Genomic DNA, 56,878 nt, shown 5'->3' with positions numbered 1-56,878 from the left:
TGCGTGTGTGGGTGTGTACAACCTGCAAAGGTGATAGAGCTGCAGAGAAGCAGTGTTTACTAGGCTCACACTTAGAAAGTAACTGGGTTCCAGCTTAGCTCTTTTATAATTGCAAAGTTATATTTTTGTTGCTTTGTAATAGGATAATTCCTAAACATCATCTTGAAATAGAGGTATTTTTGTTTCTTTTTTGTGATGCTGGGAATTAAATACAGGGTCTCACCTAGGCCAGGCCACTGAGCTACACCCCCGCAGAAATAGGTACTACAAAGATAAAGGAAATAAATGGCTCTATAATAAATGGCTCTACTTTCTCAATAAGAACCACCAATAGTAAAGTACCAAAAATGAGAGGTGAGAGGTGGGCGGGCTGGTTCTTTGAGACATTGCACGCAAATCTGGATAGACAGAATGCGTAGTGCGCTGTAAAACCCCGTCCAGCCTGACTTACATTCCATACGACAACATGGCCTGTGTACCGTTATTAAAATAAGTGAACACACCACGTGTCTTGTATTTATTTCAGCATTGAAAAAGTAAATCTTTCCTCAGAGCAGCACAAAGACCAGAACAGACTGTTTGTACCTGTGGTGGGAGACGGTTAAAGCCGTGCACAGCTAGGAGAGACTGCTGGCATCTGTGGGGCACTTACTGTGTGCCCCATACTGCTCTGAGAATATTTATTTTTATTATGTGTAGACATGAGTGTGTATGTGCATATGACTGCAGGTGCCTTCGGACCCTGAAGGCGTTGAGTACCCTGGGAGCTGGAACCACGGGCAGGTGTGTCACAACCTGAATTAGCGTTCTCTGCAAGTTCTTAACCATTGCGTCACCTCGCCCACCCTCCCCTTTCTCACCCTTGTGTGTGTGTGTGCAGCACTCACAGGACAACTTTGAGGAGTCAGTTTTCTCCTGCTGTTATGTCCTGTGTTCATCGACCGGTTCAGTCTTGGTAGCAAGCATCCTGACCCGCTGAGCCACCTTCTGGCCCTTTAAGAACTTAAGCATGCGGTGATGATCTGGGAAGTAGCAGCATCCCACACACAAGCCTGGGTCACAAGGCCTCGCTCCTTATCCCTGTAGCTCAGAGTGGATGAATTTCCCTTTAGAGGAAGGAGTCCAGGAAAGGTGCCAGCAGGTGTTAGGGACTGACTGAGGTGGCCTGTGTGGAACTGCAGTGGCAGTAGTGATTGTATTTAGTAAAATTAAGCAAGAGGCTACAACTTGCATGGTGCTAATTATGGCCTGCACAGCCTGGGCCCAGCCATGGCTTCCCAGCCCTGACCCGAGTGGACTAGCTGGCTTCCTGCTTTAATGATGTTCTGCATTTGAGAAATTGTTACTGAGTGACACCTGTACTCACGGTTCTGCCACTCTGAGCTTGACAGCCTTGTCCTTATCTAATTGGGGACACTGTCTAGGATAGCTTCAGTAGCTCAGTACATGGCTTCTGCTATTGGCTGCCGAGTCTAGGGTCTAAAGTCCCAGCAGGCTGGCAGTTCGCGGTCGCAGCAAAACAACATGGCTGCCAGCAGAGGAAGCAACAGCAGCTTGTGGCTGGGACAGAGGCTAGGATTGGGGTTGGAAAATAGCATTCTACTTTGGCTCTCATGGATGTGGCATGACTGTCTCAGGCCTCTCCTCCTGTCGCCTTTCATCCAAAGCGCTGGCATTAGTCCCTGCTCAGCCAATGCCCGCCGACACTGGCAGAGTAAGTCTTGGGGTTTCATTGTTGTATTTACCAAGTTTCAGTTGGTCCTCTGTCCATGAGTCTCACACCCATGGATTCATGCAGCCACCACACATCTGAAATAGTGTATGTTTGTGTCAGTAGTGAGCATGTGTGGATGTCCTTTTCCTGTGAAGGTTCCTAAGGATGTGGTGCACACCTGTTGTACAGCATTTGTTGTGTTAGTGTTGAGACATGGAGGACCTTAAAGGATGTGGGCGATGTGCACAACTATGAGCAAAACACACACACACACACACACACACACACACACACACACACGAGTTCCTGTGGAGGTTTGGGTACTCAGTTCTGGAACCCAACCCCATAGTAACCAGGGATGCTGAGGCTGAGCAACAGTGACACCTAGTGTCCACAGTTGGATCTGACCACATTTACAAGCAGTGGAGCGCATCAGAAAATTAGAAGTCGAAGTGCTCCCTGACCATGGTGACCATGGAAACCATACCTCCTGTCCCAGAGATGTCCAGAGTCCCTGGGATTCACAGTTAAGATTCCATCCCTATATGATCTCTCAGCTGCAAGGCCAAAACAGAGCTGAGCGATCATGAGGCAGACGGTGTCATTCATCAAGCAGAACTCCATCTTGTTTAAACACTCTTTGGGTTTAGAAGAGAAAGGTCCCTGGCTTTAGGTCGAGTGCCCTGTGGCCAGCGAAGGGTTTCCCTGGGCAAGTTCAGGAAGAAGTGGCACTACACGTGTGCCTATCGCAGGCTCCCTCAGCCGCTTGCATCAGGCACAGACACAAAAGGAGCGTTACCTGGGTCACAGCAAGGCCACTGTCGGTCTCCTCCTGGGAACCCAGTGTCAGAGCCTCTAGCATTCTGGGCTGTTTTCCAGTGTAACTGCATGACTAAGGGTTCATCTTCAGCAGAGGCTGCTGTCTACCTCGCTGGTTTGTACGTCTGCCAGCAATGCCACTTTCCACCATCTCCCCTTGCTGTGTGTGAATCTAAGAGCTAATCTTTCCCTCCTCCTCATGCTCTGTCAGCCTGTCCCACTTCTGTCCCCTCTCCCTGTTCCTGCTCCCTCATGCGACCGTTTGTCTCAGCCTCTCTAAGGAGGGTGCTGAGGAGATCCACATACAAACTTCACTCTGGTGGCAGTGATGTCAACCACCACTAAGGCCCTGGGAGCCTAGGCAGCGGGACAGACTGGTACGTGCTGAGATCAGTGGCCTCCATGTGTGGCTGGGATGCTGCTCAGTGACAAAGCCTGGCATATTTGAAGTCCTGGGTTCAATGTCCAGCGCCAGAAAGGAAAAGCTAAATAAAGACACTATAAACAAAAACCTATGACATGGGCTGAGAATAAAATGGGGAAATCTGGGGCTACGGTGCCTTTCATCCATCTGGGAGGTCACGTGGAACAGAGGTCACAGGATCTTGGCAGAACACTTGAGTTTTCTGAGAAAGTCAACAGATTTCTCACATCCATAAACACATCTTAGACATTAGCTCCATTGGTAGAGTTACTCCTGCCTGGAGCCAAGTGACACACCCCTGAAACAATGTTCCCGGGTCTGCAGGAACCAGGACCATCACAGACTTAACTAACATCAAAACAGCTTCAAGCCGAAGACACTGAGCTTTTTAATCCTCTGGGGCTCCTGAGTAGGGAGTTGGGCAATCATAAGGCTGGGCTGGGTTGTGGTGGCACATGCTTCTAGTGCCAGGACTTAGCAGACAGTGGCAGACAGATCCTGAGCTCAAGGCCAGCCTGGTCTACAAAGGAGGTTCCAGGACTACACAGAGAAACCCTGTCTCAAAAGAAAAAAACCTCAAACCTTCCATAATGAAACAACTGTGAGTACTGCTGAGTACAAGGGCATTTCATGTTACAGAGCTCATCGACTGCCTGTCTGATTCCCCTAACTGGAAATGCTGTCATTTAAGAAGAAAATTAAGGGGACTAGAGAGCCAACTCAGTAGTCAAGAGCATTGGCTGTTCTTTCAGAGAACAGAATTTTCAAGTTCAGTTCTACACACCCATATGGCAGCTCACAACCATCCACAATTCCAGTTCCAAGGGCTCCAGTGACCTCTTCTGGGCCTCCTTGAGCGTCAGGCACACCAGCACTCGGGAGGCAGAGACAGGCAGATCTCTCTGAGTTTGAGGGCAGCCTGGTCTACAAAGCGAGTTCCAGAGAAACCCTATCGAGAGAGAGAGAGAGAGAGAGAGAGAGAGAGAGAGAGAGAGAGAGAGAGAGAGAGAGAAGAGAAGAAGAAGGAGGAGGAGGAGGAGGAGGAGGAGGAGGAGGAGGAGGAGCTATAACATTTATTGTCCAGTCTCTGAGTGCTGTGAAAGTGCAGGCTTATTCGAGGTCCAGAATAGAACAGTAGGGGATTGAGACAGGGGATTCAGCCATAGGTAGAGGTCCAAGGAAGATCAGGAGGAAGGAGCCGGAGTCAAGGAAAGCTACAAAGGGCAAACTGCAAGTGTCAGTGGATGTTTGCTGGGAGTAGGACAAAATAGCATAGAGGGTTAAGAACAGACTTAAACTGCTCAGATTGTCTTGTGAAGCCTTGTATAACGAAAGACTCAATTATTTGTGTGATAGTTAAGAAATAAGCTAAGAGAAACAAATACTATTTTATAAAAATAAAGCCAACAATTAGCACCCACTGTAGGGCAGGATTTACATTAGTCTAGCAACAATTTATGTAGAAAATAAGACTACAGAGCGGTTTCTTAGTTCTGCACAAAAAGAGAGGACCCGCAGTTCCTAAGACAGGAGCTCACAGTTCCTGAGTAGACAGACCCCCACCCCCACCCTCCACAGAGCAGCAAGGCCTCCAGCCAGTTACAGAAAGGCAAAAACTGACATACAAATCCCTGAAAGGCAAAAGAAAAAAATTTAAAGTGGCTCTTTAAAACAAGCAAGCTTCTCCAAGTCAGACTTTCCTAGGCAAGACAGGAAGCTAAATCCCTTTGATAGGGGCCTCTTGCTGGCCTGACTCTTGCTCACCAGAAGAGCAAACACTTGTGGACCCAATAACTTCCCAGAGTATTGGAGGGGTCAAGATCCAGTATGGAAGGCAAGACAAAAACAAAACAAAACAAAACCCAAAAGAACTCTGGAAGTAGGAGCCAAAGACAAACTGAAAAGCTTCAAGTACCTGAACTGGTAATTTCTAGAAAGGAAGCTGGGTCTAAGAAAGTAAAGTCAGGAGTAAGGGATCCAAGATGGTGGCACCGATCACACACTGTGTCTGATCTGATCGGCAGGACTGAGCTGAGGAACCAGGCTGGGAGCTACAGAACAGACCAGAGCTGGGTGAGAGGGGTCTACGCTGTGCAGGTGGGTGCCTGGTCCCCAGTGTCTGGATGCACACCTGCTTGTGAGCTGCATCTGCACTCTACATCTCAGACTCTGTGTCTTGGACTGAGCTGTGCGCTGCCGAGCGCCAGCGTCTGGGTCTGCTAGCCCAGGGGAGACCCCAGGGTGTGAAGCATGGGTAGATCTGACCTCAGGCCAACCAGCCAATCTATGGAGAGTTTCCCAGTCTGAGCAGGCCCAGGCACCAGAGCCTCAATAGCCACACCCCTGTCGGTGAGCCGCACTGGTGCCCTGTGTTTCAGACAGAACTGTGGGCTACAAGGCAACAGTGTCTGGGTCTTAGAGCCCAGAGGAGACCCCATGGTGTAGAGCACAAGTGAATCTGACCTCAGACCACTCTGCTTCCTCAGAACGTCCCCAGATCTGAACCCAAGTCACCTGCCTGATCCACGGAAGGGCTCCCTGGTCCCACGCAGGTGAGGATGTCAACGTATAGCCACTCACCTAGGAGCCGCTCTCAACAGCCAGTGAAGGATGCCAGAAACTACCACCCAATGCCATAAACAGCAAGATGAATAAAGGCCAGTGTAAAAAAATAAACAACAAAAGCTAAACTAATATGGTATCTCCTGAGCCCAGTTATCCCAAAGCAATCAGCCCTGGAAACTCAAACACAACTGAAAGACAAGAAAATGACCTCAAATCCTTCATAATGAAGATGATAATGAAGGAAACCAATACATCCATAAACAAATACAGGAAGATAAAGCCAAACAGATTGAGGCCCTTAGAGAGGCCATGACAGAGCCCTACACAGAGGAAATGAAGAAATCCTGGAAGAAATTCAGGAAAATGCAAACAATCAGGGGAATGAAATCAATAAAACATTCAAGATCTGAAGGTGAAAATGGAAACAATGATAAAAGCACAGACTGAGGAAAGCCTGGACAGAGAGAACTTAGAGAAGAAAACAGGAACTGCAGAGGTAAGCATCGCCAACAGAACACAAGAGATGGGGAAAGAATCTCAGGTGCAGAAGATACAATGGAAGAATTTGATACAACTATGAAGGAAAAAGTTAAATCTAAAAAATTCCTGACACAAAGCATCCAAGAAATCAAGGACACCATGGAAAGATGAAACCTAAGGATAGAAGGAATTGAGGAAAGAGAAGATGCCCCACCTCCAAGGCCCAGAAAATATTTTCAACAAAATCATAGAAGAAAAGCTTCCAGTTTAAAAAAAGAGATGCATATAAACATACAAGAGGTCAAAAGAACATCTAATAAAGTAGACTGGAAAAGAAAATTCTCCTGCCACACACATAATAATCAAAACACAAAATGTACAGAACAAAGAATAAAATATTAAAAAGCAGCAAAGGGAGCAGGGCCACGTACCATGTAATGGCAGACCTATCACACTCACACCTGACTTTTCCACAGAGGCCATAAAAGCCAGGAGGGCCTGGGCAGAGGTCTTGCAAACCCTAAGAGACCACAGATGCCAGCCCAGACTACTATGCCCAGCAAAACTTTCAATAACCATAGATGGAGGAAACATGACAAAAACAAATTCAAACAGTACCTATATACAAATCCATCCCTACAAAAGATGATAGAAGGAAACCTCCAACCCAAAAGGCTAACCACACCCAGGACAACACAGGAAATAGATAACTTCACTTTAGCAAAACAAAAAACAAACACAATGCCACAAACAGCATCAAAATCAAAGCACCTAACATTAATCTCTCTCAACATCAATGGTCTCAACTCTCCACTAAAAAGATACAGACTAACAGAATGGATGCATAAACAAGACCCAACATGTTGCTACATTCAAGAAACACATTTCAGCCACAAAGATAGATATTACCTGGGGGTAAAAGGCGGGAAATGGTATTCCAAGCAAACAGACCGAAGAAGCAAGCTGGAATAGCCATTCTAATATATAATAAAATAGACTTTCAACCAAAGTAACCAAAAGAGAAGAGGAAAGACACCTCATACTCATCAAAGGAAAATTCAACCAAGATGACATCACAACTCAGAATATCTATGCCCCAAATACAAGGGCACGCACATTTGTAAAAGAAACATTAATAAAGCGTAAACCACATGCCGATCCCCACACATTAATAGTGGGAGACTTCAATATTCCCCTTTAACCAAAGGATAGGTCAACGAAACATAAGCTAAAACTGAGACATAATGACACTAACCAATGTCATGAATCAAACGGACCTAACAAATTTCTATGGAACTTTTCACTCGAACACAAAAGATTCTACCTGCTTCTCAGCACCTCACAGAACCTTCTCCAAAACTGACCATAGAGTAGGTCACAAAGCAAGCCTCAACAAGTACAAGAAGATTGAATTAACACCTTGAATCCTGTCAGACCACGATGGACTAAAGCTGCACCTTTCTCTGTCTTGTTCTTGTAAAGGAACTGTGAAAAAGCCATCTTTTAAATCAGTCACTATGACAGGCTGTTCCTCAGGTGACAAGGAAAGCAGTAGGCTGCAAGGAGCCTACTGACCGGGAATAATTTTTTAGTTGCTCTTAGATCTGTCAACACCCTCCACTTTAGTTAGTAATGTGTCCATCTCGGTTAGGTTAAATATCTCCTTTTCTTTTCTTCCTTATCTTTCAATCATTTAAAAGAACATTACATAAGGCCCAAGAGCTCTGTTATTGTGTTTCTCTTTATAATGCCTTATTTCTTTAAAATTATCAATTTCAAAATATACGTATACATATATAGAGATTTAAAAAATATTTTTCCCTTTCCTCTTTAACTTTAACACAGTATTTTTTACCTGTCCTCCCCCCCCCCCCCCCCCCCCCGCTTTTTTTTAACCTGTTCAGAAGTTTGGCGTGCTTCGCGTTTCTTTCATGTGTCTCTGTCTCCCTCTGCTGTTCATCTGAAGACACTGCAGCCATTATTTCCCCCATCCTGCAGTCTCCAAGTGTCTGCAGTTGAGTTTGCCAAGCCCACAGGGTTTGCCCGGGGCTGTGCTTCAGTGGGCACCGTCCACTGCCCCGCAACAGACTACCCACTTTCTTCCCACATGGGTCGTGCACTGGCTTCTCAGAGAAGCGCACGGATCTGGGAGGCCTGAGCTCCCTTTGCACCTCTGTCAGCAGAGAAAGCAAAAGAGCTGCGGAGAGGAGCCCTGGGGCCACGCTCACCAGGTGATGCTTGTTAGTGAGGCGTCCGTCCTGCTCCCACCCTGCAGCCGGAGGCCAATCTTGCTGCACCTAAGGGGTGTGTGTGTGTGTGTGTGTGTGTGTGTGTGTGTGTGTGTGTGTGTGTGTGTGTGTGTGTGTTATCCCCCGCCCACGGAAACGCACGTGCCAAATTTACTGTGCGAGCCTTCTCTGGCGGAACAGCAGCCTGTGTCTCTCTCCCAGCAGCCACAGGGGCACTGTAGTTTGGCAGGTGTTTGGGCGCAGCAGGGGTTCTCCGCAGCCAGAGGCTGCAATGCTTTCTCAGGTCTAAGCTTGGATTTTAATAGCCCCAAGTTGGATGCCAAGATGTTGTAGAATATTTATTAATTCTAAAAGTCTCTTTTATGACCCAATAAATGAGACCGAAACCTGTGTATTTATTTAAACAAGCTTTAAGCACAATAACTAGGCAGGCACGGGTTAAACTCATCTTCAAAGCTAGTCTGCCTGCCTCCCAGACTGCACTCCCTAAGTTACTTGCCAAAATCCATCCTGTCTGGTCTGCTTCACTCCATCAGGCCACATCTCTCTCCTCTGTCCCGCCCTCCCAAGCCCTCGAGCTGAAGCTCCGCCCACTTCTCTTGCCGGGGGGCGGGGGGCCGCTTACAAGCTGTCCATCCTCAGAGAATTACGGGGAGCAAAGTTTATACAACACCACTCGGGCTGTGTGTGTGTGTGTGTGTGTGTGTGAGAGAGAGAGAGAGAGAGAGAGAGAGAGAGAGAAAGAGAGAGAGAGCGCCCACGCTCTCCTCTGGACTGCTCTGGGGCCCAGAATTCAGCATTTGTACAGGCAGCACCAGAGCGACGGAATGTGGGAGCTGGGATAACAAAACGAAGACGTGAATACACATCCTCTCAGCTTCCTATATGATAGAGAATCAAACTTAGAAACTAAAGGAACTTTTCAGAGTCAAAAGTGAGCAAATAGTGGCAGAGAAGCCTCAGTGGGGAGAGTGGGAAGGTTTAAAAAGAAGAGAAACTAGAAAAAAAAAATATGCCGCTGGTTTTGTGAGAATGGGTTAGTAAAATACCCTGATCAAAAGCAATCCTAGCGTCAGGATTCTGTCCCAGTCTGCCTAGCAACCTATGATGTCATTGCCTAGGCGTGGCCCCTGCCCAGGAGTATATGAAAGGACAACCCCGCCTACCTCTCTCTCTTACTGTCTCTCTCTCTCTTACCTCTGTCTCTGTCTCTGTCTCTCTCTGGGATGCCCCCTTTCTTCTCTTCCCCACATCAGATCTGTTACCTGGCATCTTACTTTTTAAATCATTGCCCCTAGGAGCTGGAGAGACGGCACCGAGGTTAAGAGCACTTGCTGCTCCTGCAGAGGACCTGGATTCGATTTCTAGCAACCATGAGGCGAGGCAGCTCACAACTGTCTGTGACCAAGGGCCCTGGGAATCTTATGCTCCCTCTGGCCCCTACAGGCATATGGCAGGCACACGGTGCAAAGACATGCGTGCAAGCAAACACTCACAAAATAATTAGCTAAAAAACAGCCTTTTGGCACAAAATGCTTCACACACACATACACACATGCACACACGCACGCACGCACGCGCACACACACACGCACACACACACGCACACACGTGCGCACACACGCACACGCGCACACACACGCACACGCGCGCACACACGCACACACGCGCACACGCACGCACACACACGCGCGCACACACACACGCACGCACACGCACGCACACACACACGCACGCACACACACACATGCACACACGCACACACACACGCACGCACACACACGCACACACGCACACTGTGACGTGCTAAGGATGGAACCAGGGCCTCATACACACTAGGCAAGCACTCTCACAGAGCTGCATCTCCAGTCCTTAGTCTCCTAGCTACCTAGGCTTTCCCTAGGTAGCTCAGGCTGGCTGGGAACTCACTGTAGAGCCCAGACAAACCCTCCGAGGCCAGCTTGAAACCCTTTGTCCTCTGATTCGGTGTCCTAATGGAAGCTTGACTTGCTTCCCGGAGCACCGCTTTCCAGAACCTTCTAAGTGCATCTGGCTCCTGTTAGTCCCAAACCACACGGCTGGCTCCGTCATGAATCTGAGGGGAATGAATGATGCACGGTAGGCAGAAGGCCCTGCTTCTCTGAGGAGCTGCCTACTGATCTGCCACGGAGATTCCAGGTCTCAAACTCAGCTCAACAAACAGGCAGTAAGACCAGTCAAAGAGGAAGGCCTGCTGGCTTGTGCTTTCTGGCCTCCTGGGGGTGAGCACACCTGGGGGTGGGGAGTGACACCGAGGGCCCAGGGAAAGGTGGTGGGAGGCAGGTGGGAAGGTGGACGCTGGTTCCCTTGAAAGTTTAAATTTACCAAAACGTATTTAAAGGAGTTCTGTGGGTGTCTGGGGCAGTTGGGGACACCACGGCTGAGCAATGACAGACCCATGTCAGGAGGCTCACAACCACCTGAGACTCCATTGCCAGGGGATCCAATGCCTTCCTCTGGCTTCCATGGAGGTGTGCATACACACACACACACACACACACACACACACACACACACACACACACACTAAGCCAGCTTGATGCACACTGGGCAGGCAGGCATGCTGTGGGGGCCCAGTCCTGAATCCTCACAGGTCATGTGGTACTTTACAGTGGATGGGAAATGAAAAGAAAACAGCTTTAATGTAGCAGGAGTTTTTCATGCTCTAAAGGCTGCGAGAGTGTCTGGAGGCCTCCCTCAGGTCATCTTCCCTGCCTCTGCCTCCCGCACGGCCCTGAAAAACAGCAACATCAGACCGGGAGGTGTATTGTCAAAAAAACAACAAAAACACAAAACAGGAAAAAACCCTGTTTATTAAAAAAAAAAAACATTTCATTATTTTTAAGTCTTCTAAAATGCGAAATATTAAAAAGCACTAAAAAATAAAAAAAATAGAAAGCACTAAAATTCTACCACGCCGACACAGTCACTTGTATGTTGTTTCCTGTACAGGTTTCCTTAGCGAAGGTGTGTGCACGTGTTTGTGTGGGTGCATGTGTGCACCGGGAAAACAAGGTCGTCCTCGAGTTTTACCCTCAACTGTTCTGCACCTTTAGGTTTCTGAAACAGGGTTTCTTCCTGAAGTTGCATCAGCTCATGGACTTGACTAGACTGGCCAGGGGTGCATCTGTTGTCAGCAGGTGGTGTGACCCTAGCCACTTTTAATATTCCTTTTTTAGTTTTGTAGAGAAGAGCTAGTTTTTGGCCTGCTCGGATCACAGTCCTTCTCCCCTCTTTGTTTTGTATTTTCCAAAAATACTACAGGTAACTCTGCATTTCATGATAAACGGTCCACTTTTCAAAACCCTCGCAGGCCAAAGGATATGCATCCCAGCGCTAAACTTTTTAGAAGACACTTGGAGTTCACACGTGGCGGTGCGGCCTGTGTCATCCTTCATTCAGTGGGGGCAGGAGGATTGAAGTTCAAAGTCATTCTCGGCTACAGAGCAAGTTCGAGGCCGGGCCTGGGACGCCTGAGACCCCCCCCCCCTTCAAAAATTAAAAATAAGGGCCGGGCGGTGGTGGTGGTGCACGCCTTGAATCCCAGCACTTGGGAGGCAGAGGCAGGTGGATCGCTGTGAGTTCGAGGCCAGCATGGACTGCAGAGCGAGTTTCAGGACAGCTGAAGCTGTTACACAGAGAAACCCTGTCTCAAAATAAATAAATAAATAAATAAATAAATAAATAAATAAATAAATAAATAAATAAATCCTTAAATAAAATACATTCCGGAAGAGTGAAGGCTTCAAGGGCGCGTTGCCTTCGGCCCAGCTGGTGTGTTCTGTAGGTTTTCTCCAACCCTGCAGCACCGTCCGCTCAGCCCTTTCTGAGCTCTCCCGACCGCCGTAGACAGGAGCGACCTGACTGGTTTCCCTGGTGACGGTTGCCGGGGTAGCGCGTGCCGGCGTCGTGAAGGGCGGAGAAAGCGCCCTCCGCCCTGAGAACAGACTTAGCCCCCAGCCAGGTCCCGGTACGTGCGGGAGGACCTAGGAGGGTGGGAGCGGAGCTGGGAACCGAACCCGAGCCGAACTGGGGCAGATCGGGGACAGAACCGGGGACCGATCGGGAACAGAACCGGGGACAGAACCGGGGACCGATCGGGAACAGAACCGGGGACCGATCGGGGACAGAACCGGGGACCAATCGGGAACAGAAACGGGGACCCAGCGGGGACAGAACCTGGGACCGATCGGGACAGAACCGGGGACAGAACCGGGAACCGATCGGGAACAGAACCGGGGACCGATCGGGGACAGAACCGGGGACCGATCGGGGACAGAACCGGGGACCCATCGGGAACAGAACCGGGGACCCAGCGGGAACAGAACCGGGGACCCAGCGGGGACAGAACCTGGGATCAAGCGGAAACAGAATTGGGGACAGAACTGGGGACCGATCGGGAACAGAACCGGGGACCGATCAGGGACAGAACCTGGGACCGATCGGAGACAGAACCGGGGACCGAGCGGGGACAGAACCGGGGACCGAGCTCAGACTGGACTACATACCAAGATCATGTCTTAAAAAGAAAAACAACAAGCCAGGTGGTGTTGGCGCAGGCCTTTAATCCCAGCACTCAGGAGGCAGAGGCAGGCAGATCACTGTGAGTTTGAGGCCAGCCTGGTCTACAAAGTGAGTCCAGGACAGCAAAGGCTACACAGAGAAACCCTGTCTAGAAAAACCAAACAAGAAAAGCAAAGAAAAGAAAAACAGCAGAGGTTTAAGCAGCTGTGGTGTCTGTGGTTTTCTAAGTGTTTGTAACTATTGCGTGCAGCTTGCTTGTTGCTGATTTAGAAGTACAGTTGCCTAAAAAGGGCCAAATTATCCGCTTGTTCTAGAAATGTTCGTTAGGCACCTACTGTGGCCCAAACCGTTAGGTCCTGTAGCATGGCCTTGATCAAAGAGGAAGAAAGCGTGTGTCCTGCCAGGCGCGGTGGCACATCCTTGGAGCAGGAGGATTGCCTGAGTCTGAGGCCAGCCGGCAGGTCAGCGGCAGGAGGGGCCCTTAAACTGCAGACGAGGAGGGGGACAGGAGACACACAGCGTGAAAGCAGGGCTGCTGGGGGGAAGAGGAGGAGGGGCCAAGTGAGTAGACCCACAGTGAACCCCATGTCAGCTAAGGGGGGGGGGCATGTGAGACCATGATCACTTGAGATCCGTTTTGGCTCACAAAGCTGAAGTTCAAGGTTCAGGGGCCACATATGGTGATTTGTTATTAGTCTGAGGTGCTGAAGACATCACACGGTGAAAGACGCAGTATGTTTGCATACATGTATGAATATGTGTAGGTGTATGTTTCTCTGTGTGCACGTGTGCACATGCATAGCAGTTTCTTAGAAAGTTAAAGAATTTTTTTTTTTTTTTTTACCATGGAACCAGCATTTTCACTTCATGTACTTTCCAGAGAAATGTGAATGTTCACAGCAATTTGATTCCGGGGCGTCCAAGTGGCAGCTAGAACTATAGGCGCAGGGTGGCTTCTGGGCTACTTGGCCGTGAAAAGCAATGAAAAAGCCCTAGTCACAAAAACCCAACCGCTGTGTGACTAGACATGTGAAATTCTGTGAAAGGCCAGCAGGGTCAGCAGGGGCAGCGTAGGGTGGGGACTGGGGGGAGAATCTGCTAGCGCTAGAGCGGCTCTGGAGCTTCTGACGTGGTGGAGATGCCTCTTGTGAGAGTGCTGGCCTGGCTGAGGCCATAGCTGCCAAAGTAGAAGAGAGGCTGTGGTGTGTGAGGCGGCAGCTGGGGACGCTGAGCACGTGTCGATTGTGGTGGCTTAGGGACAAATGTACCGCTGAAGGTGTCTGGACCCACAGGGGTTAACTGACAATAGGCTGGTCAGACAGAACAGGCCGGTGAGTCGCTCAACACGCCCACATGCACTGCTGACTCTGTGCTGACGAGGATTCAGGGCAGAGGGCGAAGGGATGTCGGGGAGAGATGCCCAGTCCCAGGGCACATGAATCTCCTAGGTCAATTGCAACTGGGAGGCTGAGACCAACAGCATCTTGTAGCGAACTCCTACTTTTTTTTGTTTTTGTTTTGTTTTTCAAGACAGGGTCCCTCTGTGTAGCCTTGGTTGTCCTGGACCCACTTTGTAGACCAAGCTAGTCTTGAACTCACAGAGATCCACCTGCCGCTGCCTCCTGAGTGCTGGGATTAAAGGCGTGCGCCACCACGTCCCTCCGGTGAACTCAGGAAATTTCAGAGCAGGGGACAGAAGACAATGGTGGCTCTGTTGGTGTCCTGGGTCCTGGGTAAATAGGGTTTTCCGAGTGCCATCGTGAGCCTCTCCTGGCCATGGGAAGGAGGGACAGACATGGGCTCTTGAGAAGGCACATGTCAGAGAGACTTGATTGCACATCAGACTCTTACCAAAGCAATGCTTTGGAGCGTGTCTTCTCAGCCCAAACAGCGGGTCACCTCAGAGCTTAGCAGAAAGATTTTCTGGTTTGTCTGTCCATGAGGTATGGCCTTTAATGTGTGTAAATTATAACTCAAGTAAATTATGTTTATGTACTTATTTGTTTTTGGTTTTTTGACACACAGTGTCAGTAGCCCAGGCTGGCGGCCTCACTCTCCTGTTGGGATCCAAAGCTGGGATGGTAGATAGGTGTCGCTCACCCAGATCTATCCTTTAACTCTGAAAGAAGTGGTGCTGGGGCCCATTTCCAGAGACTGGGATCTAGCTGGTTTGGGGATGAGCCCAGACATGGTCAGTGTTGATGGCTCCTAGGAAATGCTAATGTGTGCCCAGAGTTGAAGCCGCTGACAGAAGGACAAGGCGAACGTGTCAGGACAGTGAGTGCCCTGCTGCTGCAGTCTGGACTCTGCTCAGCCTGGCTGTAGGAGGGGGCTCATGGACAGCTCAGTGGGAAACCTAGGCCTCAGTTGGCCCGCGTTGTAGCACATGCTAGGCGTACAGACATCCTGCCTCTGTTTTCAGGCAGGATGGCGGCCGATGAAAGCTCAGCAGACACTCTGCGACTCCAGTTCAAAGCCATGCAGGAACTTCAGCACAGGCGGCTACAGAAACAGATGGAGAGAAAGAAGGAGAAAGAGCTGAGCTCTAAAGACAATGCCAGTGAGCAGGAGGGGTTTGCAGAGATCCCGGACAACCTCAGCCTCTTCAACACGGAGGAGCAGAGCCTGAAGGGCATCTTTGAGAAGAGGTATGGACCTCTCGGGCAGTGTTGCAGGCAGGTGGGGACTGCAGGGAGGAGGCGGCTGCAGATGGAGACATCTGGTCTACCCTGCAGGTGTCTGGAAGCTCAGAGTGGGGTTGGCACCGAAGGCTGAGGCCTCCTGTAATGACAGCAGTGCTTTCTGGATGAGCATGCCAGGCGGTGTATTTAAGGCCAGAGGGAAGGACTGTAAACTCACCAAGACGTGGTTTGCCTGGATTTTCACTTTGCTTAAACCTACGTCTCCAAGGAATAGGATGGAATTGATAGTCTTGCTCATTCTGCCTCTGCCTGGGGCTTTGATCTCTGCCAGCGTCCCTATACATGCCCTGGGAGACACCAGCGCCCCCACACATGCCCTGGGAGACACCAGCGCCCCCACACATGTCCTGGGAGACAACAGCACATAAATGTCACTCTGTTCTGAAACTCCACAGTCCTCACTTTCCCCCCTCTTGTGTAAAGGTTGAAAGGTATCTAGAATTTTCTTAGTGCTCTGGACTTGACAGTGTCACTGGAGCACACATATCTATGCAGGTTGATGTGGTACATCCTGCTAGTGTGTGTGCATGTGTGTGTGCATGTGAGTGTGCATGTGTGTACATGCCTTTTACCAAAGACCATAGCCATTGATGAATTGTCTTTTTGCTTTTAGTTTTTCCCAGAATCTATATTTGCTTGCTTCAAACTCAATTTTTTTATGGGTTCTCAGTTTTCCAAATGACCTATTTTAAAATGCCAATGGGGGGCGGGGGAAGGCTTTCCAGTAATTAAAAAATCCCATGGCTCTTAAATATTAACCTTAGCTTGATCCAGACCTGTCTCTAGTGGGCCTGGCCCCAAACCAGAAAGAATGGCTTATGGGCCACCCAGGCCTTTGGTGGAGTAATGTCAGGCCCAGCAGAGTTCATAATGGCTGTTGCCCACAGTCACTGTCATCCATAAAGTGATTGCTCAGCTGTTTCAGGGCCTGTTGTGTGCCGTGTCACTTGCCTTTTCCATCACTCTGATCATGAACCTGGCCTGAAGCAACTTCAGGGAGGAAGGATTCACCGAGGCTCACCGTTTGAGAGAGCACAGCACACAGCACGCTGCCATCATGTCTGGACCATAGAGAAGGGCTCTAGGCTGTGGGTTAGCACACAGCACACAGCACACAGCACACTGCACACTACACACAGCACACAGCACACTGCACACAGCACACAGCACACAGCACACAGCACACTGAACACAGCACACAGCACATAGCACACTGCACACAGCACACTGCACACTGCACACAGCACACACAGCACACAGCACACAGCACACTGCACACACAGCACACAGCACACAGCACACAGCACACAGCACACAGCGCACAGCACACTGCACACTGCACACAGCACACAGCACACAGCACACAGCGCACAGCACACTGCACACAGCACACAGCACACAGCACACAGCACACTGCACACAGCACACTGCACACTGCACACAGCACACACAGCACACAGCACACAGCACACTGCACACACAGCACACAGCACACACAGCACACTGCACACAGCACATAGCACACTGCACACAGCACACACAGCACACTGCACACAGCACATAGCACACTGCACACAGCACACACAGCACACAGCACACAGCACACAGCACACAGCACACAACGCACAGCACACAGCACACTGCACACAGCACACTGCACACAGCACACAGCACACTGCACACTGCACACTGCACACAGCACACTGCACACAGCACACAGCACACAGCGCACAGCACACAGCACACAGCACACTGCACACTGCACACAGCACACAGCGCACAGCACACTGCACACAGCACACTGCACACAGCACACAGCACACTGAACACAGCACACAGCACACAGCGCACAGCACACAGCGCACAGCACATAGCACACTGCACACAGCACACTGCACACAGCACACTGCACACTGCACACAGCACACTGCACACAGCACACAGCACACAGCACACTGCCATCATGTCAGGACAGTAGTGGGTTAGCTGGTTAAGGCAGGGAGCAGAGAGCACTGCACCAGCCTCAAAGGCTCAGCTAAAACCCAGAGCTCTGCTTTGTGTCCCAAAAGTTCACAATCTCTGGTTCAGACATGTGAGCCTGTGGGGGGCACTTTATATCCAGTCTTTGCCGTGTGCCTGACACAGGAGCAATCCCAGACCCATCAGATTGTTTCTAGTGCTTTGTTCTTCTGAAAAGAACTTCACAGGATAGCCAACAACATATAAACCACATTTACCTGTGTGTGTATGTATGTGTACATGTGTGTGCATGTGCATGCATGCATATGTGCATATATGTGTGTACACGTGTGTACATGTGTGCTTTTACATGTATGTGTGTGCATTTGTGTACATGTATTGCTGTGTGCATGTGTATGGTCTTGTGGGATACAGCTGAGCATTGAGGAAATGTGTAGCCTGAGCTCTCGTGTGTCTCTGAAGCTGGGCAAAACTTCCGCAGTGAGTCCAGTCTAAATTTCCTGTGTTATTTCTTTTTAACCAGCACTTGGTTTTAGTTTTTCTCTCAGTTCCAGATTTCAATTTTTATGTCTTTCACTCCTTGCTGTGTTCTTTGTGCTGTTTTTAATCTTGTTTGGTTGCCATCAGAGACCATGGTCTGCAGTGGGCTTGGAGTTTGCCTTGTGGCCTGCAGTCCTTGGGGGGCTTGAAATGAGTGTGGGGGTGCTAGAGTAGGTCGGTCCCCAATGTGCCTGCTTGCAAGCGCGAAGACAAATGCGATCCCCAGAACCCATGCAAACCCATGTTTTCATACATTCATACACATATGCACACACATGTACACACTCACAGAGGGGGCAGGGAGAGACATGCTATGCTACAAGGGCAGACAGAAATTCTAAGAACTAAAAATTGAGGCTGGTGTCTGGGTTATAGGTGAACTTATAGGCCTGCGAAAGACCCTGTCTCACAGAAGGCACTTGTCGTTCCTGAGGGAAACCTCCACGGTTGTCCTCCCATCTCCAACACTGAGCAAGCCTTCGCATGCGGTGCATTTGCACGCAGTCGCTCAGCTCGGGGCCAGTCTTGGTGCCCCCTGGTGCTCAACCCTGGTACTACATGTCCAGACAGGCGTGGGTGCGGGGAGGGGGTGGGGGGGAAACAGCCGTGCACCTCTCCCTTGCAGAGTGCTGGAAGATGAAATTCAGCAGCTTCGAAGTGAGCTCAGGGAGACAGTTGACGAGAACGGGCGGCTGTACAAGCTGCTGAAGGAGAGGGAATTTGAGATCAAACACCTCAAGAAGAAGATAGAAGAGGACAGACTTGCGTTCACAGGTAACTCCGCCCATGGCTGGCGAGTCCAGGTGGGTGGGCCCAGTTGTCTGGAATCCCAGAGAGCAGTGCAGGGCTTCAGTGTGGCCACAGTGGTCTTTCTCTCCTTGGTGCTTGGCTTGGATGCTGCCCCCACGTGCTGGTGCTGCAGAGGGACGTACGTGGCTGCTCTATGAGACACCCTCAGCCGCTGTGGTGCTGACGCTGGCCTGCAGGGCTCAGCTACACTTCCACTCTGTTGGTGCAGAGCTTAGCAGCCGAGGTGTGAGAAGGACTCTGATCCTGCAGGTCTTGGGCTAACCTTGACTCTGTGGGTGTGGGCTAGGCACAGGCTCCGCAGTGATGCCTCTGACCCCACCACGTGTTGGCGCTTACTCTGATCCTGAAGACAGCATACTTCCCAGGTGGGTGTAAGCAGAAAGCCCGTGACATCTACCCTAGACAGTAGCAGGGCTGACCCTGAGTTTTCCAGAGCCCCTCCCTGTCTCCCCAAGCACATCTGGCAAAGTCCATCAGGAGAACTCCAGCATCCCGAAGGCCATGGGAGCTGGGTGCACGGAACCCCATCATCCCGAAGGCCAGGGGAGCTGGGTGCACGGACTCCAGCATCCCGAAGGCCGGGGGAGCTGGGTCACCTACTCCCTCCGTTCTTTGGCTTTTCCTGTCCAAAACAGAAACTACAGAAATACAAGGCTGTGGGGTGTGAGGACAGACACTCAGCTTTGCTTCTGGCTGCTTGGGGGCTGGGAGTGGGGTGTGGATCTGGTTAAGCCAGTGGGCCCCAGGGAGAGCAGGGCCTGGGGTGGTTCCTCCTCCATAGCTGGCCCTGCTGTTCCATGTTTGCCATGTGACATGACTCCCCATGCTGCAGTTGTCATTCGGCCCTGGGTCTGGAGAGAGAAGTCTTGCTGCTTCTTGTTTTCTGTGCTTCCTTCCTCCCCCCCCCCCCCATCCACCTCCTCCTCCCCCCACCCTTTTCTTCCCTCCACATCTCCATGCAGCTGGGCAGTTCTGGAACCTGGGGCCCTTCCTTAGCGTTCTGAGCGCTTGGTCACCAGCTCACCACCAGGCATAGCTCCGTTTCTCACTTAACTTAGAATTACTCTAAGCACAGCATGTACCTATAGTTTGAGTTACTTTCTCCACTTTCCGAAGGCTGCAGAAAGTTTAGCACCATCTAGGCCCCTTTGCATCCTGCTTGTGTTGTATGGTTTCGTGGGTTTATGACTGTTTTCCCAACAAGGTCTCATATAGCACGGCTGTACTCCATTTCTCTGAGCAGCTAAATCAGGCCTTGAACTCCTGTCCTCCTGTCTCCACCTCCCTCATGCAGGGATTGCAGACGGGCCCCACATGTGGCTCCTAAGTGTGCTATGCCATCTGTCTGCAAGAGCTCACGTCAGTGACGAGGTTTTGCGTGTAGCTATTCTGCAGATTGTAAAGACTGCTTTCAGACACTAGCGTGTTTGCTCACCTGCTCTGCTGCTTGCCCACCGCAGTATACCCTCCAGCATGCAGTCAGCTTTCCTGCACACTCTCAGACCTCTTCATCTCCTCCCCATGCCCCCCTGGTTCCTGCATGTCCCTCTGACCCGCCACACACCTCCCCACCCACTACACATGGGATGTCTCCCATCCCCGCTGAGAGCACCTTGCCTTTCACCTACCCAGGCCGCTGTCTACGCTTCCTCTTCTCTCAGAGGCCCTCCCTGGCCTCCCTCTAGACTATCCCCTGTCACCGTCCTCTCTCTTAGCTTCTGTCATTCTGTGGCACCTGGCCCTCCTGGAAGGTGTAGTGCATACCTGCCTGATGTTCCTATGGCCTGTGGGGCCTGCTGGAGAGTGAGGTCTCCAGGAATCTGTTTGTCCGCACTAAGTCGCTACCACCAATGGGGTCAGCGCCTGGGAACTCAGTAAATGCTGTGTGAATGGATTTGTCTTGGTCACGTGTTGCCACAGCTCTGCGGAACAAACAGCCATGTGATGTCAGCAATATTAAGCACTAGGGATTTATTCAGTGGGGCTGTGGAACTCATGCTGCCTTACACCTACAAAGACCTGAGTGTCATGCTCCCTAAAGCCAGGGGTGGTGACACTTGTAACGCCACACTTGAGAGCAAAGACAGCTGGAGCTGGGATGCCCTGGCCAGCCAGGGCAGCTTCTTGTCCAGGCCAATGAGAGACTGTGTCTCAGAAACAAAAGGGTGGATGGCACCCTGAGGAGTGACACCACAGTCGGCCACCCTGAGGAGCGACACCACAGTCGGCCACCCTGAGGAGCGACACCACAGTCGGCCACCCTGAGGAGCGACACCACAGTCGGCCACCCTGAGGAGCGACACCACAGTCGGCCACCCTGAGGAGTGACACCACAGTCGGCCACCCTGAGGAGCGACACCACAGTCGGCCTCCGATTTCCATACACACTTGGCCCGTGTGTATATGCGTGCACACACGACACACATATCTGGGTGTATTTTGGGGATTAGCTAGGATGGCTTCTCTTTGTCCCATGTGTCCCTTCTCAGAAACCAGCCAGCGGGGTCTAGCCAACATGTGTGCGAGATGACATAAGCAAGAAGCCAGTTTGGCTGTATCTTCCTACACTGTCTCGACTGACACAGCATTGGCCAAAGCTGGTCTCATCAGGGACTGTGCCCTGCTTGTTAGGGTTTATAGCCAGCTCTCTGTGGAACCAAGTCTCTGCTATCTTTATTTTTTTTTCTCATGTAGCCCAGGCTGGCCTCAAACTCAGTATGTAGCTTCTTTCTGGTCTTAAAGTTTCCCTGGGGACCGGACCTGCTGACTCTCTGGGAAGCCATGTAGATTTGGGGGGCAGGTTGTGTTTTTAATGGAACCTGCAATCTCTTTCATTTTAGGGGCAACTGGGATGGCTGGAGACCTAGTTGCCACCAAAATCGTTGAACTATCCAAAAAGAACCGGGGGCTGATGGCAGAGTCAGAGGGCGCGAAGGCCAGGGTGAAACAGCTGACCAATCGCATCCAAGAGCTGGAACACGAGGTAAGAGCCCGGCTGCTGCTCCTCAGGAGGGGACTCCAGGCAGAGCTCAGCATTTGTAGTGAGGTCCCCAGTATCTCCAAGTCCCGAGAGACGAAGTGTGTGAGGCAGCAGCGAGGCAGTGAAGAAGCCTAGCATGGTGTGGCTGAGGCAGGTTGACTCAGCGCCTCACTGTGAGATCTGTAGCTGCTGGCATGTCCCAAACGCTGCCTCGGTTCCCCACCCATCAGTGGCTGCAGTAGTGGCTGTGCTGCCAGGTTTCCTGAAACTTGAATAATGAAGTGTTTAAACTGCCAGCACGGAGCCTGGGGTGTAGAAAGCAGTAGGTAAACACGTGCTCAGTCAGTTCCCAGGAGCCCTGCTGACCTGAAGCACGGCCAGGAGCAGCGGCCCTACTGTGTGCTCAGTCAGTTCCCAGGAGCCCTGCTGACCTGAAGCACGGCCAGGAGCAGCGGCCCTACTGTGTGCGGTCCCTCCATCTCATCTAGCCATAGATCCATCTGTTCCAACAGCTGCACAGCCCAGTGGTTCTGCTCCCTTAGGAGTTAGAGTGGGTTCATCAGGCTGGAGGAGCCTTTGCAGCCTTTTCCGAGTCCAGAGTCGAGTCCCGAGACCCTGCATGACCCACCTGGCCCTCACACTTGTCATTGAGCAAGGATTTCTAGGATGTATTTCTAAAGAATTGGCTCAGGATCTGTGCCACTCACTGGAGGGCGTGGAGGAGGCATGGAGGGTCGAGCCCTGGGAGCCATGTGAGTCTGTGGCACAACACCCAGCCACGCAAGGGAAAAGAGAGCAACACCCTGACAGGCAACAGTGGCAGGACCTGCTTGAAGGGGCCCAGCCAGAGTGTGTGGGAGCAGCACCATGCACTGGGCCCAGAGGCTCATCTTGCAGAGTAAGAAGGAAGCACAACAGGCCGGCACAGCCAGATGAGCAGGGTGATGTCAGGGGCGGGGAGAGGTTGGCCCTGCCCTGAATCACTGTGGCTACCATATATAAAGAACAATTGAAAAGTCACTGAAGGCTGGCTGCCTACAGCAGGCTCCATCACAAGGCTGCCTCAAGTGTCAGGCGCCCTCTGCTCACCTGTGACCCACGTGGCAGGCGCCTCTGCTTGTGACCCTGTGACCCAAATGGTTCCTTTATTCTCTACCTCCTATGCTGGAAGAGTGTCTTTGTTTGGGTTTTATTCCTGTGAAGAGACACTGTGACCACGGCAACTCTTAAAAGAGAACCATTTAATTGGGGCTGGCTTACAGTTTCAGAGGTTTAGTCCATTATCATGGTGGTTTGAATAGGAATGGCCCCCATAGACTCATGTGTCTGATTGGTTGGTCCATGGGGAGTGGCACTACTAGGTGTGGCCTTGCTGCAGTGGGTGTGACCTTATTGCTGTAGGTGTGACCTTGTTGCAGTAGGCGTGGCCTTGTTGCAGTAGGCGTGGCCTTGTTGCTATAGGTGTGGCCTTATTGCTGTAGGTGTGGCCTTGTTGCAGTAGGTGTGACCTTGTTGCAGTAGGCGTGGCCTTGTTGCTATAGGTGTGGCCTTATTGCTGTAGGTGTGGCCTTGTTGCTATAGGTGTGACCTTATTGCTGTAGGCGTGGCCTTGTTGCAGTAGGTGTGACCTTGTTGCAGTAGGTGTGGCCTTATTGCAGTAGGTGTGGCCTTGTTGCTGTAGGTGTGGCCTTGTTGCTGTAGGTGTGGCCTTGTTGCAGTAGGTGTGGCCTTGTTGCAGTAGGTGTGGCCTTGTTGCAGTAGGTGTGGCCTTATTGCAGTAGGTGTGGCCTTGTTGCAGTAGGTGTGGCCTTGTTGTAGGTGTGGCCTTATTGCAGTAGATGTGGCCTTGTTGCAGTAGGTGTGGCCTTATTGTTGTAGGTGTGGCCTTGTTGCAGTAGGTGTGGCCTTATTGCAGTAGGTGTGGCCTTGTTGCAGTAGGTGTGGCCTTGCTGCAGTGGGTGTGGCCTTGTTGCAGTAGATGTGGCCTTGTTGCAGTAGGTGTGGCCTTGTTGCAGTAGGTGTGGCCTTATTGCAGTAGGTGTGGCCTTGTTGTAGTAGGTGTGGCCTTGCTGCAGTAGGTGTGGCCTTGTTGTAGTAGGTGTGGCCTTGTTGTAGGTGTGGCCTTATTGCAGTAGATGTGGCCTTGTTGCAGTAGGTGTGGCCTTGCTGCAGTGGGTGTGGCCTTGTTGCAGTAGATGTGGCCTTGTTGCAGTAGATGTGGCCTTGCTGCAGTGGGTGTGGCCTTGTTGCAGTAGATGTGGCCTTGTTGCAGTAGGTGTGGCCTTGCTGCAGTGGGTGTGGCCTTGTTGCAGTAGATGTGGCCTTGTTGCAGTAGGTGTGGCCTTGTTGCAGTAGGTGTGGCCCTGTTGGAGTAGGTGTGGCCCTGTTGGAGTAGAAGTGTGTCTCTGTGGAGATCTCAGATGCTCAAGCTACACCTGTGTGGCACACAGTCTCCTCTACAGACTCTCAGCTTCTTTGCTTCCACCATGTCTACCTGGCACCGTGCTTCTCGGCTGTGACAGTAACGGGGTCTGCGTGTGCCAGCTGTGTACACGCACACTTACCGAGTGCGTCCACAGCGTCCCTAATGAAATGTTTGCCTTTATAAGAGTTGCAGTAGTCATGGTGCACAGCAATAAAATGCTAAGTCAGCCATCATGGCAGACTTGGTGCTGGAGAGGGGGCTGAGAGCCCTACATCTGCATCCACAGGCAGCAGGAGAAGAGAGTGGCACTGGGCCTGAGCATCTGAGATCTCACAGCCCACCCTCAGTGGGTACCCCAATAGTGCCACCTCCTAAGAGTCTAGGGGGCCATTTTCAATCAAACAGCCCTGGAGAGTGTGGCTACACTGTGGTGATTTATTAAGATCTTAGCAGATCTCTGGGCTGCCCTTCCGGAACAGCTGGGGAGCAGGGCTGAGCATCAGTCAAACCTTTCCTGTTACAGGTAGCTCAGAATGGAACACTCCTTCCATGTGTGAGCCAGGGGCTCAGACACTATAGCAGCACTGAGTGCTTCAGCCGGCTGTGCAGCTGCTGAGCAGAACCACGTCTTAGCACCAACTTTGCTTTTTCAGCTGCAGATGGCACCAGCCAAGCCTCCGGCGAAGCGGGCCACTGACGCAGGGGCCAAGCCGCTGAGGACCCACTCAGGAGACAGAGCTTTGGTACGCATTCTCCTCATGCTGAGCCAGTGAGGTATCCATCACGTGGGCCTCCCCTCCCAGTGGGCTCTCAGGTACCCTCCCACAGCTCCCCTCCCCCCGTGGAGCAGGTCTTGAACTCCCAGAGATCGTATTGCCTCTGAGTGCTGGGATCAAAGGCGTGCACCACCACACCCAGCTCAGAGATTTTTCAGAGAGAAAAGACAAAGCTGACACCCTGGATCCCAGCATGCATCTTTCATGGCTCTTTTTTGACATCACAGACCAAGCACGTGGCCTGCGCTGACAGGCCCATGGCTGGGGAGTCATGGTGTGCCTGCTGAGCTGACCCTGTCCCTGGCCACAGCAGGTGTGGACCCTGCGGCCTCCTCTAGATGCTCCGGCCTCTAGATGTGTATGTGCAACACCCAGGCCAGCCAGGGTCCGGTCCATGCTCCGTCCTGTCTGGCCAGATCATCCAGGCCCCTCATGACTCAGCTCCTGCCCACCTCTGCTTTGCATCTCAGGGAGCTGGCGGTTGATGAGGACTCCACCTCTTGCCCAGTTAGATAAATACACGCCATGCATGGCTAAATAGTAGCCTGATTGTCATTAGTATTTAGGCCACAAGTGACCACTTTGTTCCCATCCTTCCCGGCCAGCTAGAGAGCCCAGAAGTGAAAGCTCTGCAGGACAGGCTGGCAGCCGCCAACCTGAAGATGAGTGACCTGCGCAACCAGATCCAGTGTGCGAAGCAGGAACTCCGCGTGGCCCAGAAGGTTCTCCAGAGTCGGGGTGTGGGGCTTCCTGTGTGGCCAGGGTTGGTCCCAGGACAATCCCGATGGTCCACTGGCTTCTTTTCCAAAGCAGGGGTGCTTACTCTTGCGTGTGCTGGGGAACGGGATGGCTGGCTTCCTGGCAGAGGCGCGGGGAGGGTGCCCACTACCCTGGGATCTGCCTATGCATCTCCCAGGGTGCCTATGTTCCCCCACCAGGAGGAGAGCTGGGAGCCTTCTGTGTGCCTCTCCCCACCTGCTGCCCTGCGCCCTGGTAGACCCTGGGTTTCCATTCAGTATGCTGCCTTGCCTGTGGCTCAAAAGGCTGTCTGGCCCACCTGCTGCCCTCTGTGACCTGCAGTGTGGAAAAGGAGCATAGAATGTGTGCACTGAAAACCCCTTCACAGGAAAATAGTCAGTGACAGAGTGTTGGCCCCAGGGCCAGCTGCCCCATCTTTGTTGGTGTTAATGTAGTGAATTTGGCTTGTACCCTCCTTGCTGGAACCACTCAGACTGGCCAAGAGTTACAAAACAGTGTTCCATTGTGGAAACGAGGCCAGAGACTTGTCCTGCTGGGTGGGGATCAGCTGGGTGACACGCAGAAGGGATTAGTTCTACCTCAAAGCCTTGAGGTAGGCCTAACCTCGTATGGCTTTGGTGGCCACAGGGTCAGGCCTTCCAGAAGCACAGCAGCATCATTTAACTCTGTGCTTTCAAGAGACACTTGGCAGAGGCCATCACTGAGGGCCAGACCTCTGTGCCTCCTGAGCCACCCAGAATTTGTGGTAACAAGTGAGTAGTGCAAGGAAACAGGCACTGGACAGCGCAGTGGCAACTGTGCTTGAATGTGTCAGGAGCAAGGGGCCCTCTGGAACAGGGCTGGAGTGTCACAGACAGGAGCAAGGGGCCCTCGGGAACAGGGCGGTACTGGAGTGTCACAGACAGGAGCAAGGGGCCTTCTGGAACAGGGCAGTGCTGGGGTGTCACAGAGAAGGCCTGGGCAGAGCACACCCAGGCCTTTACCAGCTGAGGTGGGAGGCCATGAGGGTCCCCACCGCAGCGCTGCCCCAGTCCCACGCGTGGGTAGCCTTTCTCCCATGCACTCCGAGCACCTTGCTGTATTTCAGGTTCTGGCCAATGAGGTTGGGGAAGACGTGAACATCCAGCAGCTCCTGGCTTCCCCGGGGACCTGGAGGGGAAGGGCGCAACAGATTCTAGTCTTGCAGAGCAAGGTGAGTGAGTCACCAGACTCCTCCTGGCCCTGAACAGGGGCTTGATGTGCCCCCCAGAAGTGCTCGCCCTGACTCTCACTAGAAGCTGGAGCACACAGCACTGGTGCAGGCCTGTGGACCCCACCCACAGCATGCCCTTGCAGAGTGGAGAGGCTCACACTCTCCTCCCCAGCTGATTTTGGTTCGTTATTGCACACGCATGCACTTATGTAACGCTTTCCACATGCCCAGCCCCGGCACGTAACCAGCCCTGCAGCCTTGAGTTTGTTTTCATCTCTGCAGGCATGTTTTCCCCGAGTTCCTGCTAATCTGGGTGACTGCTGTAGTGCCTGACTTCTTCCATTTCGTGCCGGAGGCTTGCAGTCCTTTTGAAAGTTTTGTGAACCAATAATACGGCTTGCTCTCCCTCTTCATCTTCTAAGTATTTTGGTGCACACCAGAGGGATTGGGAGCTGACTGGCTTGAGTTCAAACCCTAGACTCCCCTCACCACCTGTGGACTGGCACACAAATTACTCTCTCTGTGCCTCAGTTTCCACATCAACATAATGGGGATAACAACAGCACCCTTGCCCTGAAATCCTTGGGCTGTTGGCAGGAAGGACTGTGTCGGCATGTGTTGGGGCGGTGCTCCTCAGGACAGTGCCATCCTGGAGAGCACTTGGCAGAGGTTAGCCGAGGCTTGCTACCTCATTTTCCTGTAGACTGAGACATGTGGCTCCCTCAATCTCTGAGGCACACCACCCACATCCCCAGGCTTTAGGTCTGCACCCTCCTGGGTGGCTCTTGAATTAGGGCCATCCACAGAGTCCTTGAAGCCGGCATAAAGGGGAATGGCCCCTCTCCAAAACTAGGGTCCTAGGGTCCTAGAGACATGAGTTTGAGTTTCCTCACATTGAGGCCCAGCACATGCAGCCTCAGCAAATCTACCTTTAGCAGTGTAGGCTGAGTGTCAAATGACAGATTTATTTTTCTGTCCTTATATACTGCCATACAGTATAGAACATGCATGATCTCATCTGGCATAAGAAGTACATACTAGTGCCAGGCGTGGTGGCACATGTCTGTAATCCCAGCACTCGGGATGCAGAGGCAGGCAGACCTCTGTGAGTTTGAGGCCAGCCTGGTCTACAAAGTGAGTCCAGGGCAGCCAAGACTACACAGAGAAACCCTGTCTTGAAAATCCAAAAGAAAGAAAGACATACTAGAGAGAAGCTCACCTCTAGCATGTAGCATGGTGCTGGAAAAACTAGGCAGCCACTTAGCGTAAAACTAGAGCCCGACCTCTCACCTGTAAAATGCTGACTCAGGGTGTATCAAGCATCAGAGGTCTCAGCGTAAGACCTAAGACCCTGCAAATGCTCTGGGAAGAGAACACATGGGCCTCTGAACAGGACCCAGTAGCTGGGACACAGAGCAGGAGCTGATAGGGCCATATCACACTAAAAGGATCAGCAAATAAAACAGCCCGCAGAGTGAAGAGACAGCCTGCCGAGTGGAGCAGCCTTGGCCAGTTGTTGCTCGGAGTCTGTATGTATGTGTGCGAATATTGCTCAGAATATACACATATATTTTCTAAGCATATGTGTTATATTTTACATATGTGCATTCTGAATATATAATGAACTCAAGAACCTTAACAAAAGAACAACTCCTGGGCGAGCACCCGAGGGAGCCTCAGCACAGAGTCCCAGAGCTCTGACTGCTCTCTGGCCTCGGCATGCGTGTCCATCAGTTCATAAAGTACAGGCTCAGTGGGCATGTGAAGGGAAAGAGACGTGATGTGTATGAAAAATAAAAATATGGTATTTTCAGGAAAGTGAATACCCTGATAGCATTGTGTTAAGTAAAGCAAGCCACACTCATGACACAAGTATTTAATGTTTTCTTTCACAGAGGATTTTTAAGGAGGAGAAGAAAACCAGGGGCGGGGGCGGGGGGAGATGAGTGGGCATGGTTCAAGCAAGGTTACAGGTGTGAGGAAGTGTCACAGAGAAAACCACTGTCTTGTACATTTACTATGAGTTAATATTTACAATAAAAAGGAAATATTTGCTTTAAGAAAAAAAATCACCTGTGGCTTTTGTTAAAATGCCTTCTGGGCCCTCCCTCCCTCTAGGCCCCTCGTTTTGGTCTGGAGTGAACGTTGGGGCATGCTAGGCTCAGGGGGGTTGGTTGCTGAGTCCTCATGAAGCACTGTGCCCTCGGGCAGGCCTGTTTTCCTGACAAGACTGGCAGTCAGAGGGTGCAGCAGCCTGGGTGTAGTCAGAGTGTGCAGCAGCCTGGGTGCAGTCGGAGTGTGCAGCATCCTGGGTGCAGTCGGAGGGTGCAGGAGCCTGGGTGCAGTCGGACTGTGCAGGAGCCTGGGTGCAGTCAGAGTGTGCAGCAGCCTGGATGCAGTCGGAGTGTGCAGGAGCCTGGGTGCAGTCGGAGTGTGCAGCAGCCTGGGTGCAGTCGGAGTGTGCAGCAGCCTGGGTGCAGTCAAAGTGTGCAGCAGCCTGGGTGCAGTCGGAGGGTTGCAGCAGCCTGGGTGCAGTCGGAGTGTGCAGGAGCCTGGGTGCAGTTGGAGTGTGCAGCAGCCTGAGTGCAGTCGGAGAGTGCAGCAGCCTGGGTGCAGTCACAAGGAAAGGGCTCCCTCACAAACTCAGAATCATCCCTTCTAAACTAAAGCCCTTGGACAGAGTCTCTGTTTGCCGAAAATGTCCCTGGCCTGGGCCTGACCTGTGCCCATGGCATGTAGGTGACAGGACCCATGAGTGTGGACTGGTGGGACACCGAGCTTTACTGCCCTCAGGTCCGAGAGCTTGAGAAGCAGCTGGGACAGCGTGAGAACAAGACTGCAGATGCGTCGAGCTCTGAGCTGCCTGTCAATTTAGACCCAAGAAAGCTGACAGCACAAGAGAAAAACCTGCTGAAGATCCGCAGCCTGGAGAGGGGCAAGCAGGAAAGCTGGGAGGTGAGGCAGGCCCAGCCACTGGCTTCAGCACACCGGGACAGAGGACCCACAGCACCCAGCAGGGTGTAGCCACCCCTCACAGGCCACAGAGGAGAGCGGGAGCTTGAAGCAGCCAGCTTGAGCTGCCTGGGTCCAGTCAAAGAATGTAGGTGGTCCAACCATGGCAGTTTGAGGGGAGTCATGCATAAGGAGATGTGTGGTTGTCTTTGACATTGTCCTTGTGATAAAATGCCTGACAAGAGCGACTTGAGGAAAGGGTTGGTTTCAGCTCCCTGTCAGGTTAGGGAAAGGATGGTGGCAGTGGTGGGAACCAGAGACAGACGAATGCTGGTGTGTGGCTGGTGTCCTTTTTCTCCTTTTTGTTCAGTCTGGCAAGCAGCCAAAGGGATGTGCTAGCCATATTCAGGGTGAGTCTTTACTTCTCTGGAAACACCATTATAGGTACGCCCAGAAGTGTGTCTTCTAGGTAATCACAAAGCCTTGACAGTGATGGTGAACCCTCACACGGGCTCACACCCCCAACAGTGGAACAGGGTGGGCCTGAAGGGAGCCCGGCCAGGCTCTGAACAGAGTGCATGGGCCAGTACTTGAGGTGCTGACTGGGCCTGACAGAAGCTTCCAGCACCAAGGCATTCCGTACCTCACCAATGGGAGAATCCCCATTTGCATGTGCCTCTGCCAAGCCCTGGGCCAGGCAGGCCAGCTCCATCACAGCCTCTTCCAGCCTCCAGGGTAAATAAACACCAAGACCCTTTGATCTGGGAGGAGACATGGTCCCCTGACTTTTGGGCAGGTAACATGGTTTTGGGGGAGGGGAGGTGGAGGGAGATGTGAGATGCAGAGCTGACAGTCCCTCCTAGATGTGACCAAGGTAGAAACATGAGAATGGCATCTGGATGCGAGGGATGCTGGGGCTGCCCCTGGCCTTGATGGGCTGGAAGGGGAGATGCAGGACAGTTAAAAAGGACTTGCAGCCTGAGTGTGAGGAGGAGGAGCTGAGATTTGGGATGCTGGTGTGGCCTGCTCCTGTGCAGTGCACGTCCTCTATAGGAAGATGTTTAGAAAAGGTCTGAGTCACAGCAGCCACGGGAAGGGGCAGCACCAGGCCCGTGTCTCCCTCTGTCTAGGTTGTCAGGAGAGCCAGGGAAGTGGCAGGTGAACACTGGCTGCCGCCCGCCCAGAGCAGGGTACACCCACCTGTCTCACCATTGTATCTGCCTATGACCCTGACCTAGGCGGGGTGACAGCGCCAGCAGTAACGGATTATAAGCAGGAGAGGATGCTGCTTACTGCCCACTCACCCTGTCACTGCCCACTCACCCTGTCACTGCCCACTCACCCCGTCACTCTGCTCACTCACCCCGTCACTGCCCACTCACCCCGTCACTGCCCACTCATCCCATCATACTGCCCACTCACCCTGTCACTTCCCACTCACCCTGTCACTGCCCACTCACCCCGTCACTCTGCTCACTCACCCCGTCACTGCCCACTCACCCCGTCACTGCCCACTCACCCTGTCACTGCCCACTCACCCTGTCACTGACCACTCACCCCGTCACTGCCCACTCACCCTGTAACTGCCCACTCACCCTGTCACTGCCCACTCACCCTGTCACTGACCACTCACCCCGTCACTGACCACTCACCCCGTCACTGCCCACTCACCCTGTCACTGCCCACTCACCCTGTCACTGCCCACTCACCCCGTCACACTGCCCACTCACCCCGTCACTGCCCACTCACCCTGTCACTGACCACTCACCCTGTCACTGACCACTCACCCCGTCACACTGCCCACTCACCCCGTTACTGCCCACTCACCCCATCACACTGCCCACTCACCCCGTCACTGCCCACTCACCCTGTCACTGCCCACTCACCCTGTCACTGCCCACTCACCCCATCACTGCCCACTCACCCCGTCACTGCCCACTCACCCTGTCACTGCCCACTCACCCTGTCACTGCCCACTCACCCCATCACTCTGCTCACTCACCCCGTCACTGCCCACTCACCCCGTCACTGCCCACTCACCCTGTCACTGCCCACTCACCCCGTCACTGCCCACTCACCCCATCACTGCCCACTCACCCCATCACACTGCCCACTCACCCCATCACTGCCCACTCACCCCGTCACTGCCCACTCACCCCGTCACACTGCCCACTCACCCCGTCACTGCCCACTCACCCTGTCACTGACCACTCACCCCATGTCACTGACCACTCACCCCGTCACTGACCACTCACCCTGTCACTGCCCACTCACCCTGTCACTGCCCACTCACCCCATCACACTGCCCACTCACCCCGTCACTGCCCACTCACCCTGTCACTGCCCACTCACCCTGTCACTGCCCACTCACCCCGTCACACTGACCACTCACCCCGTCACTGCCCACTCACCCTGTCACTGACCACTCACCCTGTCACTGACCACTCACCCCGTCACACTGCCCACTCACCCCGTCACTGACCACTCACCCTGTCACTGACCACTCACCCCATCACACTGCCCACTCACCCCATCACACTGCCCACTCACCCTGTCACTGACCACTCACCCTGTCACTGCCCACTCACCCCATCACACTGACCACTCACCCCGTCACACTGACCACTCACCCCGTCACTGCCCATGCCCAGCCCCTCTTCGAGCTCCAGAACACACACCAGGACCTATTCTCTTCTCAGCAGCTCCTGCTCCCCTCAGTTGTCCAGCTGTGTTCTGCTGTGTCCCCTCTCCCACATCTCAGTAGGCAGCAGCCTGTCCCCTGCTGGGGTGCCACTCCTCAGGAACAAAAAGTGTCTTACTCTGCTTCACCCGAGCCTGTCATAGTCCCAGACACGTGCTAGAGGCCCACAGGACACACAGGAGGAAAGAACAAGGGGCTCAGAAAACGTGGGCAGCATGTGAGCTTCCAGCTCACTGCAGACAGAGGCGGGTACAGAGGGCAGAGGAGCCCCCTCCCCACACCTCAGGGATGTCACAGAAGCTCTGCTAGCTGTGTGGTCCCGTGTCAGCCCCAACAGCGCTGTGTCTATTAGAAACCACAAACAAAACACAGGAAAGTGGATGCGAGCCATTTAGGTTAAGGAATTGGTTTGATGGACTTGTATGGCCATCTAATTATCTGCTCTCTCGTTGCTTCTCTCTCTCTCTCTCTCTCTCTCTCTCTCTCTCTCTCTCTCTGTGTGTGTGTGTGTGTGTGTGTGTGTGTAGACAATTGCAAGAGTCACTTCCACTCTGGCTTTTGTCTGCTGAGCCATCTTGCTGCTGCTACTGCTGTTCATGTCATAAAGCTGTCCCGCAGAGCTGTCTACCACGTGCCTCTCAGGAGAAGGGGGAGCTGGGCCTGCCTGGGGTCGGCCATGTTTCCTCGCTTGTTTCTGGGCCCTCTAACAACTGTGCCTGCCCCCACGTCTCTGCAGTGAGCGGGGTCCAAGTTGCCCTGCGCTGCTGCGAGCATAGTCTGCTTCATTCTCATTCTTGTTGTTATATTACAGAAACTGGCCAGCGAGCGGGAGGCCCTCCAGGCAGAGCTGGAGAGCCTGAGGAGCAAGTGCGAGGGCATGCGCGCACGCAACAAGGTGCTGTCCAGCGAGGTGAAGACCCTCAGGAGCCAGATGGTGACCCTGGTGGAGAAGGGCAGGCATGATGATGAGCTGATTGATGCCCTCATGGTACGCAGGCCCAAGGTGGAGACAGAGAGAGAGAGAGCCACCCTAGAGAGAGAGAGCCACTCTAGAGAGAGAGCCACCCTAGAGAGAGAGACACCCTAGAGAGCCACCCTAGAGAGAGAGAGAGACACCCTAGAGAGAGACACCCTAGAGAGAGACACCCTAGAGAGAGAGACACCCTAGAGGGAGAGAGAGCCACCCTAGAGAGAGACACCCTAGAGAGAGAGACACCCTAGAGAGAGAGAGACACCCTAGAGAGCCACCCTAGAGAAAGAGCCACCCTAGAGAGAGAGAGAGACACCCTAGAGAGAGAGAGACACCCTAGAGAGAGACACCCTAGAGAGAGAGAGAGACACCCTAGAGAAAGAGACACCCTGGAAGTAGGGAGAGCTGAGCCACCCAGTGTGCTTCCTACACTGAAGTCCAGAGTGCTTGAGGGACATGGCTTGGACTCTGCTACCCTTGGCCTTGGGACCCCAGGTGAGATGGGCCTCTGTAATGGGGAGGAGCTAGGGTGCACTTTTAGGGGCAAGTGGACTGGAGGGTAGGCCTGCCCCTATGGGCACCTCACTAATGGCTCTGCACCTTGGGTGTTCCAAATCTCCATTTTTTTTTCCAGAAATGAAAATAGGTGCCCTCTCCTGCACCAAGTTGTTCTGTCCTTCCTCTTTGCCCCAAAGCAGGGAGCCTCTGTCCTTAGAGTCTCTTTGGGGACATGTTCAAGGGACTGGGGCTCAAGCCGGGAGCTGATAGACTTCTTGTGAGATGTACAGGATCAGATCTTTGCACTCACATGTCTGCCTTCCAGCTGGCCACCTAGCCACTGAGCTGCCATCTGGAACCTAAAGGCCACCTGTCCTCTGTGGTCCCAGTCCCCCAGGAAGGGATCCGAGGCTCGAAGGCATCAGAGTTGAGCCTTGTGTCCCTTGGGGAAGGTATTTCTGGTTCTCAGAGGGGTAGCTAGTGTCCCCTGCTAAGATCCTCTTGGATGAAGGAAAGTTGAATGTCTCAGGGGACTGCTCCTGTCCTTCCTGCCCCAAATGGCCCGCACCTGCCTCTAACTGCCCTCTGGCTTGGCCCCAGGACCAACTAAAGCAACTGCAGGACATTCTGGGCAGCCTGAGTGAGCAGGAGGCATCGAGACGCATGTCTCAGCACCACCAGGACCAGAAGGTCAACAGTGAGGCCCAGCGGAGCAGCAGCCTGGTGGCCCAGCTGCGGGCCATGGTGGCTGACCGTGAGGCCAAGGTGCGGCAGCTGGAGCTGGAGATCGGTCAACTCAGTGTACAGGTGAGCAGGGGCCAGCCGGGCCAGCGGGTCTGCCCACATAGCTCCTTCCGCCTCCTTACACTGAGCTCAGCCCTGGCCACACTGAGTCATCCTGTTTCCGTGTGGACTCTGCTCCCCTCTAGTTCTAACTCTGAACACACTTTTCTTCCCTGAACCACAAGCCCCTGTCTACAGCCACCCCACCCCAAGCATGTCTGATCTTGTCTAAAACGCCACCCTGACCACGTCCCTGCTCCGCTTCCTGTCACCCTCAGCTTTACCAGGATCAAGAGGATCCAGACTCCTACGAGCTCTCCCTCTCCCGTCTGCAGCTGAGGCCCTCAACCTCATGATGTTGTGCGGCAGCTGCTGCTCCAGCCATTGTCACTACACAGTAGTCAGTAGGATGGCCACACCTTTTTTAAATTAAAAAAATTAAAATCTTTGACAATGCCATACATGTATACAAGATATTTGGGTCATTTTCATACTCCACGTTAGTTACCCCCCCCCCCCGAATCCCTCCTCACAGGTTCTCCTGTTTTCATGTCGTGGGGGAGAGGGGAGGGAGAGAGAGACCTACTGAGTTTAATTAGGGTTGTGTTAGCATTCAGGGGTTTGTAACTGGAGCCAACTCACCTGCTAGATGAAGAAAGCTAGCCTCCCCGCCAGCACCGATGTCAGCTGTCAGTAGTTCCTCAGAACATTCTGTGCGGGCCTTGTATAGGTAACCACAGCTGGTATGAGGGCACGAGTACAGCAGTCATGTCTGCAAGACAGTGTCGCCCAGCCCTCCTCCCATCCTCCTTCCCTGCTTGTGTCCCCTGTCCTTCAGTGGTCCCTGAGCCTTGGAAGGGGATATAGGTGTCCGGTTTAGGGCTGAGCACCAGGCACTCGTCCTCGGCACTTGGACCAGTCAGAAGTCTCTGTAACTATCACCCACTGCAAGCAGAGGCTTCTCTGACCAAGGCTGAAGCCAGCACTAACCTACGGGCATAGCATACTCAGAAGGCAGCGTGACACCGTGTCCACTTAGTGAAACAGCAGTAAGAGTCCTTCCTGTGGCCTGTGATTTCCCAGCCATAGGCTTTGTCCATGTTTACAGCATCAGGCACAAAAATCCAGCCTGCGGAGCTGGCCTCAAATACAGTAAAAAATGAACTGTTATCCTCGCCCCTCCCCCCTCCCATTCCCCCTTCCCCATCTTCCCCGACTCCCCCACCCCCGAGTGATGCCACTGTTGCACCAGCGGGCACATCCTGTCTGGCAGGCTGATACCGTATCTTGTAGGATCACAATTAGGTCTGACCTTTGATGGCTCTTCTCCCCCAGAACTGTCACATCACCTTCTGGCACCACAGCAGACACTCCCAGCTTTTCTCTAGCTTGTAACCAAAGTGTGTGATGTCTTCATAGGCAGGGCCTTATGGTCTAACTATGCTGGACAGCAGTGCTGATGACCTGTGTTGTGGGGGGCTGTGCAGGAGGTCTCACCTGCCTGGTGCTACAGTGTTCACGTAATAGCCTATGGACCCCCGTAGCTGCGTTGTCTGCTCATGCAGGGCACCTCTTCTTATTCTTAACTGTTGTGTTTTAATTAGCTTACAAAGCAGTGTTTTCCATGTGGCCTTTTCGTCATCCTTGGTTTTAGTTATTCCCCGCATCTAACTCCTGCTTGACTATTCTCCACGACCACATTTCACTCAGATGCCGGGCACCAGTGTCACCGAGTCTCCTGTCACCACTCCCCTTTCTGCACGTTCCTCACTCAGCTCCTTCTCACAGGGCCTCGTACATGCCTTCCTCCGTCCTCTCCCCTGCTCCACCCTGGCCAACTGCTGCTCAGGATGCAAGTGTCTTCGGGCTCCTTCAGGAAGCCCTGGGCTCTGTGCTGGGTCTTGGGCCTCTTTTAGCTCCCAGGTGACTTCACTCTGTCCTCATACCACGTGCCTGCGTTTTCCCTTGAACTTCCCTCAAAAGGCACAGGTTACAGCACCTTGGTGCCTGCTGTGGGACCATGCTAAGCTCCAGTAGATGACGTGTTGGGTTGGACCTGGGAGCCTGCCCAGGGTGGCTCAGTCAGGTGCTCAGGGACCCCTCCTGAAAGCTGCTCTCTGTGATAGAAAACTCTTGCCCTTTAGTCCTGCTGTGGTGGTGGAACTGTGTTATATGACAGCCCTGCCCGTGTTTCTAGTACCCTGGGTCTAGTCAAAGCTGCAAGAGCTCCCACCTCTCCCAGCCGTGTCCAGGATAGCCTGGGCTGCAGAGCTGGCTGAGGGAGAGCTTTGGGCATCATGCGGGGGCATACCACCTTGCAGTCTTCAGTCCTGGGGCCCTTGGGTGGAGTGCATGGAACATTCTAGCATCGTCACCTTACTTCTGTCCTTGGTCCAGGTACCTAAAAGAAGATAGATTCTATCTCAAGGTTTCCAGTCAGCTGGTAACCAAGCTCCACTCACCTGAGGCAATTGCACGTTCCAATTTTCTCAGAACTCCTGGGGACATACCATGCCAAGCTATTAGAAGCCACACTCACTGTTGCCCTTTGATGGTGGCCCAACCACTGTTAAGGATCTTCTGGTACCCAAGAGAAGGAGGGTCTAAAAGAGGGAGGAGTCTGGGATGCCCTACTCCCCACATAGTCTCTGGCCCTCCAGTCATCCCAAGTGTTAGGACTGATGGTGACACTGACCTCTGGTCCCACTATGTGTGTGGTGCCACCCAGGAAAGAAGGCCTTCACAGATGTTTGCCTCGACATCTGTGGCTCTGGCCTGCCCTGTCCTCATACCTCCCTGTGGCCCCAGCCTGTGCTGGTCTCACTCTGGAGCCTCCTTCTGAACAGAGGCATTGTGAGATGGCATTGTTATGCCGGCAGTGTCTCCCCTGCCTGGGCCAGCATTCACCCTGAAGAGAAGATCCTTTCATACTCCTGAAAGCTGGACCCTAGCCAAGGCGCTTTCCAGCCTTCCCCAGGCCTCTGCACCAAAGCTCTGACATCCAACCTCACATCTGTTCCCTGCAGTATCTTCACAGTAAAGGAGGGGGTGAGGGGGCCAGCCCCACCCATGCCAGGTTCCCTGAGGACCAGACCCCAATAACCAACTCTCCAGCCTCGGCAGGCGATCATGGTGGCAGGCTCGGATCCTCCCGGTAAGGAAAACAGCACAGAGGGATCCTGAGGACTTGTTTGTTGCTTTTGTCTTATTTTTTTAAGACAGGGTTTCTCTGTGTAGCCCTGGCTGTCCTGGACTCACTTTTTGTATACTATCTTATGGAGAGCCCCTGAGTGCAATTTTGTTTTGTTTTATTTATTCTGAGACAGGCTCTCACTATGTAACCCTGGCTGGTCTGGAACTTGATATGTAAACAAGGCTGTCCTTGAACTTACCGAGATCCTCCTGCCTCTGTATCCTGGGTCCTGGGATTAGAGTCACATGCCACTATCTCTGCCTTTTTGTTTTTGACACAGGGTATCCCAGGCTGGCCTTGAATTTGAGATGTAGCCAAGAATGACTCCGAGCTCCTGATCCTCCTGCCTCTACCTCCCTGGTGCCAGGGTTAGATATGTGCCACCACCCGCTTATGTGAAACTGAGGTTGAAAACAAGCATCTCTCACATACACACAAACACACACCACACACACCACACACACACACTCTCCCTCTCACACACACACACACATGCACGCACACATACACACAAACATACACCACACACACCACATACTCTCTCTCTCACACACACACACACACGCACACATGCACGCACACATGCACGCACACATGCACACAAACACACATGCACAAGCGCGCGTGCGAACACACAACACAGTCTGAAGAGGGCTGCCTTGCTGTTGCTCATCTGACCCTCTCGTTCTGTTGCCTCTTCCTGTCAGGAAGGAGCTGCCAGGCCTGGCTTTCATCACATTCCAGCTCTTGCTGCTGAGCCCCTGTCCAGCCTCCTGCGCCAGCCTCTGCATGCACTCAGTCCTAAGTCTGTCAGACTCACTGCTGTGGATCGCATGGGCTCTGTTTTATCTTGAGAAGGAAGGACAGCCAATCTATAGGGAAACCATGAGCCCACATGGCTGGCTCCATGACTCCCTCGGTCCTGTCCACTGTAAGGCCCAGCAGAGCCCACTCCTTCCCTGCTAATGTCTCCCCTCTGCCTCCACACAGCTCTGTGACCAGCCTGGGCCACACACTGGTGGAGTCTGCTCTCACGAGGCCATCCCTGACTAGTCCCCATGGGACCTCACCCAGGTAGGATACAGAACTCCTTAGCTGTTAGCTTCCCCTGCACAGCCTCCTCAGCCCACTGTGGGGACAGAGGACTGAGGCAAAGTCCAGGCAATCTTCCAGGGTTACATAAGGCCAGAGAGGCTTGTGGCAGGGCCACCTGATAGAGTAAACAGCTTCAGAGCCAGAGCTTGGCCCCAGCGGCCAGGCTGGGTCTCTCCCCTGCTACTATGGAGTCAGCATGGCTCCCTGGCCTGGCCCCAGCATCCACTGAGAAACCTTCTCCAAGGTCCCCACACGAAGTCACTGATATCCCCTCAGCTCTCTGGGCCCCTGCTTTGTGCCTGTAAGTAGGCTTGAGGCTTAAATGCTCCCTTTGTTCTACTTGCGGGCTCATAAACAAAGGATGGCTTGTCCTGCCTCTGAGTTCTACCCACTGTCCACTGGAGACTCCTGCTCTCAGCACCCCATGCAGGTCAGCTCGGTCCAGGCAAGGCCTCAAGTGGGCCCACTCTCACTTAAGATTTACCATATAGCTATAAAACAAGTTGGCCTGTCTCTGGAAGTGTCTGTGACACTTCAGACTATTACAGGGACCATCAGCCACTTGACTCTGGCAGGGAACCAGGCCCTAGAAGCCATGTCCATAGGAATTGGCAGCTGGTGGGGCCCAGTGACCCAGCAGAGCCAGACATGGTGGCTGGGTTTCCCTGCCCTCTGGCCATCTCAGAACCTCCAAATACCCCAACCCTCCTGCCATTGTACGGGGATGTGTATGTCTTTGAACTTCACATGACCTCTGCCCTCTGCCCTCTGCCCTCCACTCTGACCCCAGGTTCTCAGACTCCCCAGAACAAAAAGGCTGGCAGGCACAAGCTGCAGAGATGAAGGCCCTTTGGCAGGCTGCTGAGGTGGAGCGGGACCGTCTCAATGAGTTTGTCACTGTCCTCCAGAAGCGGTAACGCACCTAGCCAGCTGTCCTTGTCACAACCACAACTCACACACCCCTTCAGGGCCCACAGCTCTGGGTTCTGTCATCGTGGTAGGATTTGTCCTCAGGGACACACCACAAGGGGTGGTTAAGTTCTGTGAAGTGTAGCTATCCTCCCCGAGCTGCCAGAGAGCCTGATGCTAGGAACAGGGTGGGGGTGGGGGTGGGGGTGGGGGTGGGGGGGAGGGGGGAGTGGCTGAGGTAAGAAGCTGAGGTTCTGAGAGGCAAGAGGGAGCGTGCAGCCAAGGCGCCCACAGGTCCAGCTGTCTCCAGAGGGCTGCTGACAGGTTCCACTCAATCAGTGCCCCTGCACAAGTGACCCATATGGCAAGGACTGCAGGTAGCCAGGCCAGCATGGGGCACGCCACGTGACCTCTGTCCTAAAAACACAAAGGACATGGGCAAGCTCCTGTCCTCACAGCAGTGTCAGGTGGCAGTCAAGGCTCTTTGGTGACAGATAACAGAAACCAGTTCTGCCTAAGCTTAGTGGAAGGGAGACCTGGGAAGTGCTGTAAAGTACTGAAGGGCAGAGAGGCCCCAGCGGGAGCAGCGGCCTCGGGGCAGGAGCCTCAGGGACAGGAGCCGGGACGTTGCTGTTGTGTTCATGTTTTCGGAGAGTTTTAGGCTTTTGACCACCCCCTAGAGAGGGCAGCCAGGCTGGAGGTACCTTCAAGTGCTCAAAGAATTGGAGGGATTACTGAAGGAAACCAGGGTGTCGCAGCCAAGGGCGCTGGGGTGCCCAGTACAGAAGCAGAAAGAGCTGCACACGCAGGTTCTCTCAGGATTGCGGTCACGTCTGTCAAAGGCAGCCGTGTCCTCTACCTGGGGCTTTGGCCCCCTAAGTCACGTCTGTGACTGGAGGGGCTTCAAGCACAGTGGTCAGTCCTTCAGAAACCCTGTACCTCACTGGGAGCCGCTCCACATGACAGAACATGATGTCAGCGACTGCACTCCCGTGGTCGCCTTCTGTCACAAGTAGAGCAGGTGACTCAGTCCCCCACGTTGCCTTTTCCTCCACCTGAAGTAGCCTGTCCTAGGGCTTCCCCACAGAGCTGGGCAATCGGCCAAGACGTGTATAAGGGGGCAGTCTATAAACCAAGTGCGCCTCTGTCAGCTGATGCCCTGTGTCGCCCAGAGCCGCTGTGAGGCCCATTGGCCAGGATGTGTCATCTTCACTCTTGGGCATCAGCAGGAAAAGGTCCCCAAGCCAGGCCCTCTCCCCATCCCCCTGCAGCTTCTGGTTGCCTCAGCCTGTCCTCGCTGTGTTCCCAGAGAGACTGCTCTGCTCAGCTGGGACCCCCCCTCACCCCAGGGTGCAGTCAGGAAGGGCCCTGACTGACAGGCTGTGGCATCTGGGTGCGCTGACCTCAGCTGCTTCCTCCTTTCTCTTCAGACCTGGATCCAGTGTCTGAGAAATAACCTCTTTCTTAGATTTTTATCCATTAAAAATAGTTTGGATCTTTTTATGCATGTGTATACCTGTGCCTGTGCATGCATGGCGTGCATGCGCATGCCTGCACACATGCATGTGCAGGTGAGAGAGCATGTGCCAGGACAGAGGCAGCTTTCAGAACTGCTTATCTCCTTCTACCACATGGATTCTGGGGCCTGGCTGAGGGGTCAGGCTTGGCAGCAGTGCCTTTACCTGCTGAGCCACCTCTCTCCTTGTTTACAGTGAGAGGGGCTGTCTCCCATGACAGAGGCTGCTAGACATGTCTCTTTAAGAATGTAGTTGGCTTTGGTGTTGTGTTTTGCTTTGTGATAACAGCTCAGATGTAGCCCAGGCTGGCCTTGAACTCATGACCCACCCTCCTGTCTCTGCTTCTGCCTCATCCTCTGACCCCCAGCATTGGGTATTTTCTATGTCTCAACTTTTGCTATTTTTGTCTCTCCCCTCTTTCTGCTCTGTTTCTCCCCTCTTTCCTCATGACAGGCCAGGACTGTGTTCCTAGCACCGTCTTGGCTTTTAGCACAAAGCTCCCTCGGCCACTCGGCAGCTCCCACCTGTACTGTAGCCCCCCCTGGGTCTCCTTCTGTCACTGTCTTCTGATGTGTCTCTTCCTGCAAGTGAGTGTCCAAGCCTCAGTCCATTTCCTCCTGCCTCTCCCAGGTGCACACCCTAGTCAGGACAGGCACAGAAATGCCAGCTCTCTGGGTCTTTGTTTTAAAAATATTTTATAGTGCCTTTCTCTTAAATGAGAACTTAGAGAAATATGGGGCTTAGAATTCTAAAGAGACGGAACTACCACGAACCCCATTTTAATAACCGTATTTTGTTTAAAATCTGTTTTTGTTTTTTTGTAGCTCAGGCTGGCCTCCCTATGTAGGTGAGGCTAACCCTCCTGCTTCTCTCTCTCCAGTGGCATTTTTGCCTGCTTACTTTTCTCCTCTTCTAATCATGTTATGCTTACTTAGTTCTTTCCCAAAGCTATTCTTCCTTTAAAAGCTATTCTATTATTGTTCACAGCTTTTCATTTTTGTGGTTGGGGGGGGCTGTCATTTGTTTGTTGGGGACAGAGTGTGTTGGCATGAACTTTTCATCCCAGAGCTGGGAGGAGACAAGGGATGGGTGCCTGAGGCTTTCTGCAGCTGAGTCTACTTGGTCACTTCCAGGCCAGTAAGAAACTCTGTCTTGAAAAAGATGTGGATGGTGTCTGAGGAGGGACACCAAGGTTGACCCATGGCCTCTACATGGGTAAGCACATGCATCTTTATACACACACACACACACACATGCACGTATGTGCACACATGCACACACACTTGCACATTCACACACATATACACACTATGGAAACTCACATTGTGCTTTGCCATTTTCCATGATGACAGCTGTTGGTTTCCTGAGTGAGTGTAAATGGAATCCACAGTTAAACAAAACACATTCCTGAAACATTCCAGAACATTCCTGAAAGAGCAGAGACAAAAGCTTTCCTGCATCACATGAGTCAGCTTCACACTCCTGTTTCACTCCATAAGCAGAGTGACAGTGGCCTTGGATTTGTTTGTTTTTAAATTTTTAATTTGTTATAAATATTTAAACGGCACCATGCATTATGCATGATCTGCTTCTCGCCGCACGGTCCTCCTCCTCCTCCTCCTCGACAGCTCTCTGCACGGCTGTGCAGGTGATGTCATGCTTCCTAAGTTACTTGTCATCGCTGCGTCTGAGTTACCGGCTTCGAGTTTTCACAGACTTCCGTGTATTAAAGTTGTTTACTTCTGTCCTTATTTTACCTAGAAGTTTTTGTGGTTGGTTGTTTGTTTTTGAGAGACAGGGCCTCAGGCTCGCTGTGCAGAGACCATACTCCCTGCCTCCCAGTGCTGTGGCTAAGGTGGCATTTTGTTTTATTTTGCTGTGGTGCTGGAGATGAAGCCAGGGGCAACCCCGCCACCGAGCTACACCCTCTGCAGAAAGGATGTTACACACAGAAAGGGTGTCACACACAGAAAGGATGTCACACACAGAAAGGATGTCACACACAGAAAGGATGTCACACACAGAAAGGGTGTTACACACACAGAAAGAGTGTCACACACAGAAAGGGTGTCACACACAGAAAGGATGTTACACACAGAAAGGGTGTCACACACAGAAAGGGTGTTACACACACAGAAAGGGTGTCACACACAGAAAGGATGTCACACACAGAAAGGGTGTTACACACACAGAAAGGGTGTTACACACACAGAAAGGGTATCACACACAGAAAGGGTATCACACACAGAAAGGATGTCACACACAGAAAGGGTGTTACACACAGAAAGGGTATCACACACAGAAAGGGTATCACACACAGAAAGGGTATCACACATAGAAAGGGTGTTACACATAGAAAGGGTATCACACACAGAAAGAATGTCACGCAGAAAGGATGTGTCACACAGAAAGAGTGTTACACACAGAAGGGATGTTACATACAGAAAGGATGTTGCACACACAGAAAGGGTGTCACACATAGAAAGGGTGTTACACACAGAAAGGGTGTCACACACAGAAAGGGTGTCACACACAGAAAGGGTGTCACAGCCTTCCAGACAGATTCTGATGCTGATGCTGCGAACTCTCCTGAGGCCAGAAGGTGGTTGTCCCAGCTGTAGCCGTCCCAGTGGGTTTGAGGTTTCCCTAGTGATGATGGATACTGAACATTTCTTTCATGATGCTGATGATAACTCATGGATCTTCTTAGAGACATAGTATTTTTTGCATACTTCATGGGGTTGTCTTGAATCCTGTTGCTGTTAAATTGCAGACTTTTCTTTCTTTCTCTGCAATTCTTGTGTTGCTTGAAGACAGCAAGTCTGCGGTGACTTGTCATGGAGTCATAAGAAACGAATTCATTTGGGCTTGTGAGATGCCTCAGTAGTAAAGGCTCATGGTTGTCTCCTGATCAACACATGCATGTGCACGCGCGTGCACACAGACACACAGACACACAGACACACCACATACACATACGTTCACAGCACACACACATGTGCACGTCACATACACAGACATACATGTGCACAGCACACAATACACACCACATACATGTATGCACATGCACACAGACATGCACACACCACATGCACATATGCACAGGTGCACATACACACACATACTGGTCTACACACATACCACAAACACATATGCACAGGTCCACACGCATGTGTGCACACACACATACACACACAATCACTGAATGAGTGGCACAGCTAAGAAGCTCTGGTCTCCCTTTAGTGCAGGGATTTTGCCTCACAGCTTCCCCTGGAGGCGTCAGCTCCCTCCTGGCTTCTGAGCTGCTGTTCACAGGATCCTTTGACCCTGCCCACCTGCCACTCAGTGTTCACACATGGTTGCTCTTCCTCAGAGTGCTTTTGCTCCAGATTCCAGGGTGGTTCCTTTATTTATCTTCAAGACCATAGATTTTTGTTTCACTTAGGACTCTTGTGTGTGTCAGGAAGGGCAAGTCCATAATTCTTGCTGAACGCACCAGGCATTTCTGATTTTCCTCATGTCAGGTGCGTGTGCTCACCTTCAGCCTGCACGTCCTGTTCTAATGCCCCACACTTTGCTGTCCCCAAGCGGATTGGCCAGCCCTGGGAACAGTTTGGGGCCTCATGTGGGGCCTCACTGGGATATGGTTAGCAGCCATGGACAGTCCTTGTTCACAGTAGCTCCTCCTGTCACCTGACACTGCCAATTTCCTTGCATGCCGCACTTTCTTCATGGCAACTTGCCCATTCTTATGTGATACTTGTGTGACAGGGAAGTCCAGTGAAGGCCATTCTAGGTGACTGTAGAACCCAGAGGCTGTGGACAAGCAGGGCACACATGCCGCTGCCCCCACATACGTGTCCCTCCCCCCATCCTCGGTAGAAAGCATGTGAGTCTTTGTGGGTAGGTTTTTAAGGGCCATGGGGTACCAACTCCAGACAGCATCACCACTTTATCTATTTGCATGGCTGCAGCCACCTTCCTGCCAGTGGGCTGTCCTGGTGACATCACACAGGGCAAGTCCTTGGTCTTGCTGCAAACCTCTACTAAGACAGGCACGAACCAGAGCCATCTTGCCACCGTGACAAACAGCAACCAGGATCAGCTGTGTGTTACTTTCAGCACTTACTCTCACCACCCCTCCCTGTCATCCAGGACCTTGTCCCAGCTTTGCCAATGTGACGTCATCCTTAGTGACTGCATCCTTGTCATGGTGTTGTCCTTGTCTCACTGACCCTGTGACCTGCAGGGGAGCCATGTTTGTGCTGATGGATAGAGCAGGACTGCCTTGCAGAATGGACAGAGGTGTAGGTCTGTAGCAGCCACAGGAGTCTTTCCAAAGTCTGCGCTCTCTGTGTGCCTGAGGAGCAGGGCGCTCGGCTCAGCTCGCCCGTGTTGGGGCTTGTGGCCTTTGGCCTTTGAGTTGCAGTGCTTCTTGCTTTTGAAGATAAAGTTCCAAGGAGCACGTGTCTATGGCTGCTGACTGGTCACTGGTTTTTTTGCTTAGTATTGGATTCTCTTCAGACTTCTTGCTCTTCCGGTCCTTTGTTGTCCCCTCGCCTGTGCAGAAAGATCATGCATGCCCAGCAGTCCGCCATGGATTCGGGCTGCACCTCTGATCTGCCCCTGGTCCTGTAACCTTTAGCTCGGGTTGGGTCTCAGAGATTCCTTGGCCTTCTCAGCTTATGGAGCCACAGCAAGGCTCATGGGATGGAACCAGCTTGCATGTGAGGTAATCAGGGCAGGGTTTTCAAGGGCCTTGACCTTGAAGCAGGTGGAGAGAGAGCAACTAAGAAGCAGATGACGCTAAGTCCAGGCAAACAAGGAAGTCAGGGTGCTGTTGCCCCTGTGTCTGAAAAGTCATACAAATGTGGCCGTAGAAGGCAGGGTACGGTGTCTCTGCCTGTGAATACTTTGTAGTGCATCATAGGCCCCAAAACAAGGTTATCCTGGGTGATCACTTCTCCCATAAAAGCAGAGAAAGGTTCCTACCTGGCACCATTCAAACGATGAATCAGGTCAGAGCGATTCAAAGCCAGCTTTGAAGATGGAGGGCACCTTGAAGCCAGCAGGAGGCATGGAGGAAAGGCAGCTGCTCTTGGCGCTCTGAGTGGTCTTGAAAGGAAATTCTGCCCCCACCTCGCACCACCCCACCCCACCCCACCCCCCACTGCCAGGGACTCAATCTGTGGTGCATGGAGCCTGCTGGCTTCAGACTTAGAGAGCCATGAGACACTAACTTTGTGTTGTCCTCAAGCAACTTTGTGCTAATTTTTCTCATTAGTTTCTGCTGCTCTTGTGGTGGGTGCGTTGCAGCAGCAGTAGCTATATCACCTCTGTCAGCTCCGTCAAGAAGGGAAAAGGGGACTGAGCTTGATAGGGGATAGTAAGATGAGATGACATCTTCGTCCAGCAGGGTAGGAAGCCTCAAAGCTAGGCACATGAACATCTGCAGGGGGCAGCAGAAAGTTCTAGAGGGGGCAGCAGAAACACCAGAGAGGTGGTTGCTGTGAGGATGAGGGTTCGGGTGGGGGATGGGAGCAAAGTGGTGAGACACCTGCCAGGTTTGCATTGTGAGCCTCAGAGGAGCAATGTGAATTTAAAATGCCTGTTCTGGTGTTCAAACCATGAACAAGACAAGGAGCTGAACCAGCCCCCCCATGGTGTCCCCGCCACCCCCACCCGTGCCTGCCCCCCCACGGTGTGCCCACCACCCCCACCTGTGCCTGCCAACCCCACCGTGTGCCCGCCACCCCACGGTGAGTCCGCCACCTCCACAGTGTGTCTGCTACCCCCACCGTGTGCCTGCCACCCCCACGGTGTCCCCGCCAACCCCACGGTGTCCCCGCCCCCTCCACGGTGTGCCCGCCACCCCCACGGTGTGTCTGCTACCCCCACCGTGTGCCCGCCACCCCACAGTGTGTCCGCCACCTCCACAGTGTGTCCGCCACCCCCACAGTGTCCCTGCCACCCCCACGGTGTCCCCGCCCCCCCCCACGGTGTGCCCACCACCCCCACGGTGTGTCTGCTACCCCCACCGTGTGCCCGCCACCCCACAGTGTGTCCGCCACCTCCACAGTGTGTCTGCCACCCCCACAGTGTGTTCACCCCCACAGTGTGCCCACCACTGCGGGGTCCCAGGCTTGGACAGGCTGTGAAGCTTGTGTCTGCTGGCCAGGGTGGAAGAGAGCAGCGGCAAGCTGCTGGAGGCTGAGCGGCGGCTGCAGGAGGAGCGCCAGCGCGCGGTTCTGCTGGAACAACACCTGGAAAAGATGCGCCTGGAGCCCTCCAGGACCTCGGTGTCCCAGAAGGCTGCAAGGAACAAACCAGGTAGGAGCCCAGATGGTGCCGTGACCTTGGCAGACATCTGTGCTCTTCCTCTGTGAGTGTGGGGAGCTCTGCCTGTCCTTGCTGTGGGGGCTTCTTGCCCCATATCCTACCCTGGCTCCCAGAGACTCAGGACCCAACGGATGCCATCTATCAGGAAATGGCAGTGCCCCTGCTGCATGACCTCAGCCACTACCTCATGTGCCAGCTGCCAGAGCCTTTGCTTGGCCCGGGATAAAGCCTAACTGAGCCCTGATCAAAACTGGTCTCAGGCAGACCTGGTCTGATGGGCCAGCCACAGCGGGGAAACACTAAACAGGGCTCTGGTGGACGCTCCATGCTGAAGGCTCAAGTTGCTGTCTTGGGTGTCACTCGCCTTGCATAGGTAGCTTCTGTCTCGTGGGCCAAGATGCCTGAAGGGCTCATGTGGCCTCTGCCACTCACTGGCCCATTGGGGAGCACAGCTCTCCTGCTCTCCCACCTGCCTCTGGACAGCTCAGGGGACAGATTGTGAGGCTATTTCCCTGGGCAGAAATGAGGGGCAGGGAGGAGACTGAGCACACAGGAGCCCGTAAGTACAAGGACAGCGGTGGAGCTCAGCTAAGTTCAAATGAGGCCAGGGGGACACAGAGGCTCTCAGTCAGTGGTCCAGCCACAGTGGCTCTGAGGACGAAAGTGACTCCACTGTCCTCGCAGTGTCAGGGCAGTGCTGTCTCTTTGTGCCACCTAGGAGAGAGGTCCAAGGTTTACCCAAGGCCACACAGCAGGAGAGAAAGCCAGTTCTGCTAAGGCTGTGAGTTTCCTGAGGCCTTTTTAGCTCAGAATATTTTGATGCCATGACATCATCACTCAAGGTCACAAATGGCTTTGTCCTCTTTCTCTGAGCACCCAGCCTCCCAGAGCTTACTAGTGTAGAGCTGCGAGGCTGCGTGGAAGCCAGTGGGGGAGCCAGAATGTGGGTGTCAGAAACAGTAGGAGCCAAGTAACAGAAATGAGAGTGGAGGTGGGTGGCCAGGTGAGGATCGCCACGCACAAGCAGGCAGAGCCAGGGCTGGAGGTGTGGCGAGCAGTCTGGGGAGGCTTCCCGAAACCCTGCAGGAGAGGGAGGAGGGGGCGCTTGCATAGTTCTGATCTCACTACAGAAAGTGGCTGCCGTCCCTCCGCAGGTCCACCTGCTACCAGCACTAGACACAGCTCAGCTGGGAGCGCCAAGAAAGACTCGTCCCCCACACAGCTCTCTGACATGCCTGCGGAGTCCCAGATAGAGGAGCTGACCGCCAGGTGCTTCCTGCCCAGCCTTCCGGAAATGGTAGAGATGGCCGTATGGAGGCTTCCGGGGCAGAGAGAAGTCCCTCACCCTTGCACTGAGGACCTCTGCTTGCCCTGAAGGATGGTTATGCTAGGACTGGCCTGCGGGGGTTTCCACAGTAACCTGATGGCACGAGGGTTCCAAGGGAGCTTGTATCAATACTGGGCTGCACTTCCACTTTCTCCAGCAGTTATGCCCTAAAGAGGAAGTGAGGGTGTGCCCCAGTCAGCAGAGGCTGGCACAGCACACACAAAGCCCTGGGTTCCAGCCTCAGTGCTGTGTACAAGGGCGTGAGGTGCACACCTGTAGGCCACACTCCAGCAGTGGCGGAGGCAGGACAATCAGCTCAATTGAGCTCACCCCTGGCCACTTATTGAGCTTGAGGTCAGCCTTGAGTACGTATCTGCTTGTCTCAAAAAGTATGGTAGAAGAAAAACCAAAACAAGACAAAAAGGAGGGCACATAGAAATCCAGGTAGCTGAGGCTACTGGAGCGTCTGGGTCAGTACTGTGGGTGGGCCCAGAGAAAGGCTCACTTGGTATGTGTCCCTTGGGGGTCCAGAGAAGAAGGGGCAGGTGGCAGGGGACCTTCCACCTGTACCACAGCCTCTTCTCCAGGCCCTGGGCCCCAAGACACCTGCTGGCTCTGCGCACTTAGCCCCATCTCCCTCTGGTTCAGGCTGGCCATCCAAATGGAAGAGAATGGAATCCTGAGGGACGCCCTGGGCAGCGCCCTGCGTGGGAAGGAGGAGGACTTCCGCATGTACCACCAGACCCTGGGCCAGGTGAAGGGGGTCTTCCTGCAGGCCCTGCGGAAGCAGAAAGCCAGCAAGCAGTAGACACAACGGCTGCCTCAGCTCCCGGATGACAGAGCCCTTGGAGGACTGGCCCCACTAGTGCAGGCAGCACCCACACAGCTCCTCCTCGGTCTCCTAGCTGAGCTCAGACCTGCAGAGCAGGCAAGCTGAAGATGCCTGGGCAAGGGTGGTGGCTGGCCTTAGCTGAAGCATCTCCTTAAGCGGGTGCTGTTGCCCTTGTCCTAGGGCCTCTCCAGGACCTGGCCTGCTATGGGCTTTCCACACACAGAGGAGGCCCTTGGTGCTTCCTGATGGGCCATCCCTCATAACCCCTCACTTGGGCCCTAGCACCTGCTTGGCTATCCCTCCGCTGCGCCCAGCCCCTGTTTGGACTTACTGCAAAGGGCAGAGCCTTGGGCTTGGAATCACAAGTCTTCTTTCAGTCATTCCAGCTTTGGTTGAGTGTGTTCCTACCCCTGCCAGGGAGGCTGGGACCTTACAGGTATGAGCCCAGGCCTCCAAACAGAAGCTGAGCCAGTAGGTCATTCTGGTGTCCTGAATGCAAAGCTATAGTCCCCAGCTAAGTGGACACCCAGAGCTCTGGCCTACCCCAAAGCTGCTCAGCTCCACCCATAGCTGCTCCCAGAGGTCTAGGTGCTAGAGTCAGAAGGCAGCTGGCCAGGGCGGGGGCGTAGGGTGGACAGGCGAGGCAGTGGGTGTTGGAACTGGTAAGCTAGGGGGTGCTACAGAAGCAACCTAGGACCCCCTCATCAGTGACCGTGACACTCTCGTCCCCTTGGCTACAGTTATAGACAGCCACAGGACTGGGTGGGGGGCCAGGGAAGGCCACCCAGAGCTACATCACAGCCACAGGAGCCATACACACTTACACAGGCACACAAGCAGCTCCACGTAGAGGCACTGACACACACTCCCTCCCATGGGACACAACCACGTGTGAAGCTTGTGCAAGATGCACTGTGACAGTCCCCTCCCCAGAGAGCCGGGGTTTCCTGAGACCTATGTGCTCCGTCCATTCTCAGGGGGCTGCAGAAGATTCCATGCAGCCCAGGGAGCCTCGGGTCTCACAGCAAGATGCAGCCCAGGCCTTTAGGATAAAGTGACAACTCAGACACGGTCCTGAGAGTCTCAGGGAGGGAGAGTGTCTCCACCTCCATGCCCCTGCCCCGGCCTCTTGTGAAAAGAGGGGCCAAGAAGGCTTGTGCCAGGAGGGGACAGTGTGTGACAAGAAGTACAAGCACTTTCTGTAGGCACTGGGGAGCCCGGAGAGGTCTGGACATGTCGGGGTGTGGGTGCCATGCCTCAGCAGAACCCCTGCAGTGAGATGCAGGCACGTAGGGAAACACAGGTAGGGCGGGACTCCATTCTGGGCGACTGAAGGAGGGAGCCTGGCATCTGCACCCTGGCCTTACTTGGGAGCCAGGAAGCTCCACCCACTCAACAGCAGCCAAGCTCCAGCCTCTCCTCTACCTCCACGTCTTCATCTGTGAAACGGGACAGCACTAGAAGCCTGGCTCAGAGCAAGCCATTCTGTACAAAGACAAGTGTCCACAGACTGAAAGAGTGGGAGGGAGAGAAGTCCTGCTGCCAGATGCCACAGCGAGTCCGTTTGTGCCCTGTGGGGTTGGGGGAGCTGGTTTGTCTTCATAGGCAGTCCTGACATATGCCAGCTCCTGCAGGCACTGGAGTTAAAGGCCAGTGGGTAGAGTTTTTAAAAGGTCCAGGCAACCTGCAACAGTTGCATGGGGCTTTGTGCCAGGGTCCATCCCCCATCTTTGTTGGTAGAGGCAAATCACATTCCCAGAGTCCCTCACTGTAGCTCCTTCAGCACTCACTGAGCAGCAATCAGCACACAGCCCTCAGCAGAGGCTCACTCTTCAGTCTCCCTGTTAAATCAGCACACACTCGCTGAGCAGCATCCATGCACTGAGGTGAGGCCGACAGGCTCTCCCGGTGGGTCACCATACAGTCATGGCCTTGGTAGGCCTGGCAAGGGCCTGAGCTGAAAGTGACCTAGACAGAGGGATGTGGGGAAGAGTTTGTGATGGGTCAGGTGGGTCAGGTAGAGAGGACAGCCAGGCATAGGGGAGTCTCCCCAACCTGGCAGGATTCTTGGGTAAAGGGGCTGGGAATAACAGATGAAGCACTCTTAAGGAAAGGGGTTGTCAGGGGACCAAGGACTTGGGCCTTGAGGGCTCTCAGCTGTGTCAGGTGGGGATGAGGGCAGCTTGGCCTGTCTACCTTAGTGTCTCCCTGGGTACAACCTGTCCCTGGGGCCCTGACGATGAACACTCCATCCCTCAGCATGTGAGCCAGATAAGGGAGGGGTGCAGGTGATTTGGGTGTGGAGCTTATGTTCCTACACTGATGGGGACACCCAGTTTGCCATGGCTGTGGTTGGGCATTGTCCCTTTGGGAGCCTCTGGAACATAGAAGCTGGGCAAGATTGCAATCTGGGTCCAGCTGACCCAAACAAGCTCCACTATCACCAGGTCCTTTCCCCACACCCAGGGAGTCCAAGGCAAGGTGGCATCCCGTGGGAGTGCCCGAAGGACAGCCTGTCTCACACCCCCAAGTCCCAATGAGCCAACAGCTGTCCCTCAGCACAGGGCAGTTTCCTATCCCCTCCACATGCAGAGTCACTCACCATCCTTGAGCTTCCACACATATACAGTTCACAACACACTCAGAGATCACACACACACAGCTGTATAGCACCCAGACACCTCAGAGCACACACACACACAGCTGTATAGCACCCAGACACCTCAGAGCACACACACACACAGCTGTATAGCACCCAGACACCTCAGAGCACACACACACACAGCTGTATAGCACCCAGACACCTCAGAGCACAATAGTGCACATCCAGGGCACTTGCCCACATATTTATTTTTAAGAAGCAACACACAAAAGACTGAGTTGAAGAGCCCCTGAGGTTTGGTAAATCTAAGGTCTTCCTCTTCATAACTTGCCCATGGACCTTGAGGCATCAAGAGGTAGCTCACAGTCCTGTGCAGGTCTCAGTCCAGTCAGTTTCCTGTTGTTTGTTGGGCCAGCACATGACCCTGCAGCCCCTGGCACAGGTGGAGGGACTCACCTAGTCTCTCCCCTCTGCTCTCCCACAGGCCACATCCCTGAATGTTGCAGTGCCAGGGTCACCATGGTGTGTGCCAATGCCGAATGGCCCTGCCTGACTCCCTAGCACCTCTATGGACAATGAGGTGTGCCCTGGGGTGAGTCACTGGATCGTCAAGAGCACAGAGTCCAGTATATTTGTTAAACCCACGTAACAATTGAAAATCAGAGGCCCGGAGCAGTGGCTGTGACTTTTCAGCCCTCTTGGCACCTCCTGAGGGCATCGTGTTGTGTGACACCTTTCTGGGGAGACATGCATCTACTCACCCCAGATAGGAAACAGCAACAGACAGAAGTAAGGACACCACCAAGTCCAACTCAGTGAGTTTTATTGGGGTCATTTACAGGAACGTGTGTGAGAAGCAACTTACAGGAGCAGAAGTGACTTAGACAGCTGCATCACCAAAACCCACCCCAGCACGGGTGGCCGCTCACAAACGCTGGGCGCCCGGAGCACACTGCACACCCTGCAGGCAGCTTGGCAGGCCTTTCCAGGGAGCTTAGCATTTCCGAGGGTCCTTAATGTCCTTATTCAGAAGTCCTTACTGTTTACCTAAGTTGGGGAGGGAGGGTCAGTTTACACCTGGTGTATCTGGTCAGTTTCGGGACTTTGCTGAAGCTTCTGAGTGATTTACTTCCTTAGTCACACGGAGCTCCCCTGAAGGGTGAAGCGCCTCATCTCAGAGGAGCTTGCTACACAACACACCAAGTGCATGGCCCACCCATTGTGACCCACATGGTCTGCTGTGGATGGACTGAATTCTTACCCTGTGGTGCAGACTCTTCCAGAAGCTTCTGGAGCTGACCTGTTCCACCTTAGGCCTCTAATTTCTTTCTACCAGCTAGAGATGATCTTCAATTGTGGGGACATTAAAAAGGGTTATTCTACACACATCATTGTTAGAGTTGTTTTTTAAAAAACAGTGTTTGTTCCTCAGTTTCTCAACCCACCTATCACAAAAGTTTATTATTTTAACAAGCTTCACAGCATAAGAACTGAGCAGTTTTAATAGCCAGGCATGGTGGCGCATGCCTATAATCCCAGCACTCAGGAGGCAGAGGCAGGCAGATCGCTGTGAGTTTGAGGCCAGCCTGGTCTACAAAGCGAGTCCAGTACAGTCAAGGCTACACAGAGAAACCCTGTCTCAAAAAACCAAAAAAAAAAAAAAAAAAAACCAAAAAAACAAACAAAAAAAAAAAAAAAAAACCTACAAAAAAAAAGAAAAGAAAAGAAAAGAAAAAAAGAAAAAGAAAAAGAAAAAACCTGAGCAGTTTTAATTATGTATTTTTAAAGATTTTTTTTAAAAAAAATTTTTTTTATTAATTTATTCTTGTTACATCTCAATGGTTATCCCATCCCTTGTATCCTCCCATTCTTCCCTCCCATTTTCCCCTTATTCCCCTCCCCTATGACTGTTCCTGAGGGGGATTTCCTCCCCCTGTATATGCTCATAGGGTATCAAGTCTCTTCTTGGTAACCTGCTATCTATCCTTTCTCTGAGTGCCACCACGTCTCCCCTTCCAGGGGACATGGTCAAATATAAGGCACCAGAGTTCATGTGAAAGTCATACCCCACTCTCCACTCAACTGTCCATTGGCTAGATCTGGGTAGGGGTTTTAAGTTTACCGCCTGTATTGTCCTTGGCTGGTGCCTTAGTTTGAGCAGGATCCCTGGGCCCAAATCTGCCTTTCATAATGTTCTACTTGTAGGTTTCTAGGACCCTCTGGATTCTTCTACTTTGCTATTCTCCCATGCTTCTCTCATCTAGAGTCTCAATAGGATGCCCTCCCCTCTGTCCCAGTTTCCTGGTAAGTGAAGGTTTTCGTGGGACATGCCCCTTGGGCTAGTATGCAGATATAAGTGAGTATATACCGTTTGATTCTTTCTGCTTCTGAGTTAACTCACTCATTATGATAATTTCTAGCTCAATCCATTTATCCACAAATTTCGGGAATTGCTTGTTTTTAATAGCTGAGTAGTATTCCATAGTGAATATGTACCACAGTTTCTTTATCCATTCTTCTACTGAGGGACACTTAGGCTGTTTCCATGTTCTGGCTATAATGAATAAGGCTGCTATGAACATGGTTGAGCAAATTTTCTTGTTGTGTGCTGGAGCATCTTCTGGGTATATTCCAAGGAGTGGAATAGTTGGGTCTTGAGGAAGCCCTATTCCCAGTTTTCTGAGATAGCGCCAGATAGATTTCCAAAGTGGCTGTACTAGTTTGCATTCCCACCAGCAATGAAGGAGTGTTCCTCTCTCCCCACATCCTCGCCAGCATGTGGTGTCTCTTGAGTTTTTGATCTTAGCCATTCTGATGGGTGTAAGATGGAATCTCAGAGTCGTTTTGATTTGCATTTCCCTAATGACTAAGGAGGTTGAGCATTTCTTTTAGTGTTTCTCAGCCATTTGATATTCCTCTGTTGAGAATTCTCTGTTTAGTTCCAAGTCCCATTTCTCAATTGGGTTATTTGGTTTGGTGGTGTTTAATTTCTTGAGTTCTTTATATATTTTGGATATTAGACCTTTGTCAGATGTAGGGTTGGTGAAGATCTTTTCCCAGTCTGTAGGCTGTCGCTTAGTTCTCTTGACAGTGTCTCCTGCCTTACAGATTTATTTATTATTATGTATACAGTGCTCTGTCTGCATGCAGAGCTACATGCCAGAAGAGGGCATCAGATCACATTACAGATGGTTGTGAGCCACCATGTGGTTGCTGGGAATTGAGCTCAGGACCTCTGGAAGAGCAGGCAGTGCTCTTAACCTCTCCAGTCCTTAATTCTATTCTTAACCCTCTGGGCTAAGGCTTCCTCCCAGTGTGCATTCTGGAGATACTTGCACTTTGTAGCTTTCTCTGTTCCAGCCCCTTCCCAATGTCTCCTGGACATCTGCTCCAGCTGACCTCCCTAATGCCTCTCCTAACTCCTCCCCTGGCTGGTAGGAAGTCCCGCCCTATTCTCTCTCCCCTGCTCTGCTATTGGCTGTAAGCCGTTTTATTGACAATATCGTGGGACAATTGAGGAGCAGTGTTTATACACCACTGAGATGAGAGATTCTCAGAACAGGGATTGCAACTAGATTTGGGGGACACAGAAACCAGCATTTGAATTAGACAATAACGTATGCCCACACAACCTGGCTATTATCATTCACTGCCCCTGATAACCACTGGCTGCATCTCAACATGCTGCCCAGAAGGCCAGAACCTGGCTTAACCTCCCCTCTTCCTTCGGCACTAACCTCCTCCAGCTTCAGGACCCAATCACATCCCTGACGGCCCCTCCACAGCAACCCCTTGCCCAACACACCATTCAGGGTCAGAGGATAGCATCGCAGCTTCTGAGCAGTGCTCAGGAGAGAGTGCATGTTGCCCTCCCAGCTGCATTCTCTGGGCCCATGTGCCTGCATTCCTGGGAGAAAGTTCTGGGCCTAACCCTTCACCCAACAGAACCCTGATGGGTGGATACAAACCTTGTCCATCCTCTGCTGAGCTTAGGATGGGAGAGCAACAGTCACGAAGCTCCCAGGACCTTTCCTCAAGCCCTTGTGCATGAGGGCAGCCCATGTAGGTAGGAGGCTCACACACAGCCCCTCCCCCAACTGTGAGGATCTCATCCCAGAAAGACTCAAGACTGGAGGCTCCAGGGACTTCAGTTGCTTAGGCATGGGATTTCCTGTCTGCCAT

The 56,878-nt window shown here is 52.7% G+C and overlaps 1 protein-coding gene across 1 annotated transcript; it reads left to right on the top strand.

The window, feature by feature from the left end:
• The first annotated feature begins 15,238 nt into the window (after positions 1-15,238).
• Ccdc13 (coiled-coil domain containing 13) lies at positions 15,239-50,388 on the top strand. The gene is made up of 15 exons (XM_051140208.1): positions 15,239-15,462; positions 18,662-18,810; positions 21,687-21,829; positions 24,905-24,994; positions 25,633-25,749; positions 26,874-26,978; positions 29,772-29,933; positions 33,443-33,619; positions 34,700-34,906; positions 37,909-38,036; positions 39,066-39,149; positions 39,961-40,083; positions 47,775-47,926; positions 49,090-49,204; positions 49,911-50,388. Exons 1-15 carry the CDS (start codon positions 15,242-15,244, stop codon positions 50,068-50,070), a joined length of 2,133 nt encoding a protein of 710 aa, XP_050996165.1. The 5' UTR covers positions 15,239-15,241; the 3' UTR covers positions 50,071-50,388.
• The last annotated feature ends 6,490 nt before the right edge of the window (positions 50,389-56,878 follow it).

This window comes from Acomys russatus, chromosome 32, assembly GCF_903995435.1.
Source record: "Acomys russatus chromosome 32, mAcoRus1.1, whole genome shotgun sequence".
In the NCBI taxonomy this organism is placed as follows: Eukaryota; Metazoa; Chordata; class Mammalia; order Rodentia; family Muridae; genus Acomys; species Acomys russatus.
Note: the sequence above shows the minus strand (reverse complement) of the source record. Positions and strands in the feature narration are given on the sequence as shown.

Bases quoted from the DNA above. Each gene is read 5' to 3' on its own strand.
- Ccdc13 (XM_051140208.1), top strand. From the start codon at position 15,242: ATGGCGGCCGATGAAAGCTCAGCAGACACTCTGCGACTCCAGTTCAAA. The intron at 24,995-25,632 runs GTACGCATTCTC...CTTCCCGGCCAG, and splicing joins ACTCAGGAGACAGAGCTTTG to CTAGAGAGCCCAGAAGTGAA. The intron at 40,084-47,774 runs GTAACGCACCTA...TCTGCTGGCCAG, and splicing joins GTCACTGTCCTCCAGAAGCG to GGTGGAAGAGAGCAGCGGCA.